The 72,089-nt window shown below is 45.9% G+C and overlaps 1 protein-coding gene and 1 pseudogene across 1 annotated transcript; one reads left to right on the plus strand and one right to left on the minus strand.

The window, feature by feature from the left end:
* Window positions 1-33,191: 33,191 nt before the first annotated feature.
* Window positions 33,192-36,511, minus strand: LOC119921896 (annotated as a pseudogene).
* A 7,748-nt stretch (window positions 36,512-44,259) lies between these two features.
* LOC119921897 (putative olfactory receptor 14L1) lies at window positions 44,260-58,850 on the plus strand. The gene is made up of 6 exons (XM_038741877.1): window positions 44,260-44,345; window positions 55,870-55,960; window positions 56,107-56,203; window positions 57,828-58,106; window positions 58,214-58,455; window positions 58,830-58,850. Exons 1-6 carry the CDS (start codon window positions 44,260-44,262, stop codon window positions 58,848-58,850), a joined length of 816 nt encoding a protein of 271 aa, XP_038597805.1.
* The last annotated feature ends 13,239 nt before the right edge of the window (window positions 58,851-72,089 follow it).

Raw genomic sequence — 72,089 nt, forward strand, 5'->3', positions numbered from 1 at the left:
CCGTGGAATGTAGGGGACGGAAGCCAGACTGGAGGGGGTCGAGGAGAGAGTTGTTGTTGAGGAATTCTAGGCAGCGCGTGTAGACAACTCGTTCAAGGATGTTTTAGCTGGTGGTTGAAGTCACCATGGCAAGGGGCTGACGCCATGCCATAAAGTTCTAGCCCGTTAGCCATGGCAGCCAGGGTTTAGGCTGTGGATGGAGGGGACCAGGGAGCTACCATAGGGACAAATGATTTCCCTCTGCTTGTGTATGCAGCCTTGTTTCAAACTCCACCTTGGGCCCTGGGTATGAACGTCTTCCCAGAGTGACCCTCACACTCACATTGATAAGCCTCATGGTCCCTTCCTGTCTCTCCCCAGCCCCGACCACTCTCAACGGGACAGCGTGGGGCTGGGGGAGCCTCATATATGCAGCGGTCACGGAGGGACAGCGAGAAGCCGTCAGCCCTTCTCTGCTCTCTGGCGGACACTGAGATTCACTTTCCAGACAGGGCCCCCGCCCTCTTTGATAAAAACACCGCCGCTCCGAGGGGGGGGGTCCCCATAGAACCTGATCACGGTGCCTTGTCGCCACAGTCTTTGAATCCCCACAGAAATGAGAATCAGTGATGGCACTTTCGGCAGTGTTCCCATAGCAACAGCATCCTAATGGTTCCCGCTGTTAGTGACCATCTGGCTCAACGGGTGGGCGCTTCAGCTTCTTTTCTTTCTTCAGTGGTACCTGGTAAGCGCTTACTATGTGTCAGGCACCGCACTAAATCCTGGGATTCGATACAAGGTAATCAGGGTGGAAGTAGTCCCTGTCCCACATGGGGCTCACAATCTCAATACCCATTTTACAGATGAGGGAACTGAAGCCCAGAGTAGTGAAAAGACCTGCCCAAAGTCACACAGCAGAAAGGTAGCAGAGCCGAGATTAGAACCCTAGTGATTCTGACTCCCGGGTTCATGCTCTATCGACTAGGCCATACTGCTTCTCTGAGTTTCATCTTGTTCATGACCTCAAATAATCAATCGGTCATTTAATCAGTTGTATTTTCTGACGTCTTCTGATTGCAAATCTAGAAAGAACGAGAAATGACTATAAATCCATCCTAAGACCCTCCCCTGGGCTGGCCTGGGGAATCAACGCAGAGAAGCAGCATGAGAAGCAGCATAGCTTAGTGGCAAGAGCACAGAGTCAGAGGACGTGGGTTCTAATCCCGGCTCTGCCACTTGTCTGTTTTGTGACCTTGGGCAAACCACTTAACTTCTCTGGGCCTCAGTTACCTCATCTGGAAAATAGTGATTAAGACTGCGAATCCTAGGTGGGACAAACTGATTAAGTTGTATCTACCCCAGCGCTTAGAACAGTGCTTGACATATAGTAAGCGCTTAACAAATGCAATTATTGTTATTATTATTATTATCAGTTTGGGAGGGGCTGACCACGGGAAAATCCCTGGTTTCAAGAAGGAATAGGCTGTAGCCTAGGATTTGTCCTCTTCCACCTCAGAGCTGAGGCACTGTACAAAACTCGAATGAGGGGGTCACTGTATTTTCTCCTCTGAATGGTCCTGTCCTCTTTCAAAATATCTCAGTGATGGAAAAAGGAGAAATAATCTTTCAGCCCGCATGTCTTCCTCTCCCTTACTAGTCCATCAGAGTACAGCTTTCCCCATCTTCAAAGCCCTTCCATCTTCTGACCACTTCCAGGATGCCTCGCACACTTTATTTTTCTTCTCACTAAGTCATCTTCTCCCAAGTACCAATCAGCATCTTAGACCACTTCTCCATTTTTACACTCACACCCACCAATATAGTTTTGTACATGGTGATTTTATAAGATGTACTCTTTGAGCACTTAGTCATCTATTTACTATTCTTTCTATTCTCTTCTTCGTCCTCTCATTAATTATTTCTGTGTCTATCTCTCCTGAATGATTTTAATCTCTTGGAAAGCGTGGATGGTGTTTAATTTATTTTAATATCTCCGAAGAGTTCACTACAGTACTTTACACCTAGAGTGCATTCAACAAATATCATTGATTGATTGATGGATGAATGGAATGGTGGGTGGGTAGATGGATGGATAGATGATGGATGGATGGGTGGATTGTCTGCTGTGTGACCCTAAGCAAGGCACCTCACATCTCTGTGCCTCAGGTATCTGATTTGTAAAAAAGGAATTGAGACTGTGAGCACCATGTGGGATAGGGACTGTGTAAAATCTGATTAGCTTGTATACGTCCCAGCATGTAATAAAATGCCTGGCACATAGTAAGCACTTTAGAAATACCACTATTTTTATTATTATCATGGATGGATTGATGGTTGGATGGATGGATGGATGGTTGGATGGACAGACATAGGGGTGAACAGACAGACGGACGGATGGATGGTCAGACAGATGAATGAATGGATAAACGAATAGATTCTAGGCAACGATTTGATCAGTCAAATTCATTCATTCATTCCATTGTATTTATTGAGCACTTACTGTGTGCAGAGCACTGTACTAAGCTCTTGGAAAGTAGCATAATACAGAAACAAATAGAGATAATCCCTGCCCACAACAGGTTCACAGTCTAGAAAGGGGGAGATAAGCATCAAAACAACTAACAAGACAGGCAGTCTAATGTGAAGGACAGCTTCCATGACGGCAAACCTTCTCCCTTATCACCCTCCGATTTTCTGATTTTCATAACCGCCAAGTGTGATCTTAAAATTCATAGAATTATTGTTATTATCAATAGCAGTATCAACACTGTGATTATTGTATTCATTAAGAATTTACTTGCCAAAGACTGCCAAGGGCTGGAGTAGAAACAGACTAATCAGATCGGACATGTTTCCTGACACGCAGGGGCTCAGACTGTAAGAGAAAGAGAGAGCACATATTGATTCCCGATTTTACAGAGAGATCCAAAGAAGTTACGTGGTTGGACCAAGGTCATGCAACAGGTCCGTGGCAGAACCGGGCAGACCTTTCAAATCTCATGATTCCCAGCCAAATGCTCATTCCACTAAGCCATGATGCCACCTAAAAATTCACTTGTCAGTCATTCATGCATTCATTCAATTATTTTTATTGAGTTTTTACCGTGTGCCTAACACTGTCCTAAGCGCTTGAAAAATCCAATTCAGAATAAAGAGAAACAATCCCTGTCCACACAGGGCGTCCAGTCACCCATGGCTTATCAACCTCTTTCCCAGACAATGACAAATCCTCAGGAGCTGGACTTTCTCTTTAGACATCTCTTTATATGGTTACTCTCACGGTCAGGACCCTGCTGAGGAATGGGATAGTCAGCGAAGGGAAACAGACATTTTGTCTCTTAGAGGAGGGAGGAGGAATCTTTCCTTTAGGACTCTCCCCAGGGCGGCCTTCATGTCCCGGTTCCTCAGGTTGTAGATGAGGGGGTTCAGGGTGGGGGGCACCACGGCGTAGAACATGGACAACAGCGGGTCCAGGGTCGAGGTGGAGTCTGACACGGGCTTGAGGTAGGAGATCACTGCAGTAGAGACGAAGACAGTGAAGAAGGCGAGGTGAGGCAAGCAGGCAAGCAGGTGGAGAAGGCTTTGGCCCGGCCCTCGGTGGCCGGCATCCTCAGCACGGCCTGAAAGATGTGCACATAGGGGACAACGATGAAGACAAAGCAGGCGAATCTAAACCTACCGCACCGGTAACGCTTACATCAGTGGCGACATGGTCCTCGGAGCAGGAGATCTTCAGCAGGGAGGGGACGTCACAGAAGAACTGCTGGACGATGTTGGACCCACAGAAGCCCAGGGAGAAAGTTGAAGCTGAATACAAGACCCCAAACAGCACCCCGATGAGTCAGGAGACCGCTGCCATCTTTCCACTGGCCCTGTTGTTCATGATGAGCTCATAGCGTAGGGGGAGGCAGATGGCGGCATAACAGTCGTAAGACATCACCGTGAGGATGGCCAGCTCTGAAGCAGCAAATAGAACCACCAAAAAGACCTGGGCCACGCAGCCCAGGAGGGAGATGGATCTATTGTTGGTCAGGGAGATGACGACAGACTTGGGAACGGTGACAGAGATGTAACAGAGGTCGAGGACCGACAGATTCCTGAGGAAGAAGTACATGGGGGTCTGGAGTAGCCGGTCGAGGGCGGTGATGGCGACGATGAGGAAATTCCCCATCAGGGCCGCCAGGTAGACCAGGAGGAACAGCTGGACGTGGACAAGCTGCAGCTCTCGGATCTCCGAGAAACCCAGCAAGAGGAATTCCCCCACCGTGGAGACGTTGAGCATTTTGGGGGACAGCATTGACTTTCTGCATGTGATGAGGGAAGAGTCAGTTAGAGTCCATTGATGGGATGAGTGAAAGAATTGACGGGACACTTGCTGGTGATTCTCTAGCAGAGGAGAGAGTTATTGGATTCAGAATGATCTCTGGGTTCTCCGTGGAGGCATTGAACATTTTTGGGAAATGATGTCGACTCCCTGCATGGGAAGAGGGAAGGAAGACTTCAATTTAGAGGCATTGATATTGTGGGTGAAGGAATAAGACTAAGTCAATCGATTGTATTTATTGAGTACCTGTGGAGGACACAGTATTAGTATATATAATCACTGCCCCCAAGGAGCTTCCACTCTATTGGAAGCACCAAGTTTCAAACCGTGTAGATTGCAGGGTGCACTATTGGGAAGAACACAGGTCTGGGAGTCAGAGGACCTGGGTTCTAATTCCAGCCCTACCACTTGTTGGCTGCATAGCCATGGGAATGTGACTTAACTTTTCTATGCCTCAGTTTTCTCAATAGTAAAATGAGGATTCGATACCTGTTTTTCATCCTACCTATTCTGTGAATTCCTCGTGGGACACGGACTATGTTCTATCAGATTGTTCCGAATCTTCCACAACACTTAATACTATGCTTGGAACATAGTAAGCACTTAATAAATACCAAAAGTTTTATTTTTGGTTGAGGAGATGAAAACTAAAATGAACATAAGATAGGAGAGATCAGAAAACAACAAAGATATGAATATGACTGTTGTGAAATATGTTTTTTGCACTTAGATTCAAACAAGAAGTGTATTTATACATAGAACCATCCATTTACTGAAGAGAGAATGAGCCTGGTAAACAGAAGGACATGGATTCTAATTCTGTCTTCTCCTCTTATCTGCTGTATGACCTCAGGCGAGAAACTTACCTTCTCTGTGTCTCATTTACCTCATCTGTAAATTGGGGATTATGACTGAAAGCACCATGTGGGGTATGGACTGTGTCCAACCTGATTAGCTTGTATCCACCCCAGTGCTTAGTACAGTACCTTGCATGTAATAAGCACTTAACGACATCATAAAACAAACAACAAAAATAAAACCCGCATATACATCAAACTGATTCCATTTGCTCAATATCTGCATTCACACTTGGACTCACACAAACATAAGCATACCTGATTACTCATCTAGTCTTTTCCTGGAGCATCGCTCAGTATACATCTTCTCCTCTCCTCAGCCTCCTCTAATGACAAGTTGTATCTTTTCACAAGTAACGTAAACTCAGAATCGACTTGAAGGCTCTCCACCTTATGACTGCACTTCACCTCCTTTCCATCGTTCAACTCGTGTTCTCAGCTCTCAAAGCAACTTTCTGTTTACTACTCACTATTGACTATCGTTTCCGTCATAGCCTGGAACTACCTCTCTTATCCACTCAAAATCAGAGAGCACAGTTCTTTCCGAATTCTGAGAGCACTGCTCAAATCGCCCCCTCCTCCAAGCATCTACCCTGATTCATTTCCCAGCCCGCTAAACCTACTTCACCTAACTCAAATGCGAATCAACTCCTCCAACCTCATTTACTGGAAAAATCATGGGCCTAGGAGTTCTGTTCCTGACTGTGAGCTCCTTGCAGGCAGCATGCACATCTACCAGCTCTGTTCTATTGTTCTCCCACAAGCATAGTTTAGTGGTTGTCAGATGATTTGGGTTCTAATTCTGCCTCTGTTCCCTTGCTGCTGTGGGACCTTGGGCAAGTCATTTCACTTCTCTGGGCCCCAGTTTCCTCATCTGTAAAAGGGCACGCAATAATTGCATATTCATCTTTCCATTCTTTCTTTCCTTCTAGAAAGGGCAGGGAATGTATCTGTTATGGTATTATAAAGTGGATAGTGCACTGGCTTGGGAGTTAGAAGGAGTCAGAAGGACCTGGGTTCTAATTCCGACTCTGCCTCATGTCTCCTGTGTGACCTTGGGAAAGTCATTTAACTTATCTGAGGCTCAGGTACCTCATCTATAAAATAGGGGTTAATACTGTGAGACCCATGTGGAACAAGGACTGTAACCAACCTGCTTAACCTATATCTACCCCAGCGTTTAGGACAATGCTTGGGACATAGTAAGAGCTTAAGAAGCACAACTATCGTTATTACTCTCCAAGTGCTTAATTCACACAATAAACAGTCAATAAATATGATTCAAGATTAATTGATTGATAGTAAATTATACTCTGTCAACCTAGCACAGTAGGCTGGAAAGCCCATGAGGGCAGGGATTACAACCTTTCCCACTAATAATAATGATGGTATTAGTTAAATGATTACTATGTGCAAAGCACTGTTCTAAGCGCTGGGGGGAAACACGGTGACCAGGTTGTCCCACGTGGGGCTCACAGTCTTAATCCCCATTTTACAGATGAGGGAACTGAGGCACAGAGAAGTGAAGTGATTTGCCGAAGATCATACAGCTGACAATTGGTGGAGCCGGGATTTGAACCCATGATCTCTGAGTCCAAAGCGTGTACTCTTTCCACTGAGCCATGCTGCTTCTCTATTGTCTACAGCCAACATTTTGAAAGAACCGTTACAGGAAGTTAATGTTGATAGTGCCAGAGGCTGTACAAAGCTGGTAACACTCTCTCAGCCCTGCCTGTCATTTACCCTCATCAAGGGATTCTGGGACCCACTGAAGGCCAAAATGACTATCCACAGTGCTGACACTGAGCTGGAGCACCGTAGCCTGGCAGGGAGTTGGCATGGTAACGAGGTTTGAGAAGGAAAGAAGAGAGGTGTGTGATGGTCGGGGGTTACTGGATTGGAATACACCTCCCATCCTGCTAGCACCCCTGCCCCGCTGGAGTCCGTGGCCCTGGTCTGAACACCAATTTAGGAACCAGACTGGCTCCATCTCTTCCATCCTCATCCTCGTTCCCCCTCCTTCCCCCCCACCCCCGCCGCCATTCCATCCCACTCACCCCCGGTCAATCTCACCGGGGCGGCATGGAGCTGGGGATCGCTGACCTCTGCAGGGCTGTGCTGGTCTCTTGTTTCCCCTAAGACTCACGGTTCAGTCAGCCAGGAAGGAACAGAGAGGAGCCCTCGATCTCCCTTCGTATCCCTCAAACCCCCCTCTCCAGATTGGCCCTCATCCTTCTAGATAAAGCAGGAGATGGTCCGAGGTCCCCCATCACTGGAGGATGGTTCGGGGCCCTGCCGAGGGACTTCGTGGCCTGTGTAAGCCAAGTACCCTATGGTGACGTGGTTCCTAAGGCTCCTGGGAGACAGGGGCCTGGTCCCTGCAGCATCTGTAATGGAGCCAGCCCTCGGGGTTCCCTTGGAAACAGCGGCATCTGCATCCCAGCGTCCCAACGGTTCCTGTTTTCAAAGACAGTCTTTAGCTTTTTTGAATGGTTTCACCTTTGTTTAATTCACAACCTGAACCATTCAATCTGCCAGTCAACGAGCCAATTGTAACCTTTTCTTAAGACCTTTGTGAAGGGCTTACTACATATCAGGCAGTATACTAAGTGCTGGAGTAGTTACAAGCTAATCATATTGGACAGAGTCTATGTCCTCCATGGGGCTCACATCTCAATCCCCAGTTTACTGATGAGGGCACTGAGGCCCGGAACTGTTAAGCGACCCTGCCCAAGGTCACACAGCAGACATATGGTGGAACCGAGATCAGATCCCATGTCCATATCCATAGAGAAGCAGCGGGGCTCAGTGGAAAAAGCTTTGGAGCTTTGGAGTCAGAGGTCATGGGTTCAAACTCCGGCTCTGTCCGTTGTCAGCTGTGTGACTTTGGGCAAGTCACTTAATTTCTCTGTGCCTCAGTTACCTCATCTGTAAAATGGGGATTAAGACTGTGAGGCTCCCGTGGGACAACCTGATCACCCCGTGGGACCACCAGATCACCTTGTAACCTCCCCAGCGCTTAGAACAGAGCTTTGCACATAGTAAGCGCTTAAAAATGTCATTATTATTATTATTACAATTATTTAATATTATTATTATGGCATTTATTAAGTGCTTACTGTGTGCAAAGAACTGTTCTAAGCGCTGGGGGATACAAGGTAATCAGGTGGTCCCACGGGGGGCTCACAGTCAACCCCCATTTTACAGATGAGGTAACTGAGGCCCAGAGAAGTTAAGTGACTTGCCCAAGGCCACACAGCTGACAATTGGCAGAGCAGGGATTTGAACCCACGACCACTGACTCCAAATCAATCAATCAATCAATCAATCTTATTTATTGAGTGCTTACTGTGTGCAGAGCACTGTACTAAGCGCTTGGGAAGTACAAGTTGGCAACATATAGAGACGGTCCCTACCCAACAGTGGGCTCGCAATCTAGAAGGGGGCGACAGAACAAAACAAAACATATTAACAAAATAAAATAAATAGAATAGATATGTACAAGTAAAATAAATAAATAGAGTAATAAATACGAACAAACATATATATACCTATATATATATATATATATATGTTTGTTCGTATTTATTACTCTATTTATTTACATATATATATATATATATATACATATATATATATATATATATATATACAGGTGCTGTGGGGAACAGAAGGAGGTAGGGCAGGGGGGATGGAGAGGGGCCCACGCCCCACGCCCGTACTCTTTCCACTGAGCCACGCTGCGTCTCTTTGAAACCCATGCCCGTGCTCTACCCAGTAGGAATAGCTGTTTCTTCTGACTTGTCCTGATTAAATATCTGCTGAAGCTCTGCTTATACTGAGTATATAAACTGTACTCCTGAATCAAGCGTTCATCCGCTTTCTCATCTTTCCATTCACTCCTTCCTTCTCTAGGTAATCTATTCTGTGATTTTCTCCCCCATCAGATCATAATCTCCTGAAGAACAGGAACAACGAGATTTTATCTCTTTTCAACTCTCCTGAGAGCTTACTAGTGTTCAGCACAAAGGATGTAGTCAATAAATACCATTGATAATAATAATAGCAATAATTATGGTTTGTTAAGTGCTTACTATGTGCCAAGCACTATTCTAAATTCTGGGGTAGATACAGGGTAATCAGGTTAGACACAGTTCTTGCCCCACATAGGGCTCACAGACTAAATCACCATTTTACAGATGATGTAACTGAGGCACAGAGAAGTGAAGTGACTTGCCCGAGGTCCCATGACAGACAAGTAGCAGAACCGAGATTAGAACCCTTGACCTCTGACTCCTAAGCCCGTGCTCTGGATGGATGGACAGATGGATGGATGGATGAATGGATGGATGGATGGATGGATGGATGGATGGATGGATGGATGGGTAGATGAATGATTGGAAGGATGGATAAATGGAAGGAAGGAAAGATGGATTGATGAGAGACGATGGATTTGACTAGACAGATGGAGCTAGTCATCTTTCTTCCCTTCTCCCATAACACCTCTCATACTCCTACGTTCATTCCCACCTCCAGAGGCATACTAAAGAGTGTATCATTATTGTATTCATTAAGAGGTTGTGTGCCTATATTTTTCCACTTGCTGGAGTTGAAACAAAATAATCAGTTCAGACAATATTCCTGTCCCACAGGGGCTCAAAGCGTGAGAGACAGAGAGATCCTAGGGATGTTAGCTAACTACCCCGAGGTCACAAACAGGCTAGTATCACAGCCCTCATCAGAACTCAATTTTCATGCAGTCAATCGCATTTATTGAGCACTTACTCTGGGTCCAAAACTGTACTAAGCATTTGGAAAAGTTCAATATAACAGAGTTGGTAGACACTTTCCCTGCCCACAATGAGCTTAAAGTCAAGAGCGATTCCCATTCCTGTAGGCTATGATAAAAATTTTTTTAAAAATTATGTTATTTGTTAAGCACTTGCTATGTGCCAAGCCTTGTTCTAAGCAATGGGAAAGATACAAGGTAATTGGTTTGTCCCACGTGGGGTTCACAGTCTTAATTTCCATTTTACAGACGAGGTCAATGAGGCACAAAGAAGTGAAGTGGCTCGCCTAAGGTCACACAGAAGATAAGTGACAGAGCACGGATTAGAACTGCCTCAAAACAGGATTTACTGTACTAAACACCTGGGAGAGTTCACTTTAACAGAGTTGTTAAACAGATTCCCTGCCCACAGTGAGCTCACAGTCTACAACGACTCCCCTTCCTTTAGGCCATGATGCCTCCCCAAAACTGGATTGTCAGCCTTACTAAGACTAAGCCTTCAGTCTTAGTCTTCAGTCTTAGTCGCCTCCCACCAAGATTTTGACAATTCATTAACGTCCAGCGATTTCTGTGAACCCCGTAGGACAACTAAGTATTTGGCTACACCCAAGGGCAATTCCTTGGTTAAGTGGTGGTGTGATATTATTTGCACATGGAAGGACACATTTTGTCCAAGAACAGAAGCTGGTGAGTGACACTTTTAGGATCCTGACCATGGCAGCCTTCATGTCCAGGTTCCTCAGGCTGCAGATGAGGGGGTTCAGGGAGGGGGGCACCAACGTGTAGAACACAGATAGCAGCAGGTTCACGATTAAGGAGGAGTCTGAGGACGACTTGATCTAGACAAATACACTCACAGAAAGGAAAACAGTGACAACGAATAGATGAGGCAGGGAAATGGAGAAGGCTTTGGCCCGGCCTTCAGTGGCTCGCATCCTCAGCATGGCCCGGAAGATGCGCATGTACGAGAAAGTGATGGAAATGAAGGGGATGACGGCTAAGGATACCCCAAAAAACACAGTAGCGTCGATGGCTATGAGTTTCTCCGAGCGGGCGATCTTCAGCATAGGGGGGACGTCACAGAAAACTGGGGGACGTTGTTGGACCCGCAGAAGGACAGGGAGAACATCCCAGCTGAACACATTGCGAGAAGCAGCGTGGCTCAGTGGAAAAGAGCATGGGCTTTGGAGTCAGAGGACATGGGTTCAAATCCCGGCTCTGCCAATTGTCAGTTGTGTGACTTTGGGCAAGTCACTTAACTTCTCTGTGCCTCAGTTCCCTCATCGGTAAAATGGGGATGAAGACTGTGAGCCGCCCGTGGATCAACCTGATCACCTTGTAACCTCCCCAGCACTTAGATCAGTGCTTTGCACATAGTAAGCGCTTAATAAATGCCATTATTATTATTATTGTTATTATTATTATTGCTGCAAACACTCCTCCGCTGAGCCAGGCGGCAGTGGTCATCTTCAGCATACTCTTCGAGCCATGACGACCTCGTAGCTCAGGGGGAGGCACATGGTAGCGTAGTGGTCATAGGACATGGCCGTGAGGGCAAACAGCTCTGACCCGGCAAACCAGACCACGGAGAAGACCTGGACGGCACAGCCCACTAGGGAAATGGATCTCTTGTCGGTCAGGGAGCTGTGGATGGAGTTGGGGACGGTGATGGAAAGGAGGCAGAGGTCCAGGACGGACAGGGCCGCCAGGTAGATCTGGAGGAGCAGCACGGCCTGGACCAGCTGCAACTCTCGGACCTCCAAGAAACCAAGCAGGAGGAATTCCCTCACCGTCGAGCTTTTGGACATTGGTAGATAATGATAACTCCCTGCACAGGCAAAAGATCTTGATGAGGTGAATAAATCAACAGGAGTTTTTTTCCAGTGAGTCTATGGGAGAAGCAATCTATGGTATATTGGAAGAGTGTTATTAATTACAAAATTACCCAGAGTCTTGGTAAAAGACTTCCACGTTACTAGGAGGGAGGTCCAAAGGAGGATTGACACCATAATTCTCCAAGTGGGGACAACAAGATGACAAAGATATAAGACGGGAAAGCAGTCACAGTAACAGTAGCAGTAAGAGCAGCAAACTCCCCAGTGGAAGTTGTAGCATCAATCAATCCAGCAATTAAGAAATCATATTTTTGAGCAGTTACTGTATGCTGAGCACTGTATTAAATACTTTGGAGAGTACAATATAACTGAGTTGGTAGACATGTTCCCTCCCCACAACAACGTTACCATCTAAAGGGGGATAAAGATGTTAATATGAAAGAAATTGCGGATATGAACAGAGACTGTAAACTCGTTGTAGGTAGGGAGTGTGTCTGTTATTTTGTTACACTGTACTCTCCCAAGCATTAGTACAGTGCTCTACACATAGAGCTCTGCTTTGAGCTCAATGAAATATTCAGTCATTCACACTTATTTATTGAGTGCTTACTGTTTGCAGAGCACTGTACTAAGATGATTGATTGACTGATAATGGTAATAACGGTGTTTATCGAACCCCCAGTAGACACAAAAGGCAAGGCTATACTAACCCTAAAAGGCACCCTGAAGCACACAAATTCATTCTCACACCCAAAATTACAGCTAAACATACATATATCCAAACAAATAATGCTGTCACATGCATTTACGCTAATTCAAAGACCAGGGTTTTCCAATAGACGGACAGTCGTACAGAGTCAATTGTATCTATCGAGCACTTAGAGTGTGCAGAGCACTGTGCTAATCACTTAGGAGAGTGCAATACGAACAGGTTCGTAGACGCATACATCCACAAACGTATCCTGTCACCCATTCGGCTCTTCTCCGACCTCCAAACCTGCTGCCAAGGAGAAATGGAGAACATTCCCCACAGTTCCCTACCCAGATGTTCCCCTTCCTTAAAATCCCTGATTCTCCTACCCTGCCCTGAGCAGGCACACACACCCATGCACATGCACGCGCGCGCGCGCGCACGCACACACACACACACACACACACACACACACACACACACACAACTGCAGGTCCTGGGAATCCGATTGAAGCTGTCTCTATGCGTGGAAAATGAACTACAGAGTGACGTTTGGCTAAACAGGGAAGGGTCTGGGGTGGGACCCCAATTACATAAGTCTCCTCGGGCTTGGCAGAGGGCTGGAAGAAAGGATTAATAGATGGTATTTACTGAGCGCTCCAAACACATAAAGATCTGGTCTCTGACGTATGCTGGGGTCATTCACTGTGGACACGTTAATTTCAATAGGCAAAGAATGGTGGATTCACGCCCCCAAGATGGAAGCCATTCCCTGACTAGCCCCCTCCCCAGGGCGGTGTCCCAAGGTGACCCTAGGGTACCGGACATCTCATGGTCAAAAGTTATCTCGTGACCATCTGAGCCAGCAGGCGGACGTGAAAGTGGGATACCGCCTCTACAACCAAATCTGCTAGATTGACAGCCGAAGCCGGGAATACATAAGGTGTCCCTCACCCTCGTGCCAATCAAATTAGATATGGAGAAGGGGGGAGGGCCGAGATTGGATAGACTGAAGCCTGAAACTGGAGTGGCCTAGGAGCACAGGTGATAAATACCTGTCGCCTCTGACCTTCAGGGACAGAACACCGAGACATGCAGCAGGAGAAGGAGATGCTGCAGCATCAGCATCAGCGGCAGCGGCCCACGTGTCTTTCGCTGCCCAGAAGGCCAGACGCCCGCTCTGCAACCAGAAGCAACACATTGAGGCAAGGGCCACAGGACGGGTGAGTGTCTCGTGAATGGGACACAGGTGCCTCGCTGCTGATAGGGATCATGAGTGGATTCCTCCCATGTAGGGAGAGCACTTGGTGAGAGATAGCTAGCCACGCACCACGTGCCCGGGTAATTGAATGCATTCCTCCTATGTGGGAAAGTAAGTGGATTCTTCCCGAGTGGGAAGTGTACATGGGTGAGAGCTAGCCGCCTCATCCACGCGCGATTAACGTATGATTGTGTTTCTTCCGTTAGGGAAGATCGAATATTGCTAATTGATTACATTCCTCCCGATAGGGAAGCTCAATCCATTGCGCCTAAACAAGTAAATAATTCAGTTCGCATCACGGAATAAATTTTATATAAAACTCAGGCTTTCCATCCCCAGCCTCTCTCTCTCTCTCTCTTGCCTCGCCGATTACTGAACGAACCCGTCCCTGGACGACGGGTGACAGGCGGCCTTCACGTCCCGGTTCCTCGGGCTGTAGATGAGGGGGCTCAGGGCAGGGGGCACCACGGTGTAGAACCCGGACACCAGCAGGTCCAGAGCTGAGGCAGAATCTGAGGGTGGCCTCAGGTAAGCACAGAAATAGGCCATGACAAAGAGAGTAAGGACGACAAGGTGAGGCAGGAAGGTGGAGAAGGCCTTGGACGGCCTTCAGTGGCCGGCATCCTCAGCACGGTCCGGAAGTAGTGCACATAGGAGATGATGATGAGAATGAAACAGATGACGCCTAATGCTGACACGGCGGTGATGCTCACATCGACGGGGATGTGGTTCTCGGAGCAAGTGATCTTCAGCAGGGAGGGGATGTCACAGAAAAACTGCTGGACGATGTTGGACCAGCAGAAAGACAGGTCGAAGCTGAAAACAAGGCTCCAATTAGGCCCAACTGAGCCATGAGGCGGACGCCATCTTCCCACAGGCCACTGTGTTCATGAGGACGTCGTAGCTCAGGGGGAGGCAGATGGCGGCGTAGCGGTCATAGGACATCACCATGAGGACAAAATATTCTGCACCTGCAATGAAAACCACCAGACAGAACGGTGCTGCCCAGCCTAGGAAGGAGATTTCTCTACGGTAGGTCAGGGAGTTGTGAGTGGATTTGGGGACGGTGACGGATATGTGGCAGACGTCGTGGAAGACGTACATGGGGGTGTAGATGCGCCGGTCAAGGGCAGTGATGACGACAAGGAGATTCCCCCTCCGGGCCGCCAGGTAGACCAGGAGGAACAGCGCGGTGAGGACCAGCTGCAGCTCTCGGATCTCCGAGAAATCCAGCAGAAGGAATCCCGTAACAGTGGAGACATGCAACATTTCTGAGGAATGATTCGACTCCCTGCCCAGGAAGAGGGAAGACTTCAATTTAGAGACATTGATGTTGGGGTTGAAGGACTAGGACTAAGTCAATCAATTCTATTTATTGAGTACCTACAGAAGGCACGGAATTGGTACATATGTTCACTGCCCCCAGGGAGATTCCATTCTATAGCAGCGTGGCTCAGTGAAAAGAGCACGGGCTTTGGAGTCAGAGGTCATGGGTTCAAATCCCAACTCTGCTAGTTGTCAGCTGTGTGACTTTAGGCAAGTCACTTAATTTCTCTGTGCCTCCGTTTGATCATCGGTAAAATGGGGATTAACACTGTGAGCCCCACGTGAGACAACCCGATCACCTTGTATTCCCCCGCCCAAAGCTTAGAACAGTGCTTTGCATATAGTAAGCGCTTAACAAATATTATCATTATTGGACATACCAAGATTTGAACTGTATAGAAGCAGGGTGCTATTGGGAAGAACACAGGCCTGGGAATCAGAGGACCTGGATTCTAATCCCAACTCTACCCCTTGTTGGCTGTAGAGACGCTAGAATGTGACAATTTCTCTACGCCTCAGGTTTCTCAATAGTAAAAGGAAGATTCGATACCTGTTTTCCCTCCTACTTAGTCTGTGAATCCCTCGTGGGACATGGACTGTATTCTACCAGATTGTCCTGAATCTCCCGCAGCACTTAATACTTTGTTTGAAACGTATTAAGCACTTAATAAATATCAAGACTATTATTTTTGGTTGATGAAACTGAAACAAAAATGAAGAGCAGATAGGAGAAGTCAGAGAACATAAAGATATGAACCTGACTTTTGTGAAATGTTCTCGGTGGTTTTATAGTGAAACAAGAATTACCTTTATGCATAAATACATCCATTTAATGTCAAAAGAATAAGCCTGGTAGGCAGAAGGACCTAGATTCTAATCCTGTCACTGCCCATTGTCCGCTGTATGACCTGGGGCCAGTCACTTACTTTCTCTGGGCCTCAGCTACCTCATCTGTAAATTAAGGATTATGACTGAAAGCACAGTGTGGGGTATGGACTGTGTCCACCCTGATTAGCTTGTATCGACCCCAGTGCTTAGTACAGCACCTGGCACATAATAAGCACTTAATGATTCCATGAAACAAACAAAAACAAAACCCACATGTACATCATAGTGATTCCATTGGCTCACAGTTCTGCATTCATACTTGAAAATACACACAAGCACAAGCATATCTCACCATTCATCTAGTCCTTTCCTAAAGCATCGCTCAGCCTACATCTCACCTCTCCTCAACCTCTCCTCAGGACAAGTTGTGTCTTTTCACAAGCAACAAAAACTCACAATCGGTTTGAGTCTCTGCCCCCTATGACTGCACTTCACCTTCTTTCCATCGTTCAACTCGTCTTAGCTCTCAGAGCAACTTTGTAGTTGTTACTCGAGACCGACTCTCCTGTTTCCATCCTAGCCTGGAACTCCCTCTCTTATCCACTCAAACTCAGAGAGAGCACAGTTCTTTCTGAATTCTGAGCACTGCTAAAATCCCCCTTCCTCCACCCAGCTAACCCGATTCACTTCCCAGCCCTCTAAACCATTTGACCTAACTCACGTGCGAATCAACTCATTTCCATCCTCATTAAGTGGTAAAAGTATGGGCCCAGGTGTTCTCTTCTTGACTGTGATCTCCTTGAGGGCAGCATACACTTCTACCAGCTCTGTTCTCTCTACCATCTCTGTACTCTCCCAAGCATAGCTTAGTGAGAGTCAGAGGACATGGTTTCAAATCCTGCCTCTGTCCCTTTGCTGCTGTGGGACCTTGGGTAAGTCGTTTCACTTCTTTGGGCCCCAGTTTCCTCATATGTGAAAGGGCATACAATAATTGCTTATTCATCTTTCCATTCTTTTTTCCTTCTAGTAGGGGCAGGGAATGTGTCTGTTACAGTGTTATAAAGTGGATAGAGCACAGGCTTGTGAGTCAGGAGTCAGAAGGACCTGGATTCTAATTCTGGCTCTGCCTCATGTCTGCAGTGTGACAATGGGAAAGTCATTTATTTTCTCTGAGCCTCAGTTACCTCATCTGTAAAATGGGGGTTAATATTGTGAGCCCCATGTGGAACAAGGACTGTATCCAACCTGCTTCACTTGTATCTACCCCAGCGCTAAGGACAGGGCCTGGGACATAGTAAACGCTTAATAAGTACCACTACTACTTTTATTTTTATCATTATTTCTATCATTAATATTACTCTCCCAAGGGCTTAGTGCGCACAGTAAGAGTTCAGTAAATATTATTCAAGATTTATTGCCTGATAGTAAATTATGTTGTGTCAACCTAGCCCAGTAGACTGGAAAGTTCTTGAGGGCAGGGATTACAACCTTTCCCACTATTTGTCTTCTCCCAACATTTGGGAAGAACTCTTACAGGGAGGAATTGCAGATAGTGCTAGTGGCTGTCCAAAGCTCGTCCCACTCTCTCTACCCAGCCTGTTATTCGCTCTCTGCAAGGGATTCTGGGACCCACTGAAGGCCAAAGTGACTGTTCACAATGCTGACATTGTGCTGGAGTACCATAGCCTGGCGGGTAGGTGGCATGGTAGAGAGGTTTGAGAAAGAAGGAGGAGAGGTGTGTGATGGTTGGGGGTTACTGAACTGGAAAACACCTCCCCTCCTTCTAGCACCCCACGTGGATGTCCCACGTGGGGTTTCCAGTCTAAATCCCCATTGTACAGAGGTCACTGAGCCACGGAGAAGTTAAGTGGCTTGCCCAAGGTCACACAGAAGACAAGTGGCAGAGTAGGGATTAGAACAACCCCAAAACATGATTTTCTGTACTAAGCACTTGGGAGAGTTCAGTTTAACAGAGTTACTAAACACATTCTCCCCCCACCCCCACAGTGAGCTTACAGTCTACAGGGACTCCCCCTTCCTTTGGGCCATTACACTTCGCTAATCTGGATTGTCAATCATAATTCAGTCTTAGCCGCCTCTCTCCCAGACTTTGACAATTCATCACCTTCCAGCGTTTTCTGTGAACCCTATAGGACAGCTAAGTATATGGCTAGGTCCAAGGGCAATTCCTTGGTTAAGTGGTGGTGTGAAATCATTTTCTCAAGGAAGGAGACATTTTGTCCAAGAGCCCAGGCTGGGTGAGTGACCTTTTAGGATCCTGCCCATGGCGGCCTTCATGTCCCGGTTCCTCAGCTGTAGATGAGGGGGTTCAGGGAGGGTGGCACTAACGTGTAGAACACGGACACCAGCAGGTCCACGATCAAGGAGGATTCTGAGAGCGGCTTGATACAGACAAATATACCCGCAGAGAGGAAAACAGAGATGACGACAAGGTGGGGCAGGCAGGTGGAGAAGGCTTTTGCCCTGCTCTGGGTGGACAGCATCCTCAGCACTGCCCCTAAGATACACACATACGAGACGATGATGAGGATGAAGCAGACGACGTCTAATGCTACCCCGGCGGTGACGATAACGTCGATGGTGATGTGGACCTCGGAGCAGGTGATCTTCAGCAGGGAGGGCACATCACAGAAAAACTGCTGGATGGTAATAGACCCACAGAAGGACAGGGAGAATGTCAAAGCTGAAAGCAAGACTCCAAACAAGCCCCCACTGAGCCACTAGGTGGCAGCCATCTTCCCACAGGCCCCTCGAGCCCTGACAACTTCGGAGCTCAAGGGGAGGCAGATGGCGTTGTAGCGGTCATAGGGCATGGCCGTGAGTACGAACAGCTCTGAGTAGGCAAACCAGATCTCAGAGAAGACCTGGGTGGCATAGCCCAGGAAAGAAATAGATCTACGGTCCGTCAGAGAGTTGTGGATTTATTGGGGGACAGTGACAGAGATGTATCAGGTTCCTGAGGAAGAGGTACATGGCAGTGTTGAGGTGCCGGCGAGGACGGTGACGGCGATGATGAGGAGATTCCCAGACAGGGCTGCCAGGTAGACCAGGAGGAACAGCACGGGCCTGGACCAGCTGCTGCCCCTGGACTTCCGAGAATCCCAGCAGGAAGAATTCCCTCAACCTGGATATGTTGGCCACCGGTGGAAGGCTTTTAGGCATCTTGATTTCACACAATCAATCAATCATTATATTTATCGAGCGCTTACTTGGTAGAGGATAATCTAAACAATGTAACAGATAGACACATTCCCTTCCCACAAGAAGCTTACGGTCTAGAGGGGGACTGAATCGATTAATCAATCAATCAATCACATATTTATTGAGCACTTACTGCGTGCAAAGCACTGTACTGAACATTTGAGAGAGTACAATACAATAGAGCTAATAGACACAATCGATCAATCAATCAATCAGTGGTATTGATTGAGCACTTATTACTAAGCACTTGAAAGAGTACAATACAATCAATGGCATTTATTGAATACTCACCATTCATTCATTCAGACGTATTTAGTGAGTGCTTACTGTGTGCAGAGCACTGTACTAAGCGCTCGGGAAGTACAATTCGGCAGAAGATAGAGATTGTGTCCCCAGAGCATTGATGGAGTCAGGGGTCCATCCCTTCTTCCCCCCTTCCAGCCCCCCACAGACGCTATGCCCAAGCTCAGATGGACTTGGATGAACTCCAAACAATGTTGTAATAATAATAATAATAATAATAATAATAATGACTGTGGTATTTGTGAAGTGCTTAGTATGTGCCAAGCACTGTACTAAGCACTGAGGAGGAAACAAGCTAATGTACTTTGACACAGTCCTTGTCCCAAATGGGTCTCACAGTCTTAAGTCCCTATTTTTCAGTTGAAGTAACTGAGGGACAGAGAAGCTATGTGACTTGCCCCAGATCGCAGAGGAGACAAGTGGCGGCCCAGGCCCATGCCCTACCCATTAGGTCACACTCCATTAGGTTATGTTGTGACCTGACATTGCCCACGTGACCTCACGTGACTCATAGGGTCTAGTATACATCGGGACCACACTGAACACCATTGGTGCATCTGGGCTCCCCCCAAAACTAGCGTTCACACTCCGGGGTGAGCCCAAAATCTGTCCTCCAACACTAGGGATTCCTGCACCCCTCCCCCCCAACTCCAACCCTCACTCCTTGCCAATGACTTCAATCAATCAATGAAAAATGGTATTTATTGAGCTCTTACTATGCTCAGAGCACCGTACGAAGACATTGGGAGAGTACAATAAAATAGAATTAGCACCCCAATGCCCCCTGCTTCAGCCCAGGAAGGACTCAATAGTATGTATTGAATGCCTACTTTGGGCAGAGTACTGAACTAAGCATTTATGAGAATGCAATATTATTGGACATGGGTTCTAATCTTGCCTGCCGTGTGACCTTGGGCAAGTGACGTCACTTTTCTGGGGCTCAATTTCCTCATCTGTAAAATGAGGATTCAATACCTCTTCTACCTCCTACCTAGACTTTGAGACTCGTGTGGGTCAGAGACTGAATCAACTTGATGATCTTCTATCTACCCCAGCCCTTAGAACAGGGCTTGAAATATAAAATGTGCTTAACAAGTACCATTAAAAAAGCCAGACTTTGGCCACTTGGCGTGAGCAGTGAGGATTAGAGTTTGAGCATATATATATATATATATATATATATATATATCAACTGTGAACTTTTTTCCCAGCACTTAGTACTCAGTAGGCACCTAATAAATATTATTGCTGCTACTACTACTACTACTACTACTACTACTACTACTACTACTACTACTACTACTACTACTACTACCAGCCTGTGTCTGGCCCATTGCATAGGACATTGTGTAGGACACTAAAAGCCAGGAAGACATAGGTTCTAATCCCGGCTCTTCCACTTGTCTGCTGTGTAACGTTGGGCAAGCCACTTATCTTCTATGTGCCGCCCTTTCCCCATCCATAAAATGGGGATGAAATCCTATGCCCTCCTACTTATTGTAATAATACTTATAGTATTTGTAAAACATTTACTGTGAGTCAAGCACTGCTCTAAGCACTGGGGTAGTCGACAAGTTAATCAAGTCTGACGAGGTCTGTGTCTCATTTGGGGTTTACCGTCTAAGAAGGAGTGAGAATAGGTACTGAGTCTGAATTTTACAATTGAAGAAACAGAGGCACAGAGAAATAAAGTCATTTACCCAAGGTCATACACCAAGCAAGTAGCAGAAGTGGGATTCGAACTCAGGTCCTCTGACTTTCATTCATTTATTCAATCGTATTTATTGAGTGCTTACCTTCCAGACCCATACTTTTTCTACTAGGCTATTTAGACTCTGAGCCTTCTGTGGGACAGGGACTGTGTCCAACCCGATTATTTTGTACCTACTCTGTCATTTAGTACAATGTTTAGCGCAGAGTAAGTGCTTAATAAATGCTATTATTTTATTATTGAAACAGGACTGTCCAGTATAAAACAACTGCTGATCACCCGTGTCTAAGAGAAGGTTGGAATCCAGGAGAGGAGTTGAGAGGAGAGGGAAACGTGGTCATCAGGGAAGGTAGAAAATAAGTGAGTCCGGAGCATTGACCTTGAAAATTCTTGATGAATCTGTTCCCTGCTGCTAGCCGTCGCTGCTGGCAAAGACCCGTAGGCTAGGAGACATCCTGGGGGGCTGATGTCAGGGCAAAGAAAAAAGGCTTTTATTCTGGAGCAATGGACAACCCCTGAAAATGCTCCCCAGAGCGGCCTTCACGTCCTGGTTCCTCAGACTGTATAGGAGGAGGTCCAAGGCAGGGGGCACCACAGCATAGAACATGGAAACCAGCAGGTCTGGCGTCGAGGGGGAACCTGACAGGGGCTTGAGATGGGCAACTGCGGCCGTAGAGAAGAAGATGGTGACCACACATAGGTGAGGCAGGCAGGTGGAGAAGGCTTTAGCTCGGCCCTCGGCATCCGGCATCCTCAGAACGGTCCGGAAGACGCCTACATACGAGACTATGTTGGAGACGAAAGAGGTGAAACCAAAACTCGCACCAACGGCGACACTGTTATCGATGACAACGTGTGTACCAGAACGAGAGACCTTCAACAGGGAGCGGACATCACAGAAGAACTGCTGGACTTCGTAGAGTCGGCAAAAGCTTACGGAGATCGCCCCGGCTGTGTATATCACTCCAAATAGCCCCCCGATGAGCCAGGATGCAGCAGCCACCTTCCCCAGGGCCCTTGGTCTATGATGACCACGTAGCGCAGGGGGTGGCAGACGGCCGTGGAGCGGTCGTAGGACATCGTCGTGAGGATGAACAACTATGAGCTGGCAAACAGGACCACCAGAGCCACCCAGCTCCAATAATAGATGGACCTTTGGTCGGTCAGGGAGTTGAGGATGGATTTGGGGACGGTGCAGAAGATGAGGCAGGGATCGAAGACGGACAGGTGACTGAGGAAGAAGTACGTGGGGGTGTGGAGTCGCCAGTCGAGGGCGGTGACTGCAACGATGAGGAGATTCCCCGTCAGGGCTGCCAAGTAGACCAGGAGGAACAGCGTGGCCTGGACCAGCTGCAGCTCCCGGACCTCCGAGAATCTCAGCAGGAGGAATTCTCTCACCGTGGAGATGTTGGCCATGATCTAGGAAATGTGAACCAGACACAGAGAATAGTTCCATTTCAAACAGGTATTTGGGACGTGATGAGACTGAACCCCCTCCTTCCTCTCCCCTTCCTCCCCCTCCCCAACTCCCCCGCCTTATCTCCTTCCCCTCCCCACAGCACCTGTATATATGTTTGTACATATTTATTACTCAGTTTATTTTACTTGTACATATTTCCTATTCTATTTATATTATTTTGTTTATATGTTTTGTTGTCTGTCTCCCCCTTCTAGACTGAGCCCGCTCTTGGGTAGGGACCGTCTCTATATGTTGCCAACTTGTACTTCCCAAGCGCTTAGCACAGTGTTCTGCACACAGTAAGAGCTCAATAAATATGATTGAATGAATGAATGAATGAGCCATACAGTCCAACCCTTTAGCTCAATCAATCAATCATTCAGTAGAATGCACTGAGCACTCACTCTGTGCACAGCACTGTTCTAAGCGCTTGGAAGAATACAGTGCCATAGAGTTGGTAGACTTATTCAATTATATTAGTGTCTCTTATTGTGAGGAGGGTGTGTGCCTACCAACTCTTGTATTGCATTCATTCAGTCGTATTTATTGAAGACTTACTGTATGCAAAGCACTGTACTAAGCTCTTGGGAGAGCACAATATAACCGTAACGAGCTTTAGTACTTAGTACAGTGCTTTGCATAGAGTAAACTTTCAATAAATGCCACTGATGATGATGATTATACTCTACCAAGCTCTTAGAGAAGCAGCATGGCTCAGTGGAAAGAGCACGGCCTTGGGAGTCAGAGGTCATGGGTTCAAATCCCGGCTCCGCCAATTGTCAGCTGTGTGACTTTGGGCAAGTCACTTAACTTCTCTGTGCATCAGTTCCCTCATCTGGAAAATGGGGATTAAGACTGTGAGCCTCCCGTGGGACAACCTGATCACCTGGTATCCCCCCAGCGCTTAGAACAGTGCATTGCACATAGTAAATGCTTAACAAATAACATTATTATTATTATTATTATTATTATCATTATTATCATTATTAGTGGAAAGAGCACGGACCTAGGAGTCAGAGGATCTGTGTTCTAATCCTGGCTCTGCCACCTACCTGCTGTGTGACCTAGGACAAGTCCCTTTACTTTTCTATGTCTTGATTCCCTATTCAGGAAAATGAGCCCCATGCAGGACAGGGACTGTATCCAACTAACTGGCTTGCATATATATCCCAGAACTTAGAACAGTGTTTGACACATAATAAGAGCTAAACAAATAACATTTAAAAAATCTGTTTTCCCTCCTACTTAGATGTGAGCCCCATGTGAGGACCTGATTATCTTGTATCTACACCTGGTGCTTAGAAAAGTATTTGGCACATGATCATATTTAACAAATTCCATAATTATTATTCAGAGTTGGAGCAGATAACCAGGAGGAAAACGTCCAGAGACACCAGAGCCTGGAGGGAGATGTGGAATCCCTCCTGCATTCCACGGAGCAAATGGGTTCAGTCAGGACACACTGAAAAGGACCACTATTCTGAAGTTGAGCCATCTTCAGTAACTGTGCAAAATCACTGATATTTCTGTGCAGGTGGCCCTGAACGGGAGTTAATTTTGCCCCTTAAGAGCCTCTCCATCATATCCCTGTTTCTCAGGCTGTAGATGAGGGGGTTTAGGGTAGGGGGCACCACTATGAACTGGGATGCATACAAGCAAATCGGGTTGGACACCGTCCCTGTCCCAGGTGAGTCTCACAGTCTCAATCCCCATTTTACAGATGAGCAACTGAGGCACAGAGAAGTGACGTGACTTGCCCAAGGTCACACAGCAGACAAGTGGCAGAGCCAGGAATAATAATAATGGCATTAAGCGCTTACTATGTGAAAAGCACTGTTCTAAGAGCTGGGGAGGTTACAAGGTGATCAGCTTGTCCCATGTGGGGCTCACGGTCTTAATCCCCATTTTACAGATGAGGTAACTGGGGCACAGAGAAGTGAAGTGACTTGCCCAAAGTCACACAGCTACAAGTGGTGGAGCCGGGATTTGAACCCATGACCTCTGGTTCCCAAGCCCGGACTCTTTCCACTGAGCCACGCTGATTCCATGATTAGAACCCATTACCTGACTCCCATGCCTGTGTTCCATCCACTATGCCATGCTGTTCCTATTAGCTGTGTTCCATCTAGATGGAGATGGTTACGCAGTGGGAGGATCACATTTACTGGTGGGTAGAATGCCACCTGCATGCCAACCACTTTTCCTCCCCCCCACCCCGGTTGCTGAGTTGACATAGAAGTGGCTTTCTTCCAATCCAGATGGTGGTCATGGCAACATTAGTGAGAAAACAACTCGCTTTATCTCTCCTGACATTATCCCATGAGGTCAGGTCACCTGCCCCGGCAGACAATCTTTGGAGTTCCATTCAGAGGGAGAGTTGGCAAACTGTCAGGGGGCGATAGTGGGAATCAGGAGACCTGGGTTCTAGTCCCAGCTCTATCCTCTACCTCTCCCTCTGGGAGACTTCACCATTTCTATATCTTGGTGGCCTGAAATGTCTCAAAAATACAATCATTTTTACGTACCCAAAAGGGTTCTTATAATAATAACAAAAACAGCAGTAATAATCATAATAGTATTTAACACTTACTATGTGACATGCCCTGTGATGGATACCAAAAAGAAAAATAAGATTGCACATAATCAGTCAATCAATGCTATTTATTGAGTGCTTACCATGTGCAGAGAGATCAGTTAATCCATCGATAGTATTTATTCAGTACTTACTTTGTAAAGAGCAATCAATCAGTGGCATTTATTAAGTGTGTGTGTTGGGTTATAGTAGGAGTAGGAGAGTCCAGCACTGTGGAAACACAAAGGACAATACCACTGCTGTATAATGGATGGAGGAGTCCAGCTTGGTGGAGGTACTCAGGATAATCACCCCTCTATTCTATCGGTTAACCCCTTTGCTCCACCCAACCCGATGAAAGTAAGCTTGAGTGGTGGAGAGTCAAAATGAACTAATGACCTGGGAGGCAAATCAATTAATCATATTTATTGAGCACTTACCATGGACAAGGAGAGTAAGTGAATGATACTGAAGTCAGTGTTGAATGACAAGGGAGAGAATGCCCTAGGGGAGAGTAGTAGTAGCAGTAAGCAGCAGTTTGGCCTAGTGGATAAAGCATGGGCCTGAGAGTCAGAAGGTCATGGGTGCTAATCCCGATTCTGCACTTGTCTCCTTTGTGATTTTGGGCAAGTCACGTAACTTCTCTGTGCCTCAGTTTCCTCATCTGTAAAATGGGGGTTAATCAATCAATCAATCAATCAATCAATTATATTCATTGAGCGCTTACTGTGTGCAGAACACTGTACTAAGCGCTTGGGAAGTGCAAGTTGGCAACATATAGAGACAGTCCCTACCCAACAGTGGGCTCACAGTCTAAAAGGGGGAGACAGAGAACAAAACCAAACATACTAACAAAATAAAATAAATAGAATAGATAGGTACAAGTAAAATAAATAAATACATAAATAGAGTAATAAATATGTACAAACATATATACATATATACAGGTGCTGTGGGGAAGGGAAGGAGGTAAGATGGGGGGATGGAGAGGGGGACGAGGGGTGAGGAAGGAAGGGGTTCAGTCTGGGAAGGCCTCCTGGAGGAGGTTAAGACGGTGAGCCCTATGTGGGACAGGGACAGTGTCCAACCTGATTATCTTGTATCTGCCCCAGTGCTCAGAACAGTGCCTGGAACATTCTAAGCATGGAACAAATGCCATAAGTCTTAATAGCAGCAATGGCAGTGGTTGCAATAATAGTAATAGCATTTATCAAATTGTATTTGTTAAGTTCCTATGATGTGCTAGGCACTGTACTAAGCACTGGGGTAGACAGAAGTCAATCAATTTGGATACAGTCCATGTCCCACAAGGGACTCACAGTCTTAATCCCCATTTTACAGATGAGGTTACTGGGGCACAAAGAGGCAGTAAGATCTAGTGGAAAGATCCCAGGCCTGGGAATCAGTGGACCTGTATTCTAATTCCGGCTCCACCAGGTGCCAGTCAGTAAGTGAATCAGTCAGTCAATTTCATTTATTGAGAGCTTACTGCATGCAGAACACTGTACTAAGCATTTGGGAAGAGTACAGTATGATAGATCTATTCCCTCCCTACAACGAACTTAGAGTCCTCATCATCATCATCAATCGTATTTATTGAGCGCTTACTGTGTGCAGAGCACTGTACTAAGCGCTTGGGAAGTACAAATTGGCCACATATAGAGACAGTCCCTACCCAACAGTGGGCTCACAGTCTAAAAGGGGAGTCTGTGTGACCTTGGGCAAATCCCTCATTTCTTTCTGTGCCTCAGTTACCTCACCTGTAAAATGAGGATTAAGACTGTGATCCCTATTTGGGATGAGGACTGTGTCAATCCTGATTTGCTTGTATCTACGCCATTGATTAGTACAGTGGCTGGCATATAGTAAGGAATGAAGTGTGGTGATAACGACCGATGAAAATGTGTATGCATTTTGCCTCCGGGAATATTCTAAGCCAAATGGGAGATGTGCAGATACTTCTCTCCGGTGCAAAATTTCCTCTTTAAGAATTTTCCCATTGTGATCTTCATGTCCCTTTCCTCAGGCTGTAGATGAGGGGGGTCAGGATGGGGGTCACCACCGTGTAGAACACGGACATCAGAAGGTCCATAACTGAGGGATAGTCCGAGGGGGCCTTGTGGTAGGCAAAGAACTCCATGGAGAGGAAAAGAGTGATGGCGACGAGGTGAGGCAGGCAGGTAGAGAAGGCTTTGGTCCCGCCTTCTGTGGCCAGCATACTCAGCACGGTCGCTATGATATGGACGTAGGAGACGACGATGCCAATGAAACAGAAGAAGTTAAATGCCACATTAACGCAGATGAGCAGCACCTCTCTGAAGAGGTCAGGAGAACAGGAGATGGTGAGTAACTGGGGGATGTCACAGAAGAACTGGCCTACAACGTTGGACCCATAGAAGGAGAAGGAGAAGGTGCTGGCTGTGTGTACCACAGCAGACAGCCCCGTGCTCAGCCATGAAGCGGTGGCCATTTTCACAGAGGCCCCTCGATTCATGATGACCTCGTAGCGCAGGGTTTGGCAGATGGCCACATAGCGGTCATAGGATATCACTGTGAGGATGACCAATTCTGTAAAACTGATGAAAGAGCCAAAATAACTTGAAGGACACAGCCCAGGAAAGAGATGGATCTGTCATTAGTCAGGGAGTTGTGGATGGATTTAGGTATGGTGACGGTGATGAGGTAGAGGTCGAGGACGGACAGGTTCCTGAGGAAGAAGTACATGGGGGCAACTTGTACTTCCCAAGCGCTTAGTACAGTGCTCTGCACACAGTAAGTGCTCAATAAATGCGATTGAATGAATGAATGGGGGTGTGGAGGCGCCGGTCGAGGGTGGTGATGGCAATGATGAGGAGATTCCCAGTCACGGCCATCAGGTAGAGCAGGAGGAACAGTGCGGCATGGACCAGCTGCAGCTCCCGGACCTCTGAGAACCCCAGGAGCAGGAATTCCATCACTGTGGCGACATTGGTCATCTCTTAGGGTGTCTGACTCACTAGCAGTGATCCAGGAGAAGTAGGAAAGAAAATGAACCAACACTAGTCATGTATTGTGTATATATATGAATGTTGTGTCATACCAAGAATCAAATATCAAGATAAAAGGTCCTGAAATGTGGTGCACGATAACAGCCACAAAGCTTATGCCATCAATCAATCAATCAATCAATCTGAGTACTAACTGTTTGCAGGGCACTGTACTAAGCACTTGAAAGAGTACAATACAGCAGAGTTGGTAGACATGTTCCATTCACATAATAGGTTTACAGTCTAGAGAAGGAGAAAGACATTAATATATATAAATAATCTGTAATACATAATTTACATATCTCAAACAATCAGTTGTATTCACTGAACACTTACTGTGTGCAGAGCATCGTACTAAGTGCTTGGGAGAGTACAATATGACAAAGTTGGTAGAAATGGTCCCCACCCACAATGAGCTTACAATTTAGAGAGGGAGACAGACAGTAGTATAAATAAAAATGTTACAGACAGTGCCATAAAACCTGTGGGGCTGAAGGAGTGTTGAGTAAAGGGAGCAAATAAAAGTGCAAGGGCGGTGTAGAAGAGAGTGGGTGGAGAGGACAGGAGGGCTTAGACGGGGAAGGCCTTTTGGATGAGATGTAATTTTAATAAGACTTTGAAGTTGGGGAGAATGATCGTCTGTCTATATGAAGAGGAAGGCTGTTCCAGGCCAGAGACAGGATGTGGGCAGAGGTTGGCAATGAGATAGATGAGAATGAGGTACAATGAGTGGGTTGGCACCAGCGAAGAGAAATTCATTCATTCATTCATTCATTCATTTACTCAATAGTATTTATTGAGTGCTTACTGTGTGCAAAGCACAGTACCAAGTGCTTGGAAGGTACAATTCAGCAATAAAGAGAGACAATCTCTGCCCACAATGGGCTTACAGTCTAGAAGGGGGAGACAGACATCAAAACAAGTAAGCAGACATCAATAAATTCCATCAATATAAATAAATAGAATTATAGGTATATACACATCAAAACAGGTAAACAGGCATTAATAAAAGTAAATAGAATTATAGATATAAATGCACAAGTGCTGTGGGGCGGGGGGTACAGCAAAGAGCGAGTCGGGCTGATTGGGAGGGGAGAGGGAGCTAAGAAAACGGGGGACTTAGTCTGGGACGGCCTCTTGGAGAGGCATCAATAGAGCTTTGAAGGGGGAAGTGTGATTGGCGGATTTGAGGAGGGAGGGCGTTCCAGGCCAGTGGTAGGACTTGAGCCAGGGGTCGACGGCGGGACAGGCAAAAACGAGACATAGTGAAAAGGTTAGCACCAGAGAAGCAGAATATGCGGGCTGAGATGAAGAAGGAGGGAAGGGTGGTGAGGTACGAAGGGGGCAAGGTGATGAAGTGCTTTGAAGCCAATAGTAAGAAGTTTTTTTACTGATACGTCGGTAGATAGGCAAACACTGGAGATTTTTGAGGAGAAGGGTGACATGCCCAGGACGTTTTTGTACAAAGATAATTTAGGCAGCAGAGTGAAGTATAGACTGAAGTGGGGAGAGACAGGAGATTGGGAGGTAAGAAAGGAAGCTGATGCAGTAATCCAGTCGGGATAGAATGAGTGATTGCATTAACGTGGTAGCGGTTTGGATGGAGAGGAAATGGCAGATCCTGGCGATGTTGTGAAGGTGACACCGAAAGGCTTGGTGACAGATTGGATATGTGGGGTGAATGAGAGATCGGAGTCAAGGATGACACCAAGGTTGTGGGCTTGTGAGATGGGAAGGATGGTAGTGCCGTCCTCAGTGACGGGAAATTCAGGGAGAGGACAAGGTTTAGGAGGGAAAATAAGTAAGGAGCTCTGCCTTGGACCTGTTGAGTTTTAGGTGGCGGGAGGACATCTAATTAGAGATGTCCTGAAAGCAGGAGTAGATGCGAGCCAGGGAGGGAGAAAGAATAGGGGAGGAGAAATAGATTTGGGCATCACCCACGTAGAGGTTATAGCTGAAGCCATGGAAGTGAATGAGTTCACCAAGGACGTAAGTATAGATGGAGAATAGAAGGGCACCAAGAACTGACACTTGAGGAACCACTACAGTTAGGGGGTGGGAGGGAGAGGAGGAGCCAGCGAAGGAGTCTGAGAATGAATGTCCAGAGAGATAAGAGAATAACTCGGAGAGAATGGAGTAAGTGAAGCCACGGTTGGATAACATGTTGAGAACGGGATGGTCGACAGTGTCAAAGCAAGTTGAGAGGTCGAGGAGGATTAGGATGGAGGAGTCGTTGGATTTGTCAAGAAGGAAATCATTGGTGACCTTTGAAAGGGTGGTTTCAGTGGAGTAGAGGGTACCGAAGCCAGATTGGAGGGGGTTCAGGAGAGAGTTGGAGAAGAGGAATTCTGGGCAGTGAGAGTAGACGACTCACTCCAGGAGTTTGGAAAGAAGGGAAAGAGGGAGATGGGGCGATTACTTGAGGGAGCTGTGGGACCAAGGGAGGGTTCTTTAGGATGGGGGAAACGTGGGTATGTTTGAAAGCAGAGGGGAAGACGTTGTAGGAGAATGAGCAGTTGAAGATAGAAGTTAAGGAGAAGAGGAGGAAAGGGATGAGAGTTTTTATAAGGTGGGAGGGAATGGGGTCTGATGTGCATCTGGAGGGGGTGGCACTTGAGGAGGGAGAAGCTCTCCTCTGAAGATACTGCAAGGAAGGATGGGAAAGTAGAAGAGGGGGTCGAGAGGAGGGGGGACGGAAAAGTGGTGATTCAAGTTTAGACCTGGTGGTGCTAATTTTCCAGATGAAGTCGGTGCCAGATCGTTGCGTGTGAGGGTTCTACAGTCTCCTTCAGTCCCCTTCTATTCTCCAACTACACTCATTCCCTTGGAGAGCTCATTCATTCCCACGGCTTTAACTACCATCTATAGGGGGATGATACCCAAAACCACATCTCCTATCCTGGTCTGTCTCCCTCTCTCCAGGTTCACATCTCTTCCTTCCTTCAAGACACCTTTACTTGGATGTCCCCCTATCATTTCAAACCTAACATGTCCAAAACAGAACTCCTTATCTTCTCACCCAAACCTTGTCCTCTCGCAGACTTTCCCATCACTGTGGCCTGCACCACAATTCTTCCTTTCTCACAAGCCTGCAATCTTGGCGTTATCCTTGACTCTGCTCTCTCATTCAACACACATATCCAATCTGTCATCAAATCGCGTCGGTTTTACCTTCACAACATTGCTAAAATCCGACCTTTCCTCTCCATCCAAACTGCTATCCCGTTAGTACAATCACTCATTCTATCCCTCCTAGTTTACTGCATTAATTTCCAGTCAATATTTCACTCCTTTGCCCAGATTATCATTCCACATGAAAGTTCAGGACATGTCACTCCCCTCCTCAAAAATCTCCAGTGGGTTTCTACCGACTTTCATATCAAATAACTACTCCTCATTATTGGCTTTAACACACTCCATCACCGTGCCCCCTCCTACCTCACCTCGCTTCTCTCCTTCTACAACTCAGCCTGCACACTTTGCTAACCTTCTCACTGTGCCTCATTCTTGCCTGTCTCACCACCTACCCCTGGACCACATCCTACCGCTGGCCTGGAATACTCTCCCTTCTCAAATCTGATAATCACTCTCTTTCAAAGAGTTACTGAAGGCATATCTCGTCCAAGAGGCCTTCTCAGACTAGGTCCCACTATTCCTCCACTCCCACTCCCTTCTGCTTCACCCTGACTTTCTCTTTTTGCTCTCCCCACCTCTCCCAACACCACAGCACTTACGTATATATCTGTAACTTCATTTATTTATATTGATGTCTGTTTATTTGTACTGATGTCTGTCTCTCCCCCTCTAGACTGTGAGCTCGCTATGGACAGGGATTGTCCTCTTAATGGCTTTATTTTGCTTTCCCCAGCACTTAGTACAGTGCAGCGTGGCTCAGTGGAAAGAGCACAGGCTTGGGAGGTCATGGGTTCTAATCCCATCTCTGCCACTTGTCAACTGTGTGACTTTGGGCAAGTCACTTAACTTCTCTGTGCTTCAGTTACCTCATCTGTAAAATGGGGATTTAAAGTGTGAGCCCCACGTGGAACAACCTGATTACCTTGTACCACCACAGTGCTTAGAACAGCGCTTGGCATATAGTAAGTGCTTAACAAATGTCATCTTCTTCTTCTCTGCAAACAGTAAGCACTCAATAACTATGATCTAGCAAATGAATGAATCTTATGTTTACCCAATTCATTAATGGTATTCGTGATTAATAATACTAATTGTGATATTTATTCAGTGCATACTATGTTCCAAGCATTGTATTGAGCTCTGGGTAGATATAAAATAATCAGGTCATACGTGGGGCTTACGGTCTAAGAAGGAGGGAGAACACGTATTGTATCTATTGTATTTTGCAGATGAGAGACCGGAGACACTGAGAAATTCAGTGACTTGCTCAAGGTACCAGAGCAGACAAGTGGCCGAGGTGGAATTAGAACCCAGGCCCTTTGCTTATAATAATAATTTACTGAGCACTTACTAAGTGCAGAGCACTGTCCTAAGCACTTGGGAGAGTAACCACCACAGAGTTATTAGACATCTTCCCAGCCAACAAGGGGCTCACAGCCTAGAAGTGGAGACATGTATTAATCAATCAATCAATCAATGGTTGTGGGCAGAGAACTGTACTAATCGTTTGGAAGAGTCCAGTACAACAAATTTGGTAGATAGATTCCCTGCCGAAAATGGGACGCTTACTTAGTGAAAGACTCACCTGAATGCATCCAGCCCCAGGCTGTTATCAGCTTCAACTGCTCTGGTTGCCAGCTTTCTCTCCCTTGTGAGAAATCATCAAGAGTTCAAGGGGGAACATCCTTCCCTACATCAGCACCAAGCTCTCCTATCTTCAGGAGAGACTAACAGTGAGGAAGAAAGGCACTGTTTTCCACAGTCCCCATTCCAACTATTGCCGATGGTGGGGGTATTCAGTCATTTATTCAATCAATTGCATTTATCATACTTATTGGTAGCCCCTGTAAAGGGGCCGGGAACACATCGGCTATTAATGGAGTGAGGAGTTTCCGGTATCGTGCACCCAGGGGCAGGTGAATTGCATTAGAAGGGACCGGGGTCCGCAGTGTGCATTGCTGCCTTGGTTTCCATGGATACAGACGTTGGATGGCTCGGAGGTGAAAGGGGAATAATCAGCCAGGAATTGGTGTGGCAGGAAGAAATCCTAAGGAGTCCAGCTGCCGTGTGAGTGAGAAATAGAGTGGGTTAGGTTAAAACCACTTCGAGAGGAGACTCATGGGTACAAGTAACATTACAAGTAATACTAAGGGAGTCATGTCTCCCTTCAGTGCCAGGAATTCATTCATTCAATCATATCTATTGAACACATACTGTGTGCACAACACCATACTAACCACTTGGGGGAGTACAATATAACAATAAACAGACACATTCCCTGCCTAAAATGAGTTTAGAGACTACAGGACACTAGAGAAGAGGTTCCTTGACCCCTCTGGTGTAACCCCTTGCCCACTCTCTTCGTTGTGACCATCTTTGGTGCACCATGGGCTAGTGAACTGTACATGGGCTGGGATTCAGTAGACCTGAACTGTAATCACAACCCTGTCCCTGACCTGCTGTGTGACTATGGCGAAGTCGCTTAACATCTCTGGGCTTTGGCTTCTTCATCTATAAAATGAGAATAAGATACCCACTCCCCCTATCACTTTGTTTGGAGGCTATGCCTATTCTGATTATTTTATGGCCACCCTTCATTTAGTACCTGGCATATGCTTAATAAATCAAACAGTCGGTGCCATTTATTGAGCATTGACTTTGTACAGAGCGCTCTACTAAGCACCCAGGAGAAGACAACACGGTAGAGTTGGTAGGCACATCCCTTTACCACAAGGAGCTCACAGTCTAGAGATGAAGGCAGACATTAAAATAAATGGTTACATTGTGGGTATGTGCATACGTGTTATGGGGTTGAGGGTGGGGTGAATAGCAAGTACTTAAAGGATAAAGATCCAAGTGCAAGGGTGCAGCAGAAGGGAGAAGGAATAGGGGAAAAGAGGACTAAGTCGGGGAAGCCCTTTGGATGGAGATATAATTTTAACAAGTCTTTGAACGTAGAGAGAGTGATGGTCCATCACATATAGAGTGGGAGGGAGTTCCAGGCCAGAGGGAGGATATGGGCTAAGGATCGATGAAGAGAGAGACAAGATTGAGGTCCAGAGAGTAGGTTGGCATTAGAGGAACTGAACAGGCCTAGGCATCTGAAGATCTGGGTTCTAATCCCAGCTCCACCACTTACATGCTCGGTGACCTGGGGCAAATGACTTAACTTCTCTATGCCTCAGTTTTCTCATCCGCCAAATTGGGACTCAATACCTGTTCTTCCTCCTTCTTCGACTGAAATCCCCATATGGGACCTAATTATCTTATACCCTCCCCAATGCTTAGTTCATTGCTTGGCACCCCGAAAGTTCTTATACCACAATTATTATCATTGTTATTACAATGAAGTATGTGGACTAGGTTGTAATAGGAAATCAGCAAGATAAAGTAGGAGGGATGTTTCCTACTGATATAATCAACCCAAATAGGATTTTTCTCTACCTGAGAAAATCCTCTGGGCTCAGGGGAAATGGGGGCATAGTCAGGGAAAGCCTCTTGGAGATGTGTTTTTCATAAGGATTTTAAGGTGGGGAGAGTGATTATCTGTCAGACATGAAAAGGGAGGGGATTCCAGGCCAGAGGCAGGACGTGGGCTAGAGGTTCGTGGCGAGACTCTAGTCCATACTTCAATCTGCCGCCCGGACCATTTTTCTACAAAAACGTTCAGAACTCCCCCATTCCCCGAAAACCTCCAGTGGTTGCCCATCCACCTCTGCATCAAAAAAACTGATTACCATTAGCTTTAAAGCGCTCAGTCACTTTGCCCACTCCAACCTCACCTCGCTACTCTCTTACTACAACCCAGCCCACACAATTCACTTCTCTAATGTTAACCGTCTCACTGTGCCTAGATCTCCCCTACCTCGCTGCTGACCCCTCACCCACGTCCTGCCTCTAGTATGGAATGACCTCCCTCCTCAAATCCGACAGACAATTACTCTCTCCTATCAAAGCCTTATTGAAGGCACAGTCCCTTCCTGAGGCCTTCCATGACTAAACCCCCTCTTTCCTCTTCTACCACTCCCTTCTGCATCACCCTGACGTGCTCCCATTGTTCTTTCTCCCTCCCAACCCCCCAGCACTTCAGTACGTATCTGTATTTCATTTATTTATATTAATGTCTATCTCTCCCTTCTAGACTGTAAGCTCATTGTTGGCAGGGAATATGTCTGTTTATAGTTCCACTCTCCCAAGTGCTTAGTACAGCGCTCTGCACACAGTAAGCTCTCAATAAATACAATTGAATGAATGAATGAATGAGATAGACGAGATAGAGGTACAGTGAGATGGGCACTAGAGGAGTGAAATGTGTGGGTTAGAACATAGTAAGAAATCAGGGAGATAAGCATCGGAATGATGATGGTGTAGAAGATGGACACCACCTTGTTCTGCCCCATGTTTGAGATGGCACCGGGCTGAATGTACATGAAGAAGACAGAGCCATAGAACCGACCTACCCCAACCAGGTGGGGGACACAGATGCAGAAGGTTCTCGTCCATCCCTCTGCCGAGTGGATCCTCAAGATGGTAGAGATGATGAGGACATAGGAGATCGAGTCAATGAAGAAGGTGCCAACGATAATGGAGCCACGCAAGCCGAGCAAGACCAGCTGGTTGGTCAGCATTTTAGAGCGGGACAGGGTCAGGATCTGGAGGACGTCGCAGAAGAAGCCATCAATTTTGTTGGGCCCACAGAATGGTAACCCGAAGCTCATGGTGGTTTGGGTCACGTTATTGACCACTTCCCAGAGGTACAGCCCCCCACCAGCAGCTGACAGATTCTATGGACATGATCGTAGAATAGTGGAGGCGGTTGCAGATGGTGACTAAGTGATCTTATGCCACGACAGCCAGGAGAAAGGCCTCCGTCGTCCCATAGAGGGAGAGGAAGAATATCTAAGTGGTGCAGGCTGGGAAGGAGATAGTTGCCTGCGCTGAGAGTGAATTAAGCAAGGCCCTGGGGGCGATAGTAGAGGAACAGCAGAAGTCCAGGAGAGACAGGCTGCAGAGGAAGGAGTACATGGAAGTGTGAAGTTGGGAGTCCAGGCTGATGATGGCGACCGTTCCGAGATTTCCCACCAGGGTCACGCAGTACAAGACCAGGAACGTTAGAAATAGCATGCCTTGCAACCACGGCCTGCCTTGGAACCCCAGGAGGAGGAACTCAAGGATGGTGGTGAGATTCCCCATAGCTAAATGACCCCATCCAGGACCTTCTACTGGGATTTCCCGGGCCGGTGGAGGCACCCTGGACCAGTTGGGTCATGGTTGTTTGCTGATAATAATGACAATAATAATAATTACAATAATCATAATGGGATTTGTTAAGTTCTTACTAGATGTCAAGAACTGTACTAAGAGCTTAAGCTCTAGAAGGGGATACAGACATTAGTATACATAAATAAGATCCTCTAGACTATAACTCATAGTAGTCAGGGAATGTGTCTGTTTATTGTTGTATTGTACTCTCCCAAGCACTTAATTCAGTGCTTTGCACACAGTAAGAGCTCAATAAATACAACTGAGTGAATGAATGGGGTTTGTCCTATCTTATGCTATGGAGTCATTTCGACCCATAGCAACTTCATGGACACATCTCTCCCAGATCGCCCCTCCTCCACCTGCAATTGTTTTGCTTGCATACCCATAGAGTTTTCTTGGTAAAAATACAGAAGTGGTTTACCATTGCCTCCTTCCGTGCAGTAAACCTGAGTCTCCACCCTTGACTCTCTCCTATGCAATTGCTGCCCAGCACAGGTGAGCTTTGACACAGTGAGCTTCGGTGTCAGCTCATCATGATCAGGGAATGTTTCTGCTATGTCTGTTGTTTTGTAATCTCCCGAGAGCTTAGAACAGTGCTCTGCACATAGTACATGCTCAATAGTACATGATCATAGTGCATGCCCTCCTATATCCACGACTGGTAGACTATTGGATACTCTCTAGGTGAGATCCTGAGATAGTAATGAATGGATAGATAGAAGAAAATCAGGTCCCACAAGGGGCTCACAGTCTAAGTAGAAGGGAGAACAGGTATTGAATCCCCATTTGGAGAAGAGAGAACTGAGGCAAAGAGAAGTCAAGTGACTTGCCCAAGGCCACACAGCAGAGAAATGGTGGAGCCAGGATTAGAACCCGGATCTTCTGATTCCCAGGCCTGTGCTCTTTCTACTAAGGAAGAGGAAGAAGAAGAAAGTAGTATTAGTAGTAGTGGTAGTAGTAAATACGATTGATTGATTGATAGTAGTTGAAATAGAAGAAGAAGAAAAGGAAGAAGAAAAATATTTGTTAAGCACTTACTGTGTGCCAAGCACTGTTCTGAGTGGGGTAGATACGTCATGTTGGACACAGTCCCTGTCCATGTGGGGCTGACAGTCTAAGTAGGGGGAAGAACAGATACTGAATCCCCATTTCGTAGATGAGGGAACTGAGGCATCGAGAAGTGAAATGCCTTATCCAAGATCACACATCAGACAAGTGGCAGAGCCTGGATTTTGATTATGACAAATTTTCTCAATGTATCCTCATAATAAGCCTCTTAAATTCGACGAGGTAGGGAATATTTTCCACACAGAGATTAGGGTGCTACAATAAGTTAATCATATTTATTGAGCACTTATTTTGTACAGAACACTATACTAAGCACTTGGGAGGGTATAATATAACAGAGTTTCCTGCCCACAAGAATAAGTATTTAATCCCCATTTTGCAGATAATGAAACTAAGGCACAGAGTCTTTAAGTAATTGCCCAAAGTAACACAGCAGTCAAGTGGTGGAGTTGGGATTGAAACCCAGGTCTCCTGACTCCCAGGCCTGTGTCCTTTGCTGACATTAACCAGTAAATTCACTCTTGATAGGCTTGTCTGCCATTTGGCATCGAATAACAATAATCAGTTTCCCTGTTGAAAGTGCACTAGAAGCTGATCTCTCTTTTTGCAGTGGGTCTAAGGGTCACAGCATTACAGGAGAAGCAGCATGGCTTAGAGGAAAGAGCACAGGCCTCTGAGTCAGTTCATTATGGTCAGGGGATATGTCTGCTAATTCTGTTGTTTTGTAATCTTCCAAGAGCTTGGAACAGTGCTCTGCACATAGTACATGCTTAGGAAACACAATTGACTTATAGTGCAGGCTCTGCCATTTGTCTGCTGTGTGACCTTCAACAAGTCCTTTAACTTCTCTGCCCTTCAGTTCCCTCATTTGTAAAATGGAGATTAAATCTTCCTCACTCCAATTTAGGCTGTGAGCCTCATGTGGGATAGGGATTGTGTTCAACCTGATGAGCTTGTACCTACCCCAGGACTTAGTAGACTGCCTAGCACTAAGAGCTTAACAAATATTATAGAAAAAATGATTGGTCACCCACAAAGACCTAGAACGGGCTATGTTCTCCTCCCAGGTGGATTTCTGGGATGAAAGCAATCTGAATTCTCAAAGAACTGCTCCTCTTTTCCTGCTCCCTACCAAATGGGCCTGGATCACCTCCCCAGACCATTTTAGTACCAAAGGCTTCCCAAGTTGTCAACGTTCACTGTAATTCTCTGCATTTTAGGATGAGTGAGAGACTATGCCCCATTTCAGGGTCACATCTGTAGAGTTTCTACTACTCTACCAGTCTTGGCTATGGGAGGGAGAGTCAAACAGAGGCCTACCCATTCCATTCCTAGTTTGGACAGTGGCTGGCGAGTCGATGGTAATATGCTACAAGCCAAAACTCACCAATGCTGGGCAGCAGCGGCATGGGAGAGAGTCGTAGGTGGAGACTCAAGTTTACTACGTGGAAGATGGTAATGGAAAACTACTTCTGCTGATACCCTACCAGAATGATTGCAGATGGAGAGAGACATTCTGGGAGAGATGTGTCCGTGGTGTCTCTATGGGTCGGAAATGACTCGGCAGCATAAGACAAGACAGACTATGGATTTAGAGGAATCAGAAGTTAGAATCTGTATTGTGAGAGAAGCAGCATGCCCTAGAAGAAGGTGTATGAGCCAAAAAGTCAGAAGACCTCGGTTCTAATCCTGCCTCCACCATTTAGCTTCTGCGTGACCTTGGACAAGTCATTTCACTTCTCAATGCCTCCGTTAACTCAATCTGTAATTTGGGGATTAACACTTTGAGTTTTCTGTCCAACCTGATTAGTTTATATCTACCACAGCCCTTAGAACAGTGCCTGGCGCATAATAAGTGCTTACCAAATGCCTTAAAAAAATTCCTGCTCTGCCACTTAGGTTCTGAATGACCTTAGGCAAGTTATTTAACTTCTCTGTGCCTCACGTACCTCCTCTAAGAAATGGAATACCTGTTGTTCCTTAGTCAATCTTATTAATTGAGAACTTACTATTCATTTATTCAATCATATTTATTGAGCACTTACTATGTGCAGAGTAAGTACAACTAAGAGCCTAGAAGAGTACAATATAACACTATAACAATATCCCTCCTACTTAGACTGCGAGCCCCATGTGGGACCTGATTATATTGTGTCTACCCCAGCACTTATACAGTGCTGGCACAGAGTGCTGGGTGTGCTTAACAAATACCACAATTATCATTTCTCTGCTCAGCACCCATCAAGTGCTCAACAAATCCCACTGATCGACTGTAAGAATGAAAAAGACCTGGAACAAGGTAGGATGGAAGTAGCGGTGTTTCTGATCTTGGTGATTTTCCAGGTCCTGGATTTGAGGGCTATATTTGACAGAGGGCTGCCCAGGTCACTTTTCTACAAAAATGTTTAGGCCATGTTTGGCCATGCCTCAAGAACTTCCAGTGATTGCCCATCCACCTCCGCATCTAACAGAATGTCTTTACCCTAGTCTTTAAAGCAATCAATCACCTTGCTCCTCCTGCCTCACCTCACTGCTCGCCTACTACACCCAGCCTGCACACTTCGTTCCTCTAATCCTAACCTTCTCACTACTTTGATCTCGTCTATTTCACTACCTACCTCTCTCCCACGTCTTGTCTCTGGCTTGGACACCCTCCCTCCTCATACCAGACATAAAGGACCTCCTCATGAAGGACAATTACTCTCCCCTCCTTTAAAGCCTTATTGAAGGCACATCTCCTCCAAAAGGACTTCCCTGACTTTTCTCTTCTAACACTTCCTTCAGGTTTCCCTGACTTGCTCCCTTTATTCAATCCCTCTCCCAGCCCCATAGCGCTTAAGTACATATATGTAATTAATTTATATTACCATCTGTCTTCCCCTCTAGACAGTAAGCTCATTCTGGACTGAGAATGTATCCATTTATTGTTGTATTGTACTCGTCCAAGCGCTTTGTGCAGTGTTCTGGTCCGCATATATGATTGAATCAATGCATTAACTGGATACTCTTTGTGACATACTTTCATTGTGGAAGGATGAAATGGCTTGGTGTGTATCTATTCCCACCTGTACTTTTGTTGTTGGCTTTAGGTTTCAAAGAGCCCATTCACACATGCAAATGTGACTGAAAAATCTAGTGAGAGATCAGCTGGTTATATTCAGTCAAAGATGGGCACAATACCGTCTACCTTTCTGCCTTTCTACCCTAATAGGCTGTGACAGTACTTGCCTTCTCTCCTTTCTCTCTTTTCAACCTTATCTCAGAGCCCTTCCATTAAGCTGTCCAGGTATCCTGTGATCATCCATTCTCCTGACAACCGTCTACCAGGCTCCAGCAGAATTGTCTGTGAAACTAAAGGAGAAATGTTCATGAAGGAGTCCTCTCCCTCTTTATTCAACCCTCAAAAACCCATTTCCCTGGATGATCCAGAGGAGAGAAGCAGCATGGCCTAGTGGATAGAGAAAGAGCCAGGGATTCAGAACGACCCTCGTTTTAATCTTGGCTCCACCAATTGTCTGCTGTGTGATCTTGGGCAAGTCATTTCACTTCTCTGGGCTTCGGTTGCCTCATCTGTAAAATGGGCAATAAGACTCGTTGTGGGCAGAGGATGTGTCTGTTTATTGTTATAGTATACTCTCCCTAGTGCTTAGTACAGTGCTCTGCACACAGTAAATGTTAAATAAATATGATTGACTGACTGTGCCCAGCCTGATGAGCTTGTATCTACCCCAGGGCTTAGAACAGTGCCTGGCACTTAGTAAGTGCTTAACAAATACCATTCATTCCCTCTAGCCACCCTCAAAACGAATACATCTTTCCCCTCACCTCAGGTCCCCAGTGCCTATGAGGATGGGTGAGGGTCTCTCTCACTCTCTCTCTCTTTCTCTCCCTCCATCCTTGACTCTGCCGAATATCCATCTGTCCTATTAAGCCCAGCAACAGGTGGGCACCCTGGATGGCTAGAAATGCGTTTATCTGCCAGTGGTGTTGCTGTGTTGAGATTGCCACCCCCTGGCAGTCTGGGTGGCAGGAGATTGGCTGAACCCTGTTCCCCTATGCCCAAGTGGGAGAATCAGTCCCCACATAAGGAAGATCCCTCAGCCTGGACGTTGCCTCTGTATCAAAGGACCAGCATGGACTCATAGGCTCCCAGCTGAATAACTGCCCTTCTTTTTCCTAGACAACCCCATTTCCCTGGCATAGATATCTATGAGGTGCTCAGAACAGTTATTTTGCAGAGGGGCTCTCCTTCCGCTGCTCTGGACACCGTGGACAGAAGAAGTCCCAGTTATCACTCATCCCAAATTCTCCCTTTATGCACCCAAGAAAAGCAGTGTGGCTTACTGGAAAGAGCCTGGGACTGGAAGTTGGAGGACCTGGCTTCCAATCCCAGCTTCAGTATTTTCACTGTGCATATGCTCAGTGGCCAGAGCAGAGCAGAAAACCTTGCAAGCTTGTCGTGAGCAGGGAATGTGTCTAACAATTCTTTTATATTGTACTCTTCCAAGTGCTCAGTACAGTGCTCTGCACACAACATATGCTCAATAATTATGATTGATTGATTGGAATCATTCAATTGCTTATTCATTTATATCTGTCTCCCCCTCTAGAACGTAAACTCGCTATGGGCAGGGAAACATGTCTACCAATTTTATTGAATAGCAGTCTCAAGCGTTTAGTATAGAACTCTGCTCACACTAATCTCTCAATAAATAACATTGATTGATTATGGGGGGCATTAAAGTTGGAGAGAGCTGTGGCCTGGCAATTAAGCCAGGGACTATTGGGTATGGTGATTTCAGGCTATTTCAGGCACCAGTGACCACACTAGAATCTCAGTCACCTTCTCTCTCCTGTCTTCAGCCTAGAGCACCTTTTACTGCTCAAAGCATCTTTCTAAAACTTTTACTGAGAAAGTATCATAATCCTTCTCAAAATAATAATAATATTAAGAATGGTACTTATTAAGTGCTATGTGCCAAACATTGTTCTAAACCTTGTGGGTGGATATATTCACAGCCACAGATCCATCTTACCACTGGCAGCCCTATCCTCAAACCAAAAGACACCTCTAATATTTTTTTATGGTATTTGGGGAGCACTTACCATGTGTTAGGCACTGACCAAAGCTTTGGGGTAGATACAAGCTACTCAGGTTGTACACAGTTCTTGTCCTGCATGGGACTTACAATCTTAATACCCATTTTACAGAAGAGGTAACTGAGGCCCAGAGAAGTGAAGTGACTTAGGGTCACACAGCATACATGTTACAGAGCAGGGATTTGAACCCAGGCCCTTCTGACTCTCAGGCCTGTGTTCTATCTACTACACCACACTGCTACTGTTCTGTAAAGCAACAAGTAGAGTAAGTAGGCATAAGTAGTAAGTACTAAAGAAGTAGCAACTCACTAGAAAATAAGCGAGAGGTAAATTATAGATCAAAGTTGCTCACTAAATAGGATTGATTGATTTTTTAAAATAGTATTTGTTAAGTGCTTACTAAGTATTAGGCACTGTTCTATGCACTGGGGTAGATCAATCAATCAATCAATTGCATTTTTGAGGACTTACTATGTGCAGAGCACTGTAATAAGTGCTCAGGAGAATACAATTCAACACAATTAGCAGACATGATCCCTGCCCACAATGAACTTACACTCTAGAGAGGGAAACTGACATTGATAGGAATAAATAATGTGTAATATATAGTTTAAAGATGTAAACATAAGTACTGGGGTTGGGGGTGGGGTGACTATCAAGTGTCCAAAAGTCACAAGCTGAAGTGCATAGATAACCCTGAAGGGAGTGTAAGCAAGGTAAAAGAGGGCTTAATCAGGGAATGTCTCTTCGAGGAGAAGATACAAGGCTAAATACAAGATAATCAGGCTGAAGAGACTCCCTGTCCCACATGGGGCTCACAGTCTAAGTAGAACGGAGAACAGGGATTGAATCCCCATATTACAGTTGAAACTGAGGCACAGAGAAGGGAAGTGACTTGTCCAAAGTCAGCGGGCAAGTGGTAGACTCTGGGATGAGCGCTAAGGCCATCTGGCTCCCAGGCCCCGGCTCTTTCCACTAGACTGTGCTGCTCCTTGTGCAGTAGCAGTAGAAGAAATAATAGCAGAAGTGGAAGCAGATTGAATTTTTTTGCCAGTAACCCCAATCTGGTGGTCATTCAGTCAGTCAGTCAATCTTGTTTATTGATACTGTGTGCGGAGCACTGAACTGAGCACTTAGGAGAGTACAGTGCAACAACATAACATAAACATTTCCTCCCCAAAACCAGCTTACAGTCCAGAGGGGGAGGCAGAAATTAACATAAAAATAAATAAATGAGAGTCTACTTGGTGACCCCTAGGCTCTGCTTCATCAGTAGTTCCAGAAACCTTATTCTAAGGCAAAGACCCTCATCCTAAGCAAATTCCTTCCCCCCTGAAGTCTTCCCCCAGGGCAGTCTTTATGTCCCTGTTCCTCGGGCTATAAATGACGTGGTTCAGAGTGGGGGTACTATGGCATAGAATATGGGGAGGAAAAGGTCCAGAAGAGAAGTGGAATCAGGAACTGGACTGAGGTATTCAAAGCCACCAGAGGAAAGGAACATGGTGACGATGACGAGGTGGGGCAGGCAGGTGGAGAAGGCTTTGGCTCGGCCCTTGGTGGATGGAAACTTCAGTGCCGCCCAGAAGATGTTGATGTAAGAGTAAACGATTAAAATAAAAGAGAAAAAATCCACAGTAGTGATGAGGCAGATAACACCCACTTCTCCCACTGTGTCTCCAGGGCAGACGAGCTTTAATACCTGGGGGACATCGCAAAAGAAATGGTGGATCTCTGCAGGGCCACAGAAGGGCAGGGAGAAAATATTAGAGACATAAAGGATCTCCATGAGTTCCCCACTGAGCCACGAGGCGAGGGCCATCTTCCCACAGGCCCCTGAAGCCATGATGGTGTCATAGCGTAGGGAGAGGCAGATGGACACATAGCAGTTGTAGGACATCGCTGTGAGGAGGCCCACCTCCAAACAGACACAGAAGGCAAAGAAGAAGACTTGAAGGCTGCATCCAGCCGAGGAAATAGATCAACTGTTTATCACGGCGTTACTAATGGATTTGGGGACGGTAACGGATATGAGGCAGAGGTCGAGGATGGACAGGTGCCTGAGGAAGAAGTACATGGGGTGTGGAGGCACCGGTCGAGGGCAGTGATGGCGACGATGAGGAGATTCCCCATCAGGGCCGCCAGGTAGACCAGCAGGAACAGCACGGCGTGGACCAGCTGCAGCTCCTGGACCTCAGAGTATCCCAGGAGGAGGAATTCGATCATGGTGGTGACATTGGCCATGGGTCGGGATATGCCTGTATTGAATAAGAGAGGGGAAAAGTAGACAATGTTGCCCAAATGATAGAGTACTGGGTTGGACACCAGGTTACCAGGTTCCAGCTCTGCCACCGGCTTGCTTTGTGACTTTAGGAAAGTTTAGTAATCTCTCTGTGCCTCGGTTTCCTCGTATGTAAAATGGGGATCATGCGGATTGCGAGCCCTAGGTCAGGACTGTGTCCCTGCTAACAATATTTATGATATTTACTGAGTGCCTATTGTGTGTAGAGCACTATACTAAGCACTTGTGAGAGCACAATGCAGCAGAGTTAGTAGACACATTTCCTGGCACCAATGAGTTTACGGTCTAGAGGAATATATCAATCAGTCGCATTTGCTGAGTGCTTACCGTGTGCAGACACTGTATTGTGTGCTTGGGAGAGTACAATATAGCAGAGTTGGTAGACACATTCCCTGCCCACAACGAGCTTGCAGTCTAGAGGATGACTAAAAAGTGAGAACTCCTCCGATGTCTTAACAGAGTCCTATTTGAAATCACGAGAGATCCTTTCATCCTATCCTCAAAACCACTGGGCTGTGGACCATGCCACCTGGAGTCCTGCCTTAGGCTAGTTTTCTGTGACTTCAACACCACGGCCTCTCAGAAATCAATGGTGTCCACCCAGATTGAGTCAGGATTGTCACTAAGGACAGAATATTTTATGGTATTTGTTAAGTGCTTAGTATGTGCCAGGCACCGTACTAGGCGCTGAGTTAGATAAGACCTATTCAGGTTGGACAAAGTTCCTGTCCCACACGGGGCTCACAGTCTTAATCTCCATGTTACAGATAAGGGAACTGAGGCCCAGAGACGTTAAGTGACTTGGCCAAGGTCACACAGTAGGCAGGTGGCAGAGCTGGTATTAGAACCTAGGTCCTTGTGACTCCCAGCGTCGGGATCTATCCACAAGGCCATGCTGCTTCTCACTGTTCATCAATGACGTTTATTGAGTTCCTATTAAACGTTAGGCATTCTGTTTAAGATTTAGGAAAAAAACAACAGTAACAAGGCACTTGTTCTCTGCACTCAAGGAGCTTATTATTAAAACTGATAATAACTAATAATGACAATAATAATTGTGATGCTTATTAAGAACTCACTGTGTGCCAATCATTGTACTAAGTGCTGGGGTAGATAAAAGATAAACAAGTCCCACATTGGGTTTTCGGGCTAACTAGGTGGGAGAACAGAGAAGCATCATGGCTTAGTGGAAAGATTATGGGCTTGGGACTCAGAGGTCGTGGGTTCTAATCCCGGGTCTTCCACTTATCTGCTGTGTGACTTTGGACAAGTCACTTAACTTCTCTGTGCTTCAGTTACCTCATGTGTAAAATGGGGATTAAGACTGTGAGCCCCACGTGGGACAACCTGATTACCTTGTAACTACTTAAGACAGTGCTTGGCATATAGTAAGCACTTAACAAATGCCATTATTATTATTATTACTAATAACAGGTGTTGAATCCCCAATTTGAAGATGAGGGAACTGAGGTATAGATAAATGAAGTAGCTTTCCCACATTTATACAACACACAAGGGGTGGAGCTGGAATTAGAATCCAGGCCTCTTTCCACTAGGCTTCTCAATTTTCTTAGTCTAGATTACAGTCTAGAGCACCGTGGCCTAGATATTCAGGCTGGACACATCCCCTGTTCCACATGGAACTCATAGTCTTAGTAGAGGGAGTAGACCTTATACCCATTTTACAGATGGGGAAACAGAGACAAAGAGGAAGAGCAAACTCACACAGCAAACAAGCGATGGAGCCTGAATTAGAACCCAGGTTGTATGACAGCCAGGTCCATGTTCATTCATTTATTCATTCATTCAATCGTATTTATTGAGTGCTTACTGTGTGCAAAGCACTGCACTGAGCGCTTGGGAAGTACAAGTTGGCAACATATAGAGACCGTCCCTACCCAACAACAGGCTCACAGTCTAGAACGGGGAGACAGACAACAAAACAAGACATATTAACAAAATAAAATAAATACAATAGTAAATATGTACAAGTAAAATAGAGTAATGAATCTGTACAAATATATATACAGGTGCTGTGGGGAGGGGAAGGAGGTAGGGCGGGGGAATGGGGAGGGGGAGAGGAAGGAGGGGGCTCACTCTGGGAAGGCCTCCTGGAGGAGTTGAGCTCTCAGTAGGGCTTTGAAGGGAGGAAGAGAGCTAGTTTGGCGGATGTGCGGAGGGAGTGCATTAGAGGCCAAGGGGGAGGACGTGGGCCAGGGGTCGACGGTGAAACAGGCGAGAACGGGGCACAGTGAGGAGGCTAGCGGCAGAGGAGCACTAGCTCACTCCCTTGGTGAACTCATTCGCACTCACGGCTTCAACTATCATCTCTACGCTGATGACACCCAAATCTACATCTCTGCCCCTACTCTCTCTCCCTCCCTTCAGGCTCGTGTCTCCTCCTGCCTTCAGGACATCTCCATTTGAGTGTCTGCCCGCCATCTAAAATTCAATATGTCCAAGACTGAACTCGTTATCTTCCCTCCCAAACCCTGCCCTCTCCCTGGCTTTCCCATCACTGTAGACAGCACTACCATCCTTCCCGTCTCACAAACCCGCAACCTTGGTTTCATTCTCGACTCTTCTCTCTCGTTCACCCTTCGCATTCAATCCGTCACCAAAAACTGCCGCTCTCACCTCCGCAACATCGCCAAGATCCGCCCTGTCCTCTCCATCCAAACCACTACCCTGCTGGTTCAATCTCTCATCCTATCCCGACTGGATTACTGCATCAGCCTCCACTCTGATTTCCCACCCTCATATCTCTCCCCACTTCAGTCTGTACCTCATGCTGCTGTACCTACACCCACTCCTTTGAGACCTAATTTGCTCCCATGGCTTCACCTTCCACCTCTAAGCAGATGACATCCAAATCTTCATCTCCAGTTCTGATGTCCCTCCCTCTCTGCAGGCTCACATTTCATCTTGCCTTCAAGACATCTCTACTTGGATGTCCTCCCATCACCTCAAATTTAGCATGTCCAAAACAGAACTCCTTTCCGTCCTTCCCAAAACCTGTTCTCTCCCTGACTTTCCCATCACCGTAGACGACAACACCATCCTTCTGGTCTCACAAGCCCATAACTTTGACGTTATCCTTGACCTCTCTCTCTCATTCAACCCACATATACAAATCCTAAATCCTGTTGGTCCCACCTTCATACCATCACTAAAATCAGTCCTTTCACCTCCATTCAAACTGCTACCATATTAATACAATCACTCATCCTATTCCTCCTGGATTACTGCATCAGCCTCCTTGTTGACCTCCCAGCCTCGTGGCCCACCCAACCAGAGTCCATAATTCACTCTGATTCCCAGATCATTTTTCTACAAAAACGTTCAAGACATGTTTCCCCACTCCTCAGGAAACCCCAGTAGCTGCCCATCCACCTCCAGATCAAACGAAAACTCCACACCATTGGCTTTAAAGCACTCAATCACCTTGCCCCCTCCTACCTGACCTTGCTACTCTCCTACTACAATCCAGCCTGCACACTTCACTCCTCTAATGCTAAACATTTCATTGTACCTCTTTCTCATCTATCGCATCGGCGAACCCCCACCCACGTCCTGCTTCTGGCCTGGAATGTCTTCCCTCTTTAAACCCGAAAATTACTCTCCCCACCTTCAATGCCTTCTTGAGAGCACATCTCCCTCAAGAGGCCTTCCCTGACGACTCCTCCCTTTCCTCTTCTCCCACTCCCTTCTGCATCGCCCTGAAGTTTTTCCTTTGTCCATCCCCCCTCCCAGCCTTACAGCACTTATGCCCATATCTGTAATTAATTTATTTATATTAATGTCTCTCTCATACCTCTAGATTGTAAGCTCATTGTGGACAGCAAAATCTTCTCACTATTGGCTTCAAAGTTCTCCATCACCTTGCCCCCTCTTACCTCACCTCCCTTCACTCCTTCTTCAGCCCAGCCCTCACACTCTGCTTCTCTGCCACTAACCTCCTCACTGTGCCTCATTCTTGCCTGTCCCGCTGTCGACCCCTGGCCCACATTCTACCTCTGACCTGAAATGCCCTCCCACCTCACATGCACCAAACTAGCACATTTCCCCCCTTCAAAGCCCTACTGAAAGCTCACCTTCTCCAGGAGACTTTCCCAGACTGAGCCCTGCTTTTCCTCTGGTCCTCCTCCCCTCCCCACTGCCCTGACTCCCTCGCTCTGCTCAACCCCCCTCCCTATCCCACAACACTTGTTTATATATGTTCATATTCATTATTCTATTTATTTTATTAAACATATGTAAATATCTATAATTCTATTTATTTATACTGATGCTATTGATGCCTGTCTACTTGCTTTGTTTTGTTGTCTGTCTCCCCGCTTCTAGATTGTGAGCCATTGTTGGGTAGGGATTGTCTCTATTTGTTGTCAAATTGTACTTTCCAAGCACTTAGTATAGTGCTCTGCACACAGGAAGTGTTCAATAAATACAACTGAATGAATAAATGACAGGGAAACAATTAAGCAATTGGTACAGTGCTCTGCATCAGAGTAAGTGCTCAATAAGTATGATTGAATGAATGAAAAAGATGCGATTGAATTAATCTGTTTCTTTATTCTTGTATTGTACTTTCCCAAGTGCTTAGTACATTGCTTTGTACACAGAGCTCAATAAATTCGATTGAATAAATATATATATATATGCCTTAATGGTAAGAGCAGAGGCTTGGGAGTCAGAGGACATGGGTTCTAATCCTGGCTCTGCCACCTGTCAGCTGTGTGACTTTAGGCAAGTCACTTAACTTCTCTGGGCCTCAATTACCTCATCTGCAAAATGGGGATTAAGACTGGAAGCTCCACGTGGGTCAACCTGATTACCTTGTTTCTACCCCAGCACTTAGAACAGTGCTTGACACGTAGTAAGCACTTACCAAATACCATCATTATATATATATATATATATATATATATATATATATAATATTATATATAATATACTTGTGTTGTATTCCCCCAAGCACTTTGTACAGTGTCCTGCACAGAGTAAATACTCATTAAATACTATTGATTGATTGATTGATTATGGGCAGGAAGCATATCTACCAACTCTGTTGTGTTGTACTCTTCCTAGCTCTTAGTATAGTGGTCTGTACAAAGTAAGCACTCCATAAATACCGTTACTAGATTGATTCACTGTGGCAAAGGAGCACGTCAACAACTATGTTGCATTTTACTCTCCCAAGTACATAGTTCAGTGTCCTGCACACAGAAGGGTATTGGTCTCCTCAGGAGCACATTTCCCTCACTGGCCTTGAGCCTGATCCACTCCCAGGGGAGTTCTGAAGGTCAGCTAGGGCTGTGGCCTTCATGTTTGAGGGTCCAGACATTTCAGATCAACCCAGTGCTGAGGATGATAGACTTCGAGAGATTTAGAGTCACCTTCATGGACCATAAGACCAAAGATTCTATTGTCCCTGCTCTGAAAGATGTGAATTGATTATGATAACAACAATGATAATAATAATAATAATATTTGTTAAGCACTTGTCACTTATCAAGCACTGTTGTAAGTCCTGAGTTAGACACAAAAGTTAATCAAGTTGGCACTGTTCCCTTTTTTGTGGTATTGATAGTTGGTATTCACCTAATCTTCAGCCCCACAGCAAATATGTGCATGTCTTTAGAGTCAACATTATGAATCATTTATTTATGATAATAATAATAATAATGGTATTTGTTAAGTGCTTACTATGTGCAAAGCACTGTTCTAAGCACTGGGGGGATACAAGGTGATCAGGTTGTCTCACGTGGGGTTCACATTCTTGATCCCCATTTTCCAGATGAGGTAACTGAGGCAGAGAAGTTAATTGGCTTGTCCAAGATCACACAGCTGACAAGTGGCAGAGCTGGGATTCGAACCCCTGACCTCTGACTCCCAAGCTCGTGCTCGTTCCACTGAGCCATGCTGCTTCTCCCCCGAAGCAGCAATTACATCAAATGTCTCTCTCCCTCTCTAGGCTGTAAGCAGGTTGTGGGCAGGGAACATGTCTACCACGTATGTTGCATTGAACTACTCTAACTACTTAGTACAGTGCTCTGCATATGCTAAGTGCTTAATAAATACCATTGATGATGATGATGGTAAGCATTTACATGTGCTTGACATTGTACTAAGAGCTGGAGTAAATACAAGATCATCAGGTTGGATCTAGTCCATGTCGCACATGGGGCTTACAGTCTTAATTCCCATTTTACAAATGAGGGAACTAAGGCACAGAGAAAAATTGATTTGCTGAAGATCACTCCACAGGCAAATGGTGGAGCCGGGATTAAAATCCAGGTCCTCTGACTCATTCATTCATTCATTCATTCATTCATTCATTCATTCATATTTATTAAGCACTTACTGTGTGCAGAGCACTGTACTAAGCACTTGGGAAAGTACAATACAACAATTAAGAGTGGCCATCCCTGCCGACAATGAGTTTACGGTCTAGAAGGGGGGAGACAGACATCAGTAAAAATAAGCAGACATCAATACCAATAAACAAAATTACAGATATATATATATAAGTGCTATGGGGCTGGGAGAGGGGGGAAGAGCAAAGGGAGAAAGTTAGGGCAACACAGAAGGAAATGGGAGATGAGAAAAAGTAGGACTAAGTCTGGGAAGGCATTTTGAAGGATATATGCTTTCAGTAAGGCTTTGAAGTGGTGAGAGAGAATTGTCTGGCACATTTAAGGAGGGAGGGCATTCGTAGCCAGAGCTAGGACGTAGTTCAGGTGTCGATGGTGGGACAGGTGAGATCGAAGCACACTGAGAAGGTTAGCACCAGTGGAGCCAAGTATGTGGGCTGGGTTGTAGAATGAGAGAAGCCAGGTGAAGTAGGAGGAGGCTAGGTGATGGAGTGTTTTAAAGCCAATGGTGAGGAGTTTTTGTTTGATAAGGAGATGGATTGGCAGCCACTGGAGATTTTTGAGGAGTGGGGGTGACATGCCTTGAACGTTTCTGTAGAAAGATGATCCAGGCAGCCAAGTGAAATCTGGACTGGAGTGGAGAGAGGCAGGAGATTGGAAGGACGGCAAGGAGGCTGATGCAGTAATCTAGGCGGTATAGACTAAGTGATTGTATTAACGTGGTAGCAGTTTGCATGGAGAGGAAAGGGCAGATATGAGCGATGTTGTGAAGGTGTGACAGACAGGACTCGGGCTTGTGAGATGGGAAGGATGGTGGTGTCATCTGCAGTGACAGGAAAGTCTGGGAGTGGACAGAGTTTGGGTGAGAAGATAAGAAGCTCAGATTTGGACATGGCCTCTGAGTCCTATGACTCCCAGTCCCATGTGCTCCCCACTGGGCCACGCTGCTCCTCACAAGTAGCCCCACATGGAATTCACGGTCTAAGTAGGAGGGAGAACAGGTATTGAATCCCCATTTTACAGTCGAGAAAACTGAGGCACAGAGAAGTTTAGTGACTTGCCCGTGCTCACTCACACAACAGGCAAGTGGCAGTGCTAGGTTTACAATCCAGGACCTCTTGCACCCAAACCAATGCTCTTTCCACTAGACAAATATTGTGCCTCTGCAAATATTCATTCAGTCATTCATTCAATCGTATTTATTGAGCACTTACTGTGTGCAGAGTACTGTACTAAGTGCTTGGTAAGCACAGTTCAGAAGCAAATAGAGACAGTCCCTACCCAGCAACTGGCTCACAGTCTGGAAATATGAACTTCTAACAGCACTAAAATTCTGTTTTGCCTTCCCCTTTCTCCTCTCCCTCTCCCAGCAGACCACATCTCCACAATAGTGTCCACTGGGGCTAATTGCCTTCATCTCCCGCCACGGGACTTTCCCTATGACTCTTGTCTCCAAAAACCACATCAGGTCATTAAATATCACCAGTTTCCCTGCGATGCACTGAGACCTGATGAAATGGATTTGTACTTCAGAGCATTTCAGACACACATTTGAGTGTCTTTGTGGGTCTCAGCGTTTTCAATGACAGTAGAAGAACTGAAACACTGACCACCTCTGTACGGATGGAGCTTATCCCTCACACTGGGTGATCTGACCCTGTAAACAAGTTCCTTCCACTCTCCATCCTCTTCGTTCCCATGATGATCCGGAAACACAAAGAGAGGCTGATATTTGCCCAGAGTCTCCTAGCGAGTCAGCAAGAGACCTGGGATCGGATCTCAGATTAATCTGTTCCATCTGTCTGTCAGTCAGCCTTCCAGACTGCCCTTGTCTCAGAAAAAAAAACAGTATTTCCATATGGTAAGCATCAAGGGGCTGTGATGAGTTTGTGAACGCAAACAGATTCAGTAGCCTTTGGTATAATTATCTTGTTGGGGTACAGCAGGATAGAATCTAAAATATGTATTTGGGACCAAAATTTTTGTTTGTCTCCCCTGTTAGATTGAAAGATCCTTGAGGGCAGGGAACATGTGCCTTGATTTGTTAGATGATATTTGTATTGTCTAATTATTGTCTCTCTTGTAACATATTTAGAAACCTAGGAAACAGGTGAGGTCAGTCAAATATTTCTTGAGCCTGAATTAAGCATTTGATTATTACGATGAAAAGGTCACTTGTTTCAATTTTGTTGATGCAGACTGTTGGGGATTTTTTTCTGCATGTTCTCACAATGTACATTTTATATTTGAGGAATAATTTAAACTCTAAGGGAGCTTGTAGATGAGATGTTGTGTGGCCTAGGGGATGAAGCATGGGCTTGGGAGTAATAAGAACCTGGGTTCTAATTCCAGCCCTCTCACTTGTCTGCTGTGTGAACTTGGGCAAGTCACTTAATTTCTCTGTGCCTCATTTATCTCATTTGTAAAATGGGAACTAATACTGTGAGCCTCAGATGGATCATGGAATGAGTCCAATTTGACACATCTCCCCCTTCTAGACTGTAAGCCCACTGTTGGGTAGGGACCGTTTCTATACGTTGCCAACTTGTACTTCCCAAGCGCTTAGTACAGTGCTGTGCACACAGTAAGTGCTCAATAAATTCGATTGATTGATTGATTAGCTTGTTTCGAGCCCAGTGCTTAGTACAGTGCCTGACATATAGTAAGCATTTAACAAATTCAATTAAAAAAATTGAAACTTTCAGGACTTTTCTCCCTGAGATGGTTAAATCATTAAAATGTCTGTCTGTCTCCCTCTAAACTGCAAGCCCGTTGTGGGCTGGGATTGTCTCTGTTGCTGAATTGTACTTTCCTAGCGCTTAGTACAGTGCTCTGCACACAGTAAGCGTTCAAAAAATGCAATTGAATGAATGAATGAATGAATTTGTTAAGCACTTACTTGTGCCAGGCCCTGTACTAAACTCTGGGGTAAGGTCCCTGAGGTCAGGAAAATGTGCCTTGCTTCTGTTTAACTCTTCTAAGCTAGTTGTAGGCAGGGAATGTGTCTACCAATCCTATTATATTGTACTCTCCCAAGCGTTTAGTACAGGTGCGCTGCACACAGTAAACATGATCGATTGATTGAGTGAGTGACATTGAAGGGCAGTGATTCACTAACTGATTAATATAATTTCAAAGTTTTTGTTCCAATCTAATCCAAAATGGGCCGCTGCTATAAGTAGGAACAGAATGGAGGAAAGTAAAGATAGAAAACTGATAAGGTTAACTATTTGTCATCCAACAACATATGGACAGAATGGTGGCAGTCTTGTAATGATAATCGCATTTGTTATAATATAAAAATGGTATTTGGTAAACATGAACTATGTGTCAAGCCCTGGACTAAGCGCTAGGGTAGATTCAAAATGATCAAAACCATGGAAAGAATGGAGACTTTTTGTAATGATAAAAATAATCATATTTGGTATTATAGAATAATGGTATTTGTTAAGCAATTACTATGTGTTAAGCACTGTACTAAATGATGGGATAGATATAGTAGGTAGCTGGGGAAGACAGTGCTGTAGAAGCAGCATGGCTTAGTGGAAAGAGCCCGGACTTGGGAGTCAGAGGTCGTGGGTTCCAATCCCGCTTCTGCCACTAGTCAGCTGTGTGACTTTGGGCAAGTCACTTAACTTCTCTGGGCCTCTGTTCCCTCACCTGTAAAATGGGGGGTGAAGCCTGTGAGCCATACGGGGACACCCTGATTACCTTGTATCTACTCCAGCGCTTAGAACAGTGCATTGCACATAGTAAGTGCCTAAGAAATGTTATCATTACTGCTAGACTGTGAGCCTGTTGTTGGATAGGGACCGTCTCTACGTCTTGCTGATTTGTACTTCTCAAGCGCTCAGTACAGTGTTCTGCACGCAGTAAGCGCTCAATAAATACGATTGATTGAATTAATGAATGGAGAAACACCATGGTTTTGTAAATAGAGCACGGGCCTGGGAGGCAGAAGGACCTTGGTTCTAATCCCAGCCCTGCCACCTGTCTGCTGTGTGATCTTGGGCAAGTGTCATCCTTTGCCTGTGAACGGGTCCGTTCTGGAATCGGTTTGGTGAGGGATACCAGGGACCTAAAGGCTGAGTTTTATACAAACTCTATGCTGCGAGATGAACTTAATTATTTGACTATCTTGTATGTGGCGAAATGAACCTCTCTTTTGGGAGGAATATGATTATTAAGTGATATTATAGCTTCCCTACTGGGAGGAATATAATTATATGTTACTGGCACGTGGTAAAACACCCAGGTCCCACCCAGGAGGAATTAACTTATCGTTTGTTTGCACGTGGTGAGCCGGCTAGCTCCCACCCACGTGCACTTCCCATTTAGGATGAATACATATAGGCGTGACCCACCCATGGCAAAGCGCCTGGCTTCTAGCCCCACAAGCGTTCAACAGGACACTCAGCCATCCCACAGCTCCTTATTTGGTGCAGGCAGAGTGGACATTCCAAGCTCTGGGCAGAGGTGACCCACAGCCGGTTGTTACAGGTCTTGATCCGCTGCACAAAAGGTCAGAGGCTGCAGGTATTCATCATGTGTGCTCCTAGGCTACTCCAGCTTCCAGTCTCAGTTTATCCAATGTCTGCCCTCCCCCCTTCCTCCATATATAATTTGATTGGCACTGGGGCAAGGGACACTTTCTGAATTCCTGGCTTGGGCTGTCAATCTAGCTGTTTTGGTTGTGGGGCCAGTATCCCACCTGCACTTCTGAGTTCTTCCTTAATGGCTTGGGCAGTCACAAGATAGCGTTTGATTTTGAGATGACGGGTAACCCGGGTTCACCTTCGCACAGAAAGTCACTTCACTCCTCTGTGCCTCAGGTACCTCATCTGTAAAATGGGGATAACGAATTTGAACCCCATGGGAGACATGGATTGTGACCAATTTTGCAGCTACCCCAGTACAGTTCCTGGCACATAGTAAGCACTAACCAAATAAAAAAAAAATCAGGTCGTACTGTGTTAGAATCTGATTTTTTTGCATCTACTCCAGCACTCAGTGCAGTGCCTGGAATATTGTAAACACTTTACAAATTCCCCAGTTATTGGCGTTACTCCCTCAAGTGCTTAGTACCACACTCTTCGCACAGTAAGCAATCAATAAATACCTCTGATTGCTTGATTCAGGGAGGGGTGAGGAGGAATGTTTGCCTTCTTTTAGCAACTTCCACAGTTCCTCCTTCCCACTTCCTCTACAAGTGGGGCTAGGTGCATGACTCTTACAACCCGTTATAGGTATATCGAGGTAGACGAAACCAGGGTTCACCAGACCCAAAAGAAGGTAATGCCTAATGGATAATAATGGCATCTGTTAAGCACTTACTTTGTTCCAGGCACTGTACTAACCGCTGAGGCACTGTACTAGATATCTTAGGCATCAACTAGTAGTATCAGGAGACATTTTGTTATTACTTTAAAACTATTACTAAACTATACCGGAAGTAAGTAGGTTTTCTAGGCCAACAGCAAGGAAAAAAAAGTTCTTAGAGCTAAATGGAGGAAGTTCCATTTCGTGAATGTTTAGCTGGAATAGTGGTATCTTTCAATGCTCGTTTTCGTTCGTAGTAATGCCTAGACCAAGCAACACGGCCTACTGGAAAAAAAGCATGATTGTTGATTGATTGGTTGATAACATGAGCCTGGGAAGTCAGAGGATCTGGGTTCTAATCCTACTACGCCAATTACATGTTGTGTGACCTCGGACAAGTCACTCAAGTTCCCTATGCCTCAATTCCCTCAATCCCAAAATGGGGATTCAATAACTGTTCTCCCTCCTACTTAGACATTGAGCCCCAGGTGGTACCTGATTATCTTGAATCTACACCAGCGCTAAGATTGTGCTTGGCACATACTAAGCACTTCACAAATACCACAATTATTGCTATTATTATTATCATTAGTGCTAGGAATCTGAGGCCAGAGGTAATACACTCTAGGAGACCAAGAAAAATAACTTGTTAATCAGGAGAGTTATGGGAAGGGGGAACTGAGGGGCAAACTTAGTCAAAAACTCCTGTGCTGTCTTGCAATTTTTGTCCCCATGGGGACCTTTGTCACAACTGTTTTCAGACATTCAATAAATATGTGTTCTTGTTATGTCACTAAGCGGAAGTTTCCTCCAAACTTTCCTTTCACTCAGATGGCTAATGGCACGGTGGTGATGGAATTCCTGCTCCTGGGTCTCTCAGAGGTCCGGGAGCTGCAGCTGGTCCACGCCATCGCTGTTTCTCCTGGTCTACCTGGCGGCCCTGACAGGGAATCTCCTCATCGTCGCCGTCACCACCCTCGACCAGCGGCCTCCACACCCCCATGTACTTCTTCCTCAGGAACCTGTCCTGTCCTCGACCTCTGCCTCATCTCTGTCACCGTCCCCAAATCTTTCTTCAATTCAGTGACCAACAACAACTCTATTTCTTTCAAGGGCTGCGTACTGCAAGTGTTTTTCTTTGTTTCGGCTGTTGTCTCTGAGGTGGCCCTGATCACAGTGATGTCCTATGATCGCTACGCTGCCATCTGCCACCCCTTGCGTTATGAGGCCGTCATGAACAGAGGGGTTTGTGGGAAGATGGCAGCCGCCTCCTGGCTTAGCGGGGGGCTCTCCGGCCTCATGCACACGGCTGCCACCTTCTCTGAACCTTTCTCTGGGCCCAACATAATCCACCAGTTTTTCTGTGACGTCCCCCAGCTTCTGAAGCTCTCTGGTCCCCAAGGAAACATACATGAATATTCACTCATGTCCTTTCTGCCAGTTCCTTCGCCATCTGTTTTGCATACATAGCTACCTCGTATGTCCGCATCTTCTCAGCCGAGCTGAGGATGCCGCCAGCAGAGGGCCGGTCCAAAGCTTTCTCCACCTGTCTGCCCCATCTCATCGTCGTGACTTTCTTCGTTTCCACGGGTGTTTCTGAATATCTGATTCCATCCTCCAATTGTCCATCATGTCGAGACTTGCTTCTGTCCGTTTTCTATTCCATGGTGCCCCCGGATCTGAACCCTGTCATCTACAGCTTGAGGAATCAGGCAATGAAAGCTGCTCTAGGGAGGATGTTATGCCTGGAATAATAATAATAATTATGGTACTTGTTAAGGGCTTACTGTGTGCCAGGTACTGTACTATATGCCGGGGTGGATACAAGCAGATCGGTTTGGACATAATCCCTGTCCCACGTGGGGCTCGCAGTCTCAATCCCCATTTTACAGATGAGGTAACTGAGGCACAGCGAAGAGAAGGGACTTGCCCAAGGTTCCACAGTAAACAAGTGGCAGAGTTAGGATTAGAACCCATGACGTTCTGACTCCTCATCCCGTGTTCTATCCACTACATCATGCTGCTTCTCATAATGGGTCTCTAACAGAAAGTGGGCTCTAACAGAAAATGACCATTTCTTCTGAAGGAGGTCAATCACCTGTCCTGAGAGCTGAAAATTCTCTTGCCCCACGGTGAGACGAATTGGCATATCTCCCCTACTACTTTGTTGGCAAAAGAGTCTATCTCCCTCTGCTCATACACTATCCTGTCCCCATTCCCTTTTCTCTTCCTGCCCAACTGTCCTCCAGATTGTTAACTCTTTGTTAGCAGGGATCATGTCTATCAACGCTGTTGTACTACTTTTTCCAACACTTGGTACAGTGTTTGGAACACAGTGAGTGCTCAGTAAATACCGTTGACTGATTATTTTTGTTGGGGATTTTTAGACAGTTGATTGAGGAATTACTTAATTAATGATTGACTAACTATTTCCCCTATTAGGAATTTATTTCAATGCCCATCTCCCCCTCTAGATTATAAGCTCTTTGTCGGTGGTGATTGCATCTACTCTACTCTTGTACTCCCCCAAGTGCTTGGTACAGTGTTATGCACATAGTAAGCACTCAATAAATACCATTGATTGATTGACTAATTTCTAAGTAAGTTCATTGCAGGCAGGAAATGTGTTTACCAACTCTCTGGTACTGTAGTCTTCCAAGTTCTTAGTGCAGTGCTCTGCGCATAATAAGCACTCAATAAAATATCACTGATTGATAAGAACTGGTCTCCCTGATGTTTTCAACATCTAACCCGTTGATCCACACCCTGGACCCCAAACCATTTCACCTCTCGAAAACACTTGCTTTTCTACTCCTCCTTTATTGAATCCTTTTACCTTTCACTCTCCAGTGGCTACTGTTCTAGTCTCAAGAAGCAACATAGCCTAGTAGAAGGAGCCTGGGCTTCAGAGAGGACTCCGGTTCTAGTTCCAGCTCCAACACCTCTCTGTATGTGACCTTGAAGAAGCCACTTTACTTCGCTGGGCCTCAGTTCCCTCATCTGTAAAGGGGGAAATCAATACCCAGCTCCCTCCATCTTAGAATGTGAGACCCATGAGGGATCTGATAATCTTGTATCTAAAATGTAGTGAGTACTAGACAAATATCATTATTTCCTCAGACTTCTTTCAGGGTTGGAAATGCTATGATGATAAAGATGATGATGATGATGATGATGATGATGATGATGATGATGATGATGATAGGAATTTAGGGGTAGGGGAGATTTGGAGGGATCAGAGGGGTTGCTGGATGAAATAATTAAGGGCAAAGAAATCATCTAAATTTAAAAGGTGCAAGAGCTCCAGACCTTCATATAAAGAGAATTACACTCCTCTATGGAGGGACATATAGAAATGGCACATCAAGAAGCCCCAGAATTCCATTCCCAAGAACAACACCCTTACTTCACCAATCCTCTCTGCTCCATCACTTTATTAAAATTGTATTTGTTAAGCACTTACTATGGGTCAAGCACTGTTCCAAATATTGGGTTAAGTACATGTTAATCGTGTCGAACACAATCCCTGCCCCACAGGAGGCTCACAGTCTAAGTATTGAATTTTACAGTTGATGAAACTGTGGCCTAGAGAATTGAAATGGCTTGCCCAAAGTCACACACCATACAAGTGGCAAAGCAGGGATTAGAACCCAAGTCCTCTGATTCTATCCACCTCTATTCTATCCCTTGGGCTCACTCGCTCCTTCTTAATTCTGCATCATAGCCCAGCCCATAGCTCCCTTATCACTGGAGACAGTGCATTCATCTTGTAATCTGAAAGTCCTAAATTTGAGTTGCAGACTGTGGTGGGCGCTGTTTCTTTTTAATGGTATTTGTTAAGTGCTTACTGTATGCCAGGTACTGTACTAAGTTCTGGGGTAGATACAAATTAATCCAGTAAGACACACTCCATGTCCCATATGGGGCTCACAGTTTCACTCCCTATTTCTATGATGAGGTAACTTAGGCACAGAGAAGTTAAGTGACCAGCCCAAGGTCACATAGCAGACAAGTGGCAGAGCTGGGATTAGTATCTAGGTCCCTCTGACTTCCAGGTGTATGTTCTCTCCACTAGGCCATGCTGCTACTCTGTCTTCTCCTGGTTCTCCTTTTATCTCTCCACCTGTTCATTCTCAGTCTCTTTTGCGGGCTCCTCGTCCCCCTCTAAACCCCTTACTGTAGGGGTTCCTCAAGGGTCAGTTCTTGATCCCCTTCTGTTCTCTATCTACATTTACTCCCTTGGTGAACTCATTCGCTCCCACGCCTTCAACTATCTTGTCTAAGCTGATGACACCCAAATCTACATCTCTGCCCCTACTCTCCCTCCCTCCCTTCAGGCTCGTGTCTCCTCCTGCCTTCAAGACATCTCCCTACGGATGTCTGACCGCCATCTAAAACTCAATAAGTCCAAGACTGAGCTCCTTATCTTCCCTCCCAAACCCTGCCCTCTCCCTGACTTTCCCATTGCTGTTGACAGCACTACCATCCTTCCCATCTCACAAACCCGCAACCTTGGTGTCATCCTCGACTCTGCTCTCTCGTTCACCCCTCACATCCAATCCATCACCAAAAGCCGCTGCTCTCACCTCCGCAACATCGCCAAGATCCGCCCTTTCCTCTCCATCCAAACCGCTACCCTACTGGTTCAATCTCTCATCATATCCCGATTGGATTACTGCATCAGCCTCCTCTCTGATCTCCCATCCTTCTGTCTCTCCCCACTTCAATCTATACTTCACGCTGCTGCCCGGATCATCTTTGTACAGAAACGCTCTGGGCATGTTACTCCCCTCCTCAAAATCTCCAGTGGCTACCGATCAACCTACGAATCAGGCAAAAACCCCTCACCCTCGGCTTCTAGGCTCTCCATCACCTTGCCCCCTCCTACCTCACCTCCCTTATTTCCTTCTACAGCCCCGGCCCGCATCCTCCGCTCCTCTGCCACTAACTCCTCACTGTACCTCGTTCTCGCCTGAACCGCCGTCGACCCCCGGCCCACGTCCTCCCCCTGGCCTGGAATGCCCTCCCTCCACACATCCGCCAAGCTAGCTCTCTTCCTCCCTTCAAAGCCCTACTGAGAGCTCACCTTCTCGAGGAGGCCTTCCCAGACTGAGCGCCCCCCATTCCTCTCCCCCTCCCCACGCCCCCCGGCCCTATCTCGTTCCCCTCCCCACAGCACCTGTATATACTACAGGTACTATACTTGTACGGATTCATTACTCTATTTATTTTACTTGTACATATTTACTATTCTATTTATTTTATTTTGTTACTATGTTTTGTTTTGTTGTCTGTCTCCCCCTTCTAGACTGTGAGCCCACTGTTGGGTAGGGACCATCTCTATATGTTGCCAACTTGTACTTCCCAAGCGCTTAGTACAGTGCTCTGCACACAGTAATTGCTCAATAAATACGATTGAATGAATGAATGAATGCTACCTCAGGAAGGATCCCTCAGTATAAAAGACGAACGTGGATAGGATACAGGTTCCTCACGGAGCTGGAACCTTGTCTTCCTCAAATGGGCCTCCCAGAACTTGGCAATCTTGGAGTTACTGCTTAGCAGAAAGAAGGAGCTGACAGTGGCATAACCGCTGACCACAAACATATTCACATTCAGGAGAGTGATGTTGTTCCTGAGGGAACTTCCCAGAAACGGTGACAGTATGAAGTCCGTGCAGTAGAAGGCCATGAAGCAGCTGACCAGCAACAGGATAGTCAGGGTTGCTCTTGTCTCCGGGGATTTCTGAGGAGGAGGGCCCAGGCCGTGGAGATGCCGGACCTTCCGGATGTGTCGGGAGAGGAGGAGGACCATATAGACACTGGAGCTTCCATGATTCCCAAGGAAAGGACGTTGTGTAGTGCCATAACGAAAGGAACAGATCTACGAGGCTGCTGATGGGTTTGATGGAACAGTAGTCATCACTGAATCTGGGATCGTGGCGGGTCACGTTGGGAGATGCAACGGTGTTGAACAGGAAATTGATATCCACGATCGAGTTGAGGAGTCACAGGAGGATACAGATTGGGAGGATATTCTTTCTGACCCGGGCTTTGAGCTGGGCCCAGAGAGAGGAACTGGGGCTTATGATCTCGGCTGGACCATATTCAGGAGACCGGTGGTGAGGATGGAGGGACCTCTGGTCACCCAGTACAAATAGGCGAACGTCTAAAATCCGACATCCATCTGCAGGAGCTGCAGACGCCGAGATGATGCTGACACAGTGTCCACTCTAGTAAGGAGAATTGAGGTGTGGACCTGGGCTAGGTGGAAAATGAACAGGTCCGTGGGCTTCGACCTGGGTTCCAGGAGGATCGTGGAAACGTGGACAGTAATTAGGAGAGGAGGGAGTTTCCCATGATCCCCACTCCGGTCTGGAAGAGAAAGCAGATGCCCTGGACCACATCATTGGAGAAAGTCAGCATTCTCACTTCTCAGGGTTTGTAGGTAGAGTCTAAATAGGAACAGAAAATGTAAAGTCAGAGATGCTGTGCAATGGTCCCTAGGAAAAATCGGACAGAACCCAGAACCCAACAGAACCCAACGAACAGGGCCAAAGAAATTCCAGCTATCCCTCAGGCGTTCATAATTACTGAGTGCATACTGTTTGCAGAGAACTGTACTAAGCATTTGGGAGAATAATAATGAAAATAATAATGGTATTTGTTAAGTGCCTATTATGTGTTAAACACTGTATTAAGCACTGGGGTGGATACAAGGTAATCAGGTTGTCCCACATGGGCCTCACAATCTTAATACCCATTTTACAATGAGATAACTGAGGCATAGAGAAGTTAAGCTACTTGCCCAAAGTTACAGAGCAGACAAGTGGTGGAACCAGGATTAGAACACACAATCTCTGATTCCCACTCCCGTGCTCTTTCCACTAAGCCTCGCAGAGTTGATAGACATGGCCCCCTACCCACAGCAAGACTGGCAGTCTACAAACTGTAGGCATCCAACTTCATCCTAGTGATAATAATAATGATAATAATAATAATTATCATTGCATTTGTTAAGCACTTACTACATGCCAATCACTGTTTTAAGTGCTGAAATACATACAACATAATCAGGTTGGACACAGTCCTTGTTCCATATGGGGATCACAGTCTAGGAAGTAGGATTTATTTCCTATTTTGCAGATGAGGAAAGCGAGGCACAGAAAAGTAAAATGACTTGGCCAGTATCAACACAGGAGACCAGGGGCAGAATCAGAATTAGAACCCAGGTCCTCTAATTCCCAGTACCATGCTCTTTCCATTAGGCCACGCAGCTTCTCATTTTGTCCCAAACAGTGTACCTCAATCTTCCCCCCAAACCTCTATCCCAGACTTTCTCATCACCTTAGGCAAGATCACCCATCGTCCCTGGCTCATATACCCACAAACCTTGATGTTATTCTCGACTCATCTCCTTCATTCAAATCACATATTCAGTCTGTTATCAAATCCTGTCAGCTCTACCTTCACAACATCTGTAGAATTTGCCCTTACCTCTTTGAATAAACCTGCTACTACACTGATCCAAGCACTTTTCCTATACCACTTCAATTACTGTATCAGCCTCCTTGCTGACCTCCATGCCTTCTGTCTCTTCTTCAAGTTCATACTTCACTTCACTTACTGCATTGTTTTTCTACAAAACAGAAGAGTCAAATCTCCCCACTCCTCCTGTGGTTGGCCTATCCATAGAAGCGTGGCTTAGTGGAAAAGAGCATGGTCCTTGGAGTCAGAGGTCGTGAATTCTAATCCCAGCTTTGCCGCTTGTCAGCTGTGTGACTTTGGGACAGTCACTTCACTTCTCTTTGCCTCAGTTACCTCATTTGTAAAATGGGGATTTAGATAGGAGGGCCCCACGTGGGACAACCTGATAACCCTTCTATCTATCCCAGAGCTTAGAGCAGTGTTTTGTATATAGTAAGTGCTTAACAAATACATCATTATTATTGTGATTATTAAAATCTACTTGCCACTGGCTTTATGGCAACTCCAACAGCTCTACCCCTCCTACCTTTCCTTGATGATCTATTACAAACCCAACATGCACCTTTTGTTTCTCTAACGAAAGTTGCGTCCTGAGTATGTCCTGAGTATTTCAACTTGTTTATTGTGATTACCTGGGGCAAATAACCTTAATTTACATGTGTGTCAGTTACCTCATTTGTAAAATCCGGATTAAGACCGCGAGCACCCAATGTGGAACATGGACTGTGTCCAACCTGAATACCTAGTATCTACTCCAGCACTTAGAACAATGATGGCCCATAGTAAGGGCTTAACAAGTACCATAAAATACAAAATAAAAAAAACAAAAACAAAAAGAAAACAACTTACTCACCGTAGTTCATTCCTTTTCCATGTCCTCTTTCTGTCTTCTCCCTTTATATCTGACAGACTACCACTCAACCCCTGCTTTAAAGTCATCTTAAAACTCCCATCTCTTCCAAAGGGCCCTTCAAGACTAAGCTCTAATCATTTTTTAAATGGTATTTGTTAAGCCCTTGTATATGTGCCAGGCACTGCTCTAAGCAATAGGGTAGATACAAAGTCCATGTCCCCACATGGCCTCAGAGACTTAATCCCCATTTTACATATGAGGAAACGTTGGCCCAGAGAAGAGATGTGATTTACCTAAGGTCATAAAGCAGAGAAATGATGGAGCCATAATTAGAACCCAGTTCCCTTCTGAATCCCAGGCCCGTGCTCTACCCACTACGTCAACACCCTCTATCTCAAATTCCTCTCCTCCAAATGTCTCCTTAACCCCTCCAACCTGCCTTCCATTCCATTCACTTCCACAAAAACCACCTTTCTCAAAGGTCACCAATGATCTTCTACTTGCCAAATCCAATGGCCTCTACTCCATCCTAATCCCACTCAACTGCTTCATTGCTTTTGACATTGTTAACCACCCCCATCTCCTGGAAACATTATCCAATCTCAGGTTCAATTGACAATGCCCCCCTCCTAGTTCTCCTCTCATCTCTTTGGCTGCTCATTCTCAGTCTCCTTCACAGGCTTCTCCTCTGCCTCCCACTCTCGAACCTATGAGGGTCCCTCTAGGTTCAGTTCTGGGTCCCCTTCTATCCTCCATCTACACCCACTCTCTTGGAGAAACACATTCACTCCCATGGCTTCAAATACCACCCATATGCAGATGACACCCCAAATCTACATTTCCAGCCTGATCTCCCTCCCCTCTATGGAGTTTCACATTTCCTCCTCCCTTAAAGATGGCTCTACGTGGATGATCTCCCCATCAACCTCAAGGTTCACATGTCCAAAACCGAACTCCTTATCTTCCCCTCCCAAACCGCTGTCCTCCCCCTGACATTCCCATCACTGTAGATGTCACCGCCATCCTTTCCTGTCTTCACAAGCCTGTATCCTAGGCGTTATCATTCATTCATTCATCATTCATATTCATTGAAGACTTACTGTGTGTGGGAGCATTGTACTATCTGATTAGGATAATAAAATACAACGATAAACAGACACATTCACTGTCCACAACCAGTTTACAGTCAGAGTGGGTGAGGGGAAAGACAGATAGTAATATAAATAAAGAAATTACAGATATATACAATGATAGAGACAGGAATTCATCCCATCTTCAGTCCCACAACTCTTATGTATCTGTCCTTATCCCCTGCCATTTGTCCTATCTGGAATTTATTTCAATGTCTGCCTCCCCCTCTAAACTATAAGCTCCCAGTGGACAGGGAATGTGCCTAACAACTCCATTGTATTTTTCTCTTCTGAGTGCTCAATACAGTGCTCGGTGCCTCAGTAACAGTAAACAATAATGATGGTATTTGTTAAGTGCTTGCTATGTGTCAAGTCCTGTTCCAAATCACTGGGTAGATACAAGGTAAACAGTTTGTCTCACATAGGCTTAATCCCCATTTTACAGATGAGGTAACTGAGGCACAGAGAAGTTAAGTGACCTGCCCCCAAAGTCACAGAGCAGGTAAGGTTGGGGAGCCGGATTAGAACCAACGACCTCTCACTCCAAGCCCAGGCTCTTTTCCACTAAGCCACACTGCTTCTCAAATCAGTAAGAATGACTTTAAATCAGAATCGTGGAGTAAACCATGGAATTATTACATGTCCAAGACAGAGTTCCTTATCTTCCCTTCCAACCACTGTCTTCTCCCAGACTTTCACATCGCTGTGGATGGCACTACCATCCTTCCCGTCCCACAAGCCCGCAACCTTGGTGTCATCCTTGACTCCACTCTCTCATTCACCCCACATATCCAAAGTCCCTTCACCAAAACACTGCCGATCTCACCTCCCACAACATCGCCAAGATCCTCCCTTTCCCTCTCCATTCAAACCACTACCTTGTTAGTACAATCTCTTATCCCTATCCCCGACTGGATTTACTGCATCGGCCTCCCTTTCTGATCTCTCATCCTTCCTGTCCCTCCCTGCTTCAGTCTACACTTCACTGCCCCGGATTACCTTTATACAAAAAGTCATGTCATTTCCCCTCCTCAAAATATCCAATGGTTGCCTGTCAACCTTTCACATGCAGCAAAAACTCCTCATTATCGGCTTCAAAGCTCTCCATCACCTTGTCCCCCTCCTACTTCACCTACCCTTCTCTGCTTCTACAGCTCAGCCCTCACACTCCACTCCCTCTGCTGCTCACTTCCTCACTATGCCTAGTTCCTCGTCTGTCCTGCTGTCGACCCCTGGCCAGCGTCCTACCCCTGTCCTGGAATGCCTTCTTCCCCTCCACACATCCACCAAACTAGCTTACTTCCTCCCTTCAAAGCCGTACTGAGAGCTCACCTCCTCCGAGGAGACTTTCCCAGACTGAGCCCTGCTTTTCCTCTGCTCCTCTTCCCCTCCACCATCGCCCCCGACCCCCCTCCCTCTGCCAAACCTCCTTCCCCTCCCCCACAGCACTTGTGTATATTTCTACATATTTATTACTCTATTGTATTAATGATGTGCATATAGCTATAATTCTATTTATATATTCTGGTGGTATTGACACCCTGTCTACTTGTTTTGTTTTGTTGTCTGTCTCCCTCTTCTAGACTGTGAGCCCGTGGTTGGGTAGGGGCCGTCTCTATATGTTGCCGATTTGTACTTTCCAAGTGCTTAGTACAGTGCTCTGCACAGAGTAAGTGCTCAATAAACATGATTGATTGAATGAATGAACGAAAGAATGGCCCCTAGCCTAGGACATGTCTTGACTTGACCTGGGTTACCCCACAGCTAAGCAACATACTCTTGTCATTTATCCCAGTGGAAGGTCATCTTCATGGAGCCTCATCTTTGCTGGTAATTTAAAGTTAAATCACTTAACGTCTCCTCTGCCTCAGTTCCCTCATCTTCAAACTCAGGCCTTCCTAGACTGAGCCCCCCTCCTTCCTCTCCCCTTCCTCCCCCTCCCTTTCCCCCCCGCCTTACCTCCCTTCCCTCCCCACAGCACCTGTATATACTATATCTAATATCCTCTCTCTATATTATATAGGTACGTATTTATTACCTCCTATTTATTTTAACTTGTACATATATATTCTATTTGTTTTATTTTATTAATACGTTTGGTTTTGTTGTCTGTCTCCCCCTTCTAGACTGTGACCCCCACTGTTGGGTAGGGACCGTCTCTATATGTTGCCAAGCATGTACTTCCCAGCGCTTAGTACAGTGCTCTGCACACAGTAAGTGCTCCATAAATACGATTGAACTGAATGAATGATGAAATGAAACTGTGGACTCAATACCTGCTTCTCCATCCTACTTAAACTGTGAGCCCCATGTCTATATCTACCCCCATATGCTTAGTACTCTGCTTGGCATATTGTAATTGCTTAACCAATACCTACCAGTTACTATAAGTAGTGAAGTACTGGAAAAGGAGGATCATGTCTCATGTTATTTGATTCATTCTTCTAGCATCTATTACAGAGATGCATTTATCCTGCATCAATTAATGGTACTTAATGAACACTTGCTGGGTCAGCCAGTCAGTCAATAATATTTACTGCGCACTTTTGAGAAAATAAAATGTAACAGTGTAACATTCATTCATTCATTCATAACATTTATTGAACACTTACTGTGTGTAGAGCACTGCACTAAGCACTTGTAAAGTACAATTCAGCAACAAAGACAATCCCTGTTCACAATGGGCTCACCGTCCAGAGGGGGAAACAGATGTTAATCAATTGGTCAATCAGTTAACGGCATTTATGAGAGATTACTATGTCCAGCACCTCTCAGGGTCTCACCTGGAGAGTTTCCAGTACTCTACCAGTCTCGGCTACAGGAGACAGAGTCAAGCAGAGGCATACCCATTCCATTCCTCTCTTGGGCAATGGCTAGCGAGTGGAAGGCAATCTGCCTCAAGTCAAAGCTCACCCATGCTGGGCAGCAGCGGAATGGGAGAGTGTTGATGGCAGAGACTCAAGTTTACCGTGGAGAAGGAGGCAAAGGTAAACTACTTCCCGTATTTTTGCCAAGGAATTTTATGACTACACTACCAGAATGTTTGCAGATGGGGAGTGAGGAGTTCTGGGAGAGATGTGGCCATGTGTCGCTATGGGTTGTAAAACGACCCGATGGCATAAGACAAGACTATTTGCAGAGTGCTATACTAAGCACTTGGGAAAGTACAACAGAATTAGCAGACACGTTCCCTGCCTGTAATGAGCTAACAATCTAGAGGGGGAGGCAGACATTAATATGAATGAAACCAAGGAATTATATAAAACATTGAAATGTGCATAAATCTGCTATGGATCGAGGGTGGGACAACTATCAAATTTCCCAAAAGGCACAATGACCTTGAAGTCCTTTTACCCTCACTAGGTAAAATGGGGATGAAGACTGTAAACCCCATGTGGGACATGGACTTAGCCCAACCTGATTAGCTTGTATCTACCCTAATGCTTAGTACAGTGCCTGGCAAATACCATATATAAATACAGATACCAAATACAAAATGCAATGCTTAACAGGTACCGTAAAAACACCTAGATAATCAAATTGGACACAGTCCATGTCCCACATAGGTACTCACAGCCTTGATTCTGCATATGAGTTAACTCAGAAACATAAATCCCCCCCTGAACTGTAAACTTGTGTGCAAGGAACGTGTAAACCAACTCTGTTATAACATACTCTCCTTAGCACTTAGTATAGTGGTTTTCACACAGTAAGCAGTCAATAAATACTATTAATTCATTGTCCCAAGGTCACGCGCACGCAAAGTGTCAGGGCCAGCATTAGAACCCAGATCCCTGTGACTCCCAGACACCGGCACTAATACAGTACCTGCTTCTCGTCTTTCGTGTCTCCCTCCATACTCCAGTCTCAGATTCTTAGGCAGAAAAAAAAAATCACTCACCAGGCTGGTGTCTACGGGACTGAGTGCGGACACAGTCTGAGCCAGCAGGGACTGGTGGTCAGTGAGTTGAGACGACACGTTATAAAGAAAGATTTCATAAGCTCATCTCCATCCATAGCCTGCCATTATTGTTATTGGTAGGATCCTGATGCTGTCAGGTAGGATCAGAGAGTGAGGAGTCCCAAGTGGTGATAAACCACCTTGTTTCCTCATGGCAAAACAGCCAGGAACAGTTCTCTGAACTTCAGTTAGCTCCAAATTAGAGTCTGCCAGCATAGAGCTGTCAAGTGAGGGATGGGGATCTGGAACTCAAGAGAGCAAAGGAGAGGGAAGGGTAAAAGTGATAAAAACTGTATTTGTTAAGTATTTACTAAATGCCAAGTGTTAAGCTAGATCCAAGATAATCAGGTCCCCACATGGGATTCACAGTCTAAATCCCCTTTTTGCAGAGGAGGGATCTGAGGCACACGAGAAGTAAGTGCCTTGGCCCAAAGTCATACACGCAAACACGTTGTGGAGCTGGGATTAGAACCCAGATCCTTCTGACTCCTAGGCCCATACTGTTTCCACACAGCTATCGATCAATTATATTTATTGAGTGCTACTGTGTGCAGAGCTCTGTACTAAGCACCTTGGGAGAGTGCAATAATAAATAATAATAATAATAATGCCACTTATTAAGCACTTACTATGTGCCAAGCACTATTCTAAGCTACTGGGATACGATACAAGGTAATCAGATCTGGACACAGTCCCTGACCCAACATGGGGCTCATAAACTTAATCTCATTTTACAGCTGATGTAACTGAGCCCACAGAGAACTTAAGTGACTTGCCCAGGGCTGCACAGCAGGACAAGTGCCAGAGCCAGGATTAGAACCCCATGTCCCTTCCTGACTCCCAGCCCATGCCCCTATCCACCTAGGCCACGCTGCTTCTCCTGCAACAGAGTCGATAGACATGTTTCCCTGCCCACAAGGACCTTACAGTCCAGAGGGGAGACAGAACTTTACTGAACTCAATCAATGGTGTTTCTTTAGTGCTTACTGAATGCAGAGACTCACTGCACCTAAGCACTGTGGGAGAGTACAGATATAAACAGAGTTGGTAGATGTGTTCCCTGCCCACAAGGAGCTTACAATTTCAGAAGGGTAGACAGACATTAATCAGTTTACTCAACTGGTTATCTTGTTGAGCACTTAACTGTGTGGAAAGCACCTGCACTAAGCCTTTAGACGTGCACAATAAAATAAGCTGTACTTCCACTATTTACACGGCCTCAAATTGTTGCAAGTTGGAGGAGGAATGGTGGAAATAGTAGAGTAACAATAATTTATTTAGCAACAATTGGGTCCCTATTAACTGTATTAAGTCCTAGGGAAAGTAGTGTTATCACTACATTACCAAGATCCGCCCTTTCCTCTCCAGACCATACCGCTACCCTGCTCATTCAAGCTCTCATCCTATCCCGTCTGAACTACTGCATCAGCCTTCTCTCTGATCTCCCATCCTCGTGTCTCTCTCCCACTTCAATCCATACTTCATGCTGCTGCCCGGATTATCTTTGTCCAGAAACGCTCTGGGCATATTACTCCCCTCCTCAAAAATCTCCAATGGCTACCAATCAATCTGCGCATCAGGCAGAAACTCCTCACCCTGGGCTTCAAGGCTCTTCATCACCTCGCCCCCTCCTACACCTCACCTCCCTTCTCTCTTTCTACAGCCCAGCCCGCACCCTCCGCTCCTCCGCCACTAATCTCCTCACCGTACCTCGTTCCCACCTGTCCCACCATCGACCCCCGGCCCACGTCATCCCCCGGGCCTGGAATGCCCTACCTCTGCCCATCCGCCAAGCTAGCTCTCTTCCTCCCTTCAAGGCCCTACTGAGAGCTCACCTCCTCCAGGAGGCCTTCCCAGACTGAGCCCCTTCCTTCCTCTCCCCCTCAGTCCCCCTCTCCATCCCCCCATCTTACCT

The sequence above is a fragment of the Tachyglossus aculeatus genome, unplaced genomic scaffold (genome assembly GCF_015852505.1).
Source record: "Tachyglossus aculeatus isolate mTacAcu1 unplaced genomic scaffold, mTacAcu1.pri SUPER_32, whole genome shotgun sequence".
Classification (NCBI taxonomy): domain Eukaryota; kingdom Metazoa; phylum Chordata; class Mammalia; order Monotremata; family Tachyglossidae; genus Tachyglossus; species Tachyglossus aculeatus.

Bases quoted from the DNA above. Each gene is read 5' to 3' on its own strand.
- LOC119921897 (XM_038741877.1), top strand. From the start codon at position 44,260: ATGACGAGGTGGGGCAGGCAGGTGGAGAAGGCTTTGGCTCGGCCCTTG. The intron at 44,346-55,869 runs GTAAGAGTAAAC...TATTTGGTGCAG, and splicing joins GCCGCCCAGAAGATGTTGAT to GCAGAGTGGACATTCCAAGC. The intron at 56,204-57,827 runs GTAACCCGGGTT...TCTTCAATTCAG, and splicing joins GTTTGATTTTGAGATGACGG to TGACCAACAACAACTCTATT.